The 53,766-nt window shown below is 41.2% G+C and overlaps 1 protein-coding gene and 1 long non-coding RNA gene across 3 annotated transcripts; one reads left to right on the top strand and one right to left on the bottom strand.

The window, feature by feature from the left end:
* Positions 1-1,065: 1,065 nt before the first annotated feature.
* On the top strand, positions 1,066-53,327 carry GNS (glucosamine (N-acetyl)-6-sulfatase). Its single transcript, XM_072843122.1, has 14 exons — positions 1,066-1,418; positions 6,368-6,427; positions 8,225-8,431; positions 10,574-10,639; positions 11,303-11,401; positions 12,942-13,109; positions 14,807-14,889; positions 16,719-16,837; positions 18,279-18,382; positions 25,560-25,661; positions 45,336-45,443; positions 46,341-46,451; positions 47,855-48,015; positions 50,629-53,327. Exons 1-14 carry the CDS (start codon positions 1,218-1,220, stop codon positions 50,705-50,707), a joined length of 1,668 nt encoding a protein of 555 aa, XP_072699223.1. The 5' UTR covers positions 1,066-1,217; the 3' UTR covers positions 50,708-53,327.
* On the bottom strand, positions 34,960-50,491 carry LOC140642474 (uncharacterized). 2 transcript variants are annotated; one of them, XR_012038892.1, is made up of 3 exons: positions 50,286-50,491; positions 49,490-49,627; positions 34,960-35,262 (listed from the first exon to the last, which is right to left on the bottom strand). It is a non-coding gene; the product is annotated as an uncharacterized lncRNA (long non-coding RNA). The 2 variants fall into 2 exon arrangements; XR_012038893.1 differs by lacking the exon at positions 50,286-50,491 and having other exon boundaries at positions 49,490-49,648.
* Positions 53,328-53,766: the final 439 nt, after the last annotated feature.

The following is a 53,766-nucleotide window of genomic DNA, read 5'->3' as shown; positions in this document are numbered from 1 at the left end:
TACCTAATGGGGTCGGGTAACCACGTTTCACCGGCTCTATTTGTTCAGCGTGCGTGTCCTTCAGCATTGTCTAACAGGGCTTTCAAAATTCCACCAAGGAGTATTAGGGGGAATATTCAAGAACTCCCCAAGTCGTATTTAAGACTGTGAGGATGTCCCTGAATCATCTGCTTGTTTGAAACCACGTTATCAGCCGAGGCTAGGAATCAAGAAAGCTGAATTGGAAACCAACTTTAAACTTAACAGGTGCGTCGTAGAGAAAAATCAGAAAAATTTAAATACAAGGGCCCTTCTTTTTTTTTGTTTTTAAGATTTTATTTATGAGAGACAGAGAGAGGGGCAGAGACATAGGCTGAGGGAGAAGCGGACAGAAGTGGGCAGGGGGAGGAGAAGGGGGCAGAGGGGTAGGGGGAGAAGCGGGCAGGGGAGAAGCAGGCAGGGGTAGGAAGGGGCGGGGGCAGAGGGAGGAGGGGTGGGGGGAGAAGGGGGCAGGGGGAGGAAGGAGCAAGGGGAGGAGGGGGCAAGGGGAGAGGCGGGCAGGGGAGGAGGGGGCAGGGGGAGGAGCGGGCAGGGGGAGAGGCGGGCAGGGGGAGGAGGGGGCAAGGGGAGAGGCGGGCAGGGGAGGAGGGGGCAGGGGGAGAGGCGGGCGCAGGGAGAAGCCGGGTCCCCGCAGGAGCCAACGCGGCACTCGATCCCGGGTCCCCAGGGTCGCGGCCCGGGCGGAGGGCGGCGCTGAACCCGAGCCCCCGGGGTCCCCACCGGGCCCTGCAGGCGTCCGCTGCCTCGGGGATAAAATCCGGAGAGGAGCTTCGCCCGCAGCCGACGTCGCGATCCGGCGGGCACAAGGTCGGCCGGCGCCCCCGCTTGCGGAGAACCGACCCTTCCAGGCCACCCGGACGCGGGGCCGGCCGCCGGCGCACAGCCCCGCCCCCGCCGCCCCCGCCGCCCCCGCCCGGCGCCCACTTCCGGCTTCCGGCCGGCAGCCCCGGCCTCCCTCCCTTTCCGCCCGCAGCCCCGCCCCGCCCCGCCTGCCGTCACGTGACCGCGCGGCGTGCCCCGCCCCCTGCCCCCGTTCACGTGACCGTGCTAGGGGAGAAAACGCCTGACCCCGGCCCCGGCCTCCGCGGGCGAGCCTCTTCCTCCTGCCGCCGTCCCTCCGCCGCTTGCCCTTCAGACGCCGGCGCCGCCGTCCGCCCGGGTCCGGAGCGCCGTCCGCCATGCGGCTCCTGCCCCCGGCCCCAGGCGGGCCGCGGCGGAACCAGCCGGGTCACCTGCGCCCCTGCGGCCCCGCGCTGCTGCTGCTGCTGCTGCTCCTGCTGGGCGGCTGCCTGGGGGCCTCGCGGGCGGCGGCGGGCTCCCGGAGGCCCAACGTGGTGCTGCTGCTCACCGACGACCAGGACGAGGTGCTCGGCGGCATGGTAACGCTTCTGCCCCGCCCCGCCCCGCCCCGCCGACTCCCGGGCCGACCCCCCCCCCCCCCCCCCACCGCCCCGCAGGTGTCTGGGCCGCTTTGCCCTTCCCTGCCTCGGCTCCGCGGCTCCGCGGTCCTGGCGAGCTGCGCCTCTGCCGCCCCCGGCCCCGTAGGCGAGCTCCGGGGGCCGCGGGACTCCGTTTCCCCCTCCTCCGCCCTCTCCTGGGCGGACCCCCGTGCACGCACCGCGCCGAGCTTCCAGGTCGGACCCGGGCTGCGCCCCGAGGCGTGGACGCCAGCTAGGGGTGGGCTGGGCCGCCGGCACGCGCGCCCGGCTTCTCTCTTGCACCAGCCCCGCCGAGTCTTTGCAGGAAGGACCTAGGCCGGCTCCGCGTGCACAGGGCTGCGCTGGGTATCTTAGAAAATAAGTGCTGAAGCGGACTGATCCGGTAGGTGGTCGGCGGGCGGCTCAGGGTGTGCGTGGCCGGACGCGCAGCAGGAGAGTTCAATCAGCCCGATCGAGCCCCTGGATGCTGCTGATGCTGATGCCGATGCATTGGCTCCTGCGGCCCGTGTTCCATTTTATTTATTTATTTATTTTTCTGCTGTGTCTCAGGCTTCTTTAAGAAAGTGATGAGTGATGTGGGGATTCAAAACAAGAGCATCCTTGAACTTCACCTTTCCTCCAACCAGTCCCATTTTAAATGTGTTTTGTCAGGCGACTTCGCTCTTGCCCAGAGTGAGCGTTGCTTCTGTATCTTAGAGTTCTGGAATTTATGACCTTCAGGAGCGCTCGCCCAGGCTCCTGTTGATGGAGGCCCCGGAACGTGGCTTCCCCGAGGCGCTTAAGTAGTCGAAGCAGGTAGGAATCCAGCAGGTGCTCTGATGCTGGGTCTGGCATTTCTCTTCTCTTTAAATGTACATGGGTATGTATATACACACACACACACACACCTTGTCTCTTCGTTTCAGTTCTCTCTTTGCTTTCAGCTAAATGCTGAGCCTATGAAAACCCTTCCCAGGAGAAGTTCCTGCTACTGTATGTGAACACTCTTCCTCAATGTTCTTCAGACTGATTTCAACCCATCCGTGAGCTGTAAAATCAGCTCAATGAGCAGCTACCAGCATTTTTTACTTTCCTGTGGAATAGAGTAGAAAATGTTGGTGTTAAAAAAAAAAAAAAAAAGAAAAGAAAAAGAAAATGTTGGTGTGATAGATGTGGGACGTATGGTAAAGGTTCACGTAGACCAGATATGTAATTCTGGGTTATGAATTAAAATGTAGTTCTGACTCAGGACTCTGTTCACAATTATGAGAATCTTTTCTCTCTTTTTTAAAATTTTTTTTTGTTTTTCAAAGATTTTATTTATTAATCAGAGACAGAGAGAGGCAGAAACACAGGCAGAGGGAGAAGCAGGCTCCATGCAGGGAGCCCAATGTGGGACTCGATCCCAGGACCCCAGGATCACGCCCTGGGCCGAAAGCAGGTGCTGAACCACTGAGTCACCTGCACTGCCTTAAGAATCTTTTCTAGTTAATGTTTAAGATGCTTGCATTTTGACTCCACGCTTCTTCCTGCCACATAGGCCTCATTGCCTTTTACCTTCTACACCACATTGACATTGAAGAGTCTTGACTTAATTGCCCTCCTGGAATTTACTTTGTTTTTCCCGTTCTCATCACTACACTTAACCCTCCTCACAAAATTCCTTTAAAAAAAAAAAAAAGTTTTTGTGTGTGTATGTGTGTCATTGAAAAGCGTTTTGTTTAGGGGCCCCTGGGTGGCTTAGTCAGTTAAGCATCTGCCTTCGGCTCAGGTCATGATCTCAGGGTCCTGGGATCGAGCCCCTGCTCAGCGGGGAGCCTGCTTCTCCCTCTCCCACCTGCTTGCACATGCTGGCTTTCACTCGCTCTCTCACTCTCATAAATAAAATCTTAAAAAAAAAAAAAAAAGTGTCTAGAAAAACCAAGCCATCTCATATCAAAAATTAGCAATAGTTAGTGACTAAAACAATTAAAAGGTCAAGCTTTTACATTTCTGTTGAAAACAAAAATTTATCACTGAAATACCAGGTGTTCAGAACCGAGTTTCTTAGTTCTTAGAGATCGATGTGGTCTGTGTAGATCTGAGGTATCTTCCCCTTAACATGTTCATTGTATTTGGTTCTTTAAACCAGTAGCAGATTCTTTTTTATAGGTGTTTACACTGAAGAGAAAAACCAAAATTGATACTCAGGGACACCAGTGGGGTCATGGAAGTCCTTAATTTATATGTAATACTCTGTATTTTACCTTCATTTTTTGTAGAGTGAGGTTTCTGACCCAAAAAAGGGGGGTCAGATTGCTTACTGATTGCTGCCATAGTTGGCAAAAGAAATGGTGGTCCAATCCACCACACCAGCTCAGGTCGAAGAATTATAAGCGTTTGTGTGATTGCTGCTTCTCATAGAATCTTTCAGTCACCTTTGAAATTGTCTTTGATGCATCATCATTGTTGCAGGCATCATCTGAAGGACTTTAGTTTCTTGGCTTAGGGAACAGTTCCTATTTCTTTACTTTACTTGGATGTTATCATGGTGGGATGGACACACTGTTCACAGAAGCACAGGCTGCTCTTTTTAAAATCATTCACTTTAGAAAAAGTGACATTTGGTAAAAACTTTTAAGGAAAGGAGAGATGGAGCCATGATGAAATGTAGGGCAAGAATAGATGATGTCTTTGCCTCAAGCATAGTGATCTTTCACCATTAAAAGAAAAATTAGCCATAGATTATTAGAATCGTTAAAACTTTATTTCAGAGCAGCTATATACATGGGAGCCAAAAAAGTAAATGACTCCTTAGGATTTTTATGGAAGGGATGTGCTTTGGATGAGTAAAGTTACCCTTATTTGGGTGTTAAGACTGGCTGCTGCTTAGGCAGCGTTGCACAGCCCTGACCTGACCAGCCTTGCAGCTGTCCTTGCTTACATCTTAAAAGATCAATGTTAACGTTCAGGTTAGCATGGACACACACATTTTCAGTACACTGTGTTTTCTTGTTTAAGATTTGTTTAAGCATAGATTATGGTTATCGCTGTCCCGGTGTTAGCAGTATGAAAATGACTGTCATTGATGTAGATTTCTTACTTACACTAAAATCTGTGTTCCCATGCAGCCCTGCATCATTTGCTGGCTCTTGCCTAATGCTTTGACCTTAACTCACCCCACAGTCTCCTTTACTTGCTGTGCTGCTCCTACATTTGCCTTTTTTCCTTCTCTGGCCGCCCTTGTCCTTGCTGTTATTCACTCAGCCTGGACACATCGTCTCCTGGATCTTTGCATGGCTGACCTCTTCATCATGTGACTCTGAGTATCACAGTTATCTCAGGCCTCCTGAGAGAGGCCTCTCCTGACCACCTATCTAGAGTAGTTTCTCCCTCTCCTCCCACCAGCTGTAAGCATGGTGATGCATAACTCATCCTGATTTATTCTGTTGATAGCACTTCACTGCCTGAAATGATTGTTTACTTGTTACTTGTTTAAATTCCCAAGTACAAAGGTCATGAGATCAAAGACCACCTGTTTTTTGTCCACCTTTGCCTAGATCAGTGCCTGGCATACATTAAGTGGTTAACAAATGGGTTATAATCACACAGTATAGTCTTCTGTAAATCAGAAACTCTTCAGTAGTTTTGCCTATTTGTCAGTTTGAGGATTAAGTCCCATATAATCAACTAACATTAACTCACTTTCCCCACTTACACTTTGTATTCTCGTTTCCCCTCCCTGTGTGTCATCATACCTCAGATTTTTTGGTCAAACCAGTGTTTCACTCAGCCTAATATTCTTTACCTAACGGTAGCACCCAGTGATGTTTTGCGGAGTATCATAGTTGGTGACATTGCTGTGAAGATTAGCGAAGACCTTATATATCTACCTATAGCATCTCCTGGGAACCTATTATGGATCTATTCGTGAAATTATGAAATGTCTTCTTAAATAAGTTAGGATTCTCATCCTTTTGAGCTTAGGGGTTCCTTAGGTTTTTTACTATCTATATAAAACAGTGAGGGGAAGTCATTTATACAGTATTATAAATAAGATCCTTGTTAACATAGTTACTTAGATTATCTTTAAGGAATTATTGCACAATAAGATATACTTAAAACTGCACTGAATATGGTCTTAATTTTTTTTTTTTTGATCTTAGATTTCAAAGGTACTTCAAAAATCATCATGAACTGATTAATATGATACAAATAAAATTAGAGTCTCTTCAGTGGTCCTTTCTTACTGTCTGGAATCTGAGTAAAGATTATTAGTGTTCACTTTATTTGTATTTAAACGACATTCTTCATACTTTTATCTCATTCTAGGATTTGAGATCAATTCTCATCTATACTGTTTGCCATCTGGTTCAAGTCCTTACCTGAGGTGGTGATTGGTCTAGTGCACAGGTTTTGGGCATATAGTTGAAAAGTGTACATTTGGATTCCACCACTGGATGTGTGATAATCGAGTTGTTTTCTGGGCCTCCTGACCTTATCTGGCTTTCAGAACCTGAGTGTTATTTCTGTTTTAAAGGGTGGAAGGCTCCTTTCATCTCTTATCCCACTTCCTGCTTCTAAAGATGAATTTATGGAGATTTGCCATATCTATCTTGTAAGGGGGCTGGTGACAAAAGAGAGCACCAAAATTTAGTTACTTTGAAATCAGCACTGCTAGAATAGTGCTGTCAGCTGTGAACTTTCCCTTCCTGCGGGCATTATGACCCTTTTGATCTTTTGCATGGGACATAACTAATTGTAACCAAACCTGTTTGGTTCATCTCCAGAATCACACAGGACTCTTTTGACATTTCTTAGTGTCAAATGGAGCTGATCATTACGAGTAAGATGCAAAAAACATGAGTTTTGGTCTGCGTGTTTTTGTTTATTGGAGGAAATGGATTAACACATAATTATTTATTTCACAGACACCACTAAAGAAAACCAAGGCTCTCATTGGAGAAATGGGGATGACTTTCTCCAGTGCTGTAAGTTTTGAAGCTGACTTACTTTTGTGAGACTTTCTGTTCATATTCCAAGAAGCAGCACTCTTTTTGGGGTAGTCTAGTGTAATCTGTATGGTTTTTTTTTTCCTAGTTAGATGCGTGATCTAAAGGAAGGACTTTATTTAAAGTGACTTAAATTCTTTTAATTGAAATATTTTTACTAATTGAACCTTAATTGTAGGTATTTTCTAAGCCAGTTTGATTTATAGCTCAGAACTAGATAAATTTTTTTTAATTTCTTTTTTTATTTATTTATGATAGTCACAGAGAGAGAGGCGCAGAGACACAGGCAGAGGGAGAAGCAGGCTCCATGCACCGGGAGCCCGATGTGGGACTCGATCCCGGGTCTCCAGGATCGTGCCCTGGGCCAAAGGCAGGCGCCAAACCGCTGCGCCACCCAGGGATCCCGATAATTTTTTTTTTTTTAAACCTCACTGTTTGAGGTTTGAAAATGGACTGTAAGAATTAAGTAACATTCATTTCTATGGAAAGGCACAAGGTTAATCAGAATCCGAACAGGATTTTTTTTAGGCCGGGTAAAGTGATTCCAGATTTATCTGGAATTAGAAGTAGGTTAGAACAATCAAGATTATTTCTTAAAGGAGGAAATTGCCCTTCCAAATAATAAAATGCAATATGAAGATACAGTAAACATTGTGACATTGACCAAAAAATAGGTCAGCAGACAAAAAAGCAAAAGGTTTAAAAGGGTTGCCAATATCTAACAAACTTTAAAAAGCAAAAGTAAAAAATGGCAAGTATTTGTAACATGACTGAATCCTTCCTTAACTCAGATTTTCAGTTATAAGAAGCTAATGCCCCAGGAGGAAAAAATATACAAAATTCATGAACAAATCATTCACGTAAACAGTTGGTCAGTATGCATGTGGAGAATGTTCATCCTCAACAGTATTTAAAAATGCCAAATCCAATTTGAAAGGCCAAAGAAATGCAAGTATTTAAAAGGGATACTATGTAGTTTTGGCAAGAGCATGCTTGCATGAGCATTCCTTCCCTGCTGGTGTGAGTATAAACTAGTGTTCTCCATAAGGTGGCTTGGCAACATGTACTAAGACCTATACAAATATCAGGTAGAAGGGGCTCAGCTATTAGAAATGCAATTAGAGTAGAAAAAAATAATCTGTATCCAGTGTATTAAGTGATGTAGGAAATGTATAAAGCTACAGGTTTTCCTGAAAATGAACCTGTACCTCTCAGCTACATTAGATTCAAGTAGTATTCTTTATCTTTGGTTAAGACCTAGCTCCTAGGGGCACCTAGGTGGCTCAGTTGGTTAAGCGTCCATCTCCTGATCTCAGCTCAGGTCTTGATCTCAGGGTTTTGAGCTCAAGTCCCACTTTGGGCTCCAAACTGGGCATGGAACATACTTTTAAAACAAAACAAAACAAAACAAAACAAAAAAAAACCTAATTCCTACCACAAAAATATTTCTTTAGCAGATGAGATTGGAGTAACTCTTATTCTGCAGAAAGAAACCAACTGAAAAAAAAATCTGTTATCTTGGTTTATCTGGTTTACTGTCTCCACTATGTGACTTAAAGCAGCTCTAAAGTGTGTCGTATGTTACCAAAAAACACACACACACACACACACACACACACACACACACACACACAAAAAAACGCAAACTCTATTCCGTGGGAAACTAGAAATTCAAAGTTAGAATATTAAGTAGCTTTGTTTGCTCTTTTTAGAAATGATGAGAAATCCATCTTTCTTGTGTAACTAGGTTTTTTTTTGCTTCTGTTCCCTTTGTAGTATGTGCCAAGTGCTCTTTGCTGTCCGAGCAGAGCCAGTATCTTGACAGGGAAGTACCCACATAATCATCACGTTGTTAACAACACTTTAGAGGGAAACTGCAGTAGTAAGTCTTGGCAGAAGATCCAAGAACCAAATACTTTTCCAGCAATTCTCAGATCGATGTGTGGTTATCAGACCTTTTTTGCAGGGAAGTACTTAAATGAGGTATGTTGAATGATCTAATTATTCCTTTAGAAAAAAAAGCTTGATAAATGTGAATTAATGTAATTCATGTCATTTTTTTAATTATCCATTTGAGTCATGTTAAAATGTTTTTGGTGTATGTTTTCTCCTAATTTGCTCTTTGAACAATTTACTTACATGAATATATTTATATGATTTAAGTACTGTAGTTATTCTTCCTCTAAATGGCCTCACAGCATTTACTTAAAAATTGTCCTGTGACTGCTGCTGTCTGATGCATCTTCCCCTTCTTTTTCTTCTTTCTTTTTCTTCAAGAACTTTGCATGTCATGTGGCTGTCATGGTATCTTTTTCTCCATTTCCCCTTTATTAGGATGAGAATGAAGAAGTTTTTCCTCCTGCCACCTTTCCTGCACCATAACAGCTTAAGACTTAACTCCATTTTCTAACCTAAAAAAATGTAAAGAGATCGGTGGTAAAGGGAAAGCACCCAGAGCATGGGCTGTTTGGGCCATTAAAGCAAATGGCTTAGTGGTTGATGTGCTGGCCTGTTGTGCATCTGGGTGGAGGGACACCCATTACAGCCCACCAAGGCTAGATTTCACCACACTAGCCCTAGCTTTTAGTCAAACTTAAGGGAAATAGTTTGAGAGTATCTAGGTTATATCTTAGAGTAAAACTGGGAATGCAGGACAAAGATACACATTTACTTATATACTTTATCCACGGTTGTTAGAGATACTAATATCTGATCTGAATTTTCTGTTCATACTTTCTCTCCCCACAATAATTGGGAGAATTTGCAGCCTTGTGAGGTTGAAGGAAGATAAGTCAGTTTGAAAAGAATCATGAGAAATAAGTATAAATACTAGGTGAGATAAGTCTGTGGTTCATAAACAGAATTTATACTACGCATATGAAAGACCATTTAATGTGTATACAGAATTAAGAGAAATTCATTAAAATACAGAGATTTCTCATGGGTTAAATTCTTCCTTAAATGGGCAATACTAAACCTGATTGAGATAAAATGTGATAGTTCTGGGGTCACTTATTCATCTCATCAAATAAATTGAGCTCTAAAAGTAGAATTCATCATCAGGACAACTGAAGTTATAGGCTGAGAGCTCATAATCTGATTATTTTGGCTATCGTTAGGCACAAGGTCAGTTGGAGTATTCAGTTTGTGCCATCAGTAGCTCAGGAAATGAACCTTCTGGCCTAAGCCATGCAGACTTTTTCTGGAAGGAACTAGAGGTAAATATTTTGGGCTTTACAGGCCATACATCTCTTTTGTGATGACAGTAGTTTCCCCCTTGCCTACCTTATCCATGGGGGATACTTTCCCAAACCCTCAGTAGATGCCTGAAACCAAAGATAGTACTGAACTCTATATATACTATGTTTTTACCTGTGTATTTGTACCTGTGATAAAGTTTAACTGGTAAATTCGGCACAATAAGGGATTAACAACTAATAATAACAAAATAGAACAGTTAAAACCATATAATGCAATAAAAATTATGTGAATGATGTCTCTTTCAAAATATTGCACTGTACTTCATGTGATGGTGTGAGATGATATAATACCTACCTGATGAGATGAAGTGAGGTGAATGACAGACATTGCAATGTAGCATTAGGCTACTACAGACCTTCTGACAGGAGTTCCTCTGCTTCTGGACTATGGTTGACCGTGAGTTAACTGAAACCACAGGAAATGAAACTGCAGATAAGGGGGGATTCCTGTATTGGACTCTGCCATTGTAGCATGAAAGCAGCCATAGGCATTACACAAACCAAAATGAGTGCACCTATGTTCCAAAAATCCCTCATCACTGAAATGCCAATTTCCTCTGTCACAAAATATTCCTCTATTGATTGCTGTTGTTTTTTTTAATGGTTGGAAAAAAATCCTTAGCTTGCTAATCATACGTAACAGTTGGCAGGCTAGATTTGGCTTGCTGGCCATAGTTTGCAAACTCCTGCTTCAGAAGTTCCTAGGATTATAGTGTTCTTTACTTGTTGACTGGGTTTTATGTGTTTGGGAAAATAGAGCACCTTGTTTCAGGCCCTGATCAAAAAGGATTCTAAAAGTTTCCTCTTTCTTTCTGATTTGGTCAAGTCTGAGTAGTTCTGACGTCCTACTTGTCTTGCTTTTCAGTATGGAGCCCCAGATGCAGGTGGACTAGAACATGTTCCTCTAGGCTGGAGTTATTGGTATGCCTTGGTGAGTGATTATTGAAATCAGCGACAATTATACACAGCCCTGCAGATGTAAAATATGTTTACTCTCTAATTTAGCTCTAATTTTTACATGAGTTGCTTTGCGTTTATGATTAGCTATTTTATCTCCTTAAAGTCTATTGATCTGTGAGTCACTCCTCTGAGGGATGTTTTTCCTGCATCACATAAGGTTTAGTTACGTATTTTGCTGTTTTATCTTATCCACTCGTGGCTCTTCAAACTAGGACATATGATTGAAACTATGCTAGTAGTTAATAAAACTCTAGTCAAAAAATCCAATGCAGTACTAACTTGAGTAATTATATTTTTTTTTAAAATGTCTCCTTTTTTCTTTAAAGATTTATTTGACCCAGGGTTAGAGAGAGCGGTGGTGTGGGCAGAGGGAGAATCTCAGGCTGACTCCATGTTGAGCGTGGAACCTGATGCAGGACTCGGTCTCACAATCCTGAGATCACAACCTGAGCCAAAATCAAGAGTCAGATGCTTGAAAAAAAAAAAAAAGAGTCAGATGCTTAACCAGCCACTCCACCTAGGTGTCCCAGATTGTCTTGTCACTATTTAAACAGTATGGTTTAGCCCAGCATGATTTCTGACTTTTCATTTGGTGTGCTGATCTCTTAACAAATCTTACTTTCCTGTCTAATAGGAAAAGAATTCTAAATACTATAATTATACGCTCTCTATCAATGGGAAGGCACGGAAACATGGTGAAAACTACAGTGTGGACTACCTGACAGATGTTCTGGTGAGTTATCAAAGCTCTGTCCTCTCATGTGTGGCTCACAGTTGTTGAAACCTCTGCCTAGAAACCCGTTGGACTTGGTCATGTTCACTAACGTGAATGAATAATAACTTCATTTAATTGCCAAAGAATATTTCCAACTGATTAAAGACTCCTGAGGGTGTTTTTCTTTGTATATAAGCTAGGCTCAGAGCTAATGTTCTTGAAATTCCAGCAACAAATCCTTTTCCAAAGGCTAATCTCTGAGACTGTAGAGATTATTTTGAAGAGGTCTTACTTTAGAGGTTCTTACTCTTGACCCCAGTTTCACTCACAAGCTATGAGATGCAGCTTCACTGTGAGGGTGGGGAGCTAGGGACTGGGAGTTCCTAAGGCTTAAGATTTATATCTGAATTTTTATTTATATATATAAATACATAGTATAAATTTTATTTATAAACATATATAAATATTTTTATTTTTATACATAAAAATTACTGAAACTGGGTGAATTTAGGACTTGCCTTTCCTGTGTTCCTAATGACAGCCCTCCACAGAGTATTCATTCACCAAATTTTTTAGCACCCAGCATAGCAGGTGTTCAGTGAATGAAGCAAAGTCCCTCTGGGTGATCAGATAGAGAAATAAGACAGGGTATGGGAGTTACTTAGATAACGTTTAAAGAGGTGTGAGTGAGCTGTGTAGATCAGGGGAAAGGGTCCACAGAGAGAGCTACCGGTTGTGGGGGCACTGAGGCAGAAGTGTGCCCAGCATTTGGGGGAACGCACAGCTACTGACATTGCTAGAGTAAGCAGGTGGGTGGGATGGTGAAAGGAGATTGGTTCAGTCAGTACCTTTTGAGTATAGTGATGGGAATAAGTGAAGCTGTAAATCAACTAGAACAATTAAACATGTAGCATGTGTGTGGGATGCTTTCATTTTGATAACATATCTCCAGATAAGCAAATGATGAATGTAAGTCGATATAAATTAAAATCCTGAAAAAAAAAATAAATAAATAAAATAAAATAAAATCCTGGTGTGATGGATTTGGATTTAGTTTAGCTGTTATAGCTGGTGTAACTTGGGATGTCTACACTGCATGAATTTTTATAAGATTAAGATAACTTAATCCACTGGTCCCACTGGGTGAATTAGATTAACACTCTCTCTGTATATTTTATATACTTTCAGGCAGTTGTATTAATGCAACCTAATCCTTAAAAGGTCAAATTACTATTTTTTCCTTTATGAGAAGTATTAACAATTGTTAGATCGTGTATAAGATCATTGTAATCTTATTTGTTTTCCTAGGATGCTATGCTTTTCCCCTTTTTTTAAATAAGTATTGCCTAAAACCCAAATATATGTTCCTACAATACACTTGTAAATAACTGTGATGTAGGTTGTGTTAATATTAAGATTGTTAAAAGTGGTTAAAAATTAAAGATTGTTTAAAAGCGGATATGACCCTGTGCCGCCTCCTGTATACCTGAGAATGTGCATCTCTCAAGTTCTCCACTGTTGGGTAGAGTAGAAGATAACAGATCTTTGTGTATCTCAGGCTAATATCTCTTTGGGCTTCCTGGACTACAAGTCCAACTCTGAGCCGTTCTTCATGATGATCTCCACACCAGCACCTCATTCTCCTTGGACAGCCGCACCTCAGTACCAGAAGACCTTTCAGAACGTCTTTGCACCAAGAAATAAGAACTTCAACATCCATGGAACGGTAGCTTCCCCTAATCCTTGAATGAAGCCATACTTGATATAAGTAACTGTATATTATCTTGTCAGGGAACCTTTGAGCCACGTACTTGATTTTCCTTCCAGACCTTCTAAAGGTAATTTTACCTGTCTTAAGTATAAAGATAGTATAACCTTGCTTCAGAAGTACAGATAAGCTTCCTGCCACACATCCAGTTAGCAACTAAGAGAGTCCAGAGGAAATAGTAAAGCAGCGCCATCTTTCCTGACTACAGGCTCTCCTGCTAATCTCTGTGCTGGCTCTCCTCCTGCGTGGCAGTGGCTGAGACCTAGCCCTTGGGGCTGAGCGAGGCCTGCAGCAGCTTCCTGTGGGTGGCCCTCGCCGTGCCTTAGGCATAGGAAAGAGGCAGTGACCTAGTGCAATATGGCTGGAAGAGGAAGTTGAATGGAGAAATGAGCCGGAGCGGGGAATATAATTGAAGGCCACAGCCTAAATATTTGCCTCCTACACCAGTTACTTATACTTCCCTTGGCACACAGGGTGGGCTGTTCACTGGTTCAAAGGCAGAAGTTCTCTATTGCCTCATGCGTGTTGCCCAGAAATCTTCATTGCTTGTGAGATGGTAGAATGAGTCTGGGATTAGACTCAGCACTGCCACTTCTGAGCCGAGTGACCTGGCCTTGGGCAAGATGCTTAACTTCTGCTTTTTTATCTAAAGTGAGAGATCTAAATAAATAAGGTGGGAGGTCTTACTTCCTCGTGCAGCTACAATATGGACTAAGGAGCATAGAAATATGCAGCATGTTGCCTGGCACACTGTAAGCAAGTGCTTAAGTAGGATTTTAAAGGCTGAGAGAACTGAGTTTTGAACTAGAGGGCCTTTCTCTGTGTTCCAAAAGAAATTAATAGGATTTCCTATGAGCAAATAAGTAGAAATTTTAAATCAGTCACTCTGTTACAGAATTTCTTAGAGTTATTCCTGTTCCAAGATGAATTTCCAACAGGAGGATATACTGTATAACATTTCTCAATACTAAGTAAGAACCCTTTGAGACTGACAGTTTGGGAGATGGTGGCTTAGGACTTTATGAATAGGGAGGAGAAAATTAATGATGTATGGGAATGTTTATGTTTTTTTTTATTTTATTTATTGTTTTTTGGTTTTTTTAGAACTGCAAGTGATTTAAATGAGAAGAACCCTCTAGATTTGAGCTTGAGGTTTTAGGAAATTGTAATGATGAGTTTTTTTCCCAAAGTTCTAGGACGATCAGTATCTTGGGCAGGAAAATAGAGGGTGTTAAGAATGGTCGCTTATTAGGGCAATACTTAATGGAAGGTAAAATTAATATTTACCCTTTTGTAGTTTGGGTAGTAGATCCAAAGCATAGACTCAATGTTAATAAACTTAGTCTCCTTTTAGCCAATAGTCCTCTAATATCTTTCACTAAATCTTTTAATGCTGATTAATGCTGCTAACAAGGAGCCCAGGCCTTGTTTCATTAGAGAGCTACTGGGAAGAACCTAAGAATGAATGATAATCTATAGAAAGTATTTTTAGGAATATATGGAGCAGGGGAGGGGAGGTCTGAAGTTGTTCAGATGCTCTGGTGAATTCCTTCTTGGTAGAAGTATAAAATGCTGCTTTTCATTATGTATTCTGGTAGTAGTTTATTTGATTGTATTGACTTGGTGCTAACATTTTTTTTTCTTTTAAATTTTAGAACAAGCACTGGTTAATTAGGCAAGCCAAGACCCCAATGACTAATTCTTCAATACAGTTTTTAGATAATGCATTTAGGAAAAGGTGAGAGCTACTACTTTCTCAATCTGGATGGATGTTACGGACCTTCCAAGTCAGCCCATGAACAGGGGGACTGCACAATGTGGTTACCTTTGAAACAAAATCAGAAGGTAGCAGGTTGGTGGGAGAGACTCCTTGATTGGGAGTCTGCTCCCCCAGAGGTATAGGAGATGGTCTTTGGACTTCAGGACTAATAAAACAATTCATTTGTATAACTTGTTAAAACATGATTGCGAACTGGAGCCATTTGGTACAAAAAATTTTTCCCTGTGTCTGAAGAAAAGATCACTTTGTGAAAAATCAGACTCAATATTTGTATAAGACCCAAAGGCTTAGGGCACCCGCGGTGGCCCAGCGGTTTGGTGCCGCCTGCAGCCCAGGGCGTGATCCTGGAGACCTGGGATTGAGTCCCACGTCAGGCTCTCTGTATGGTGCCTGCTTCTCCCTCTGCCTGTGTCTCTGTCTCTGTGTGTGTGTGTGTGTGTGTGTGTGTGTGTGTGTGTGTGTGTGTCTCTCTCTCTCTCTCTCTGAATAAATAAATAAAATCTTTAAAAAAATTTTTAAATTAAATTAAAAAAAAAAAAAAGAGCCAAAGGCTTAGAATAGAACAGAATATTTGCACTTGCTTTTGGAATTTTAAGGAATTTCCTTAAGTCAGTTCTTAAAAATCCATTACACTCTCTTAAGATGTATTTAGATTATACCAGGAGTGAGGAAACTTCTATAAAGGGCCAGACAGTAAATATTATAGCCTGACAAGCCAAATGGTCTTTGTCACAGTTGCCCAGCTTTGCTGTTGGAGCAAAACTAGGCAATATATGAATGAACAATATAAAAACAGTGACTTATTTAATGGGTACAGAGTTGCAGATTTGCAAGAAAAAGTTCTGGAGATCTGTTCCACTGTGTGAATATACTTAATACTAATGATTGTACCCTTAAAATTTGTTAAGATGGTAAATTATATCTCGTGTGTTTTTTACCGCAATTTAAAAACAAACCTAGGACAGCCCCAGTGGTTCAGCAGTTTAGCGCTGCCTTTGGCCCAGGGTGGATCCTGGGGACCTGGGATCGAGTCCCATGTCGGGCTCCCTGCGTGGAGCCTGCTTCTCCCTCTGCCTGTGTCTCTGCCTCTCTCTCTCTCTGTGTCTGTCATGAATAAATAAATAAAATCTTAAAAAAAATACAATAAAAATAAAAACAAACCTAAATAGTGGACAGGCTGTGGCCCATCACTAATTGCTTGCCCACCCCTAGTTTAGATCCTGAAATGTTGTAGTGTGGGTCTGTCTGAATTAATCTGTGTTAATCAGTACTGAATTGACAGCTTTCCCTTCCAGTTGTTTCTGCTCTCATCACTCGTTTTAGTAAAGCTAACTGGTTATTAAAAGCTTCACTTCTGGGATCCCTGGGTGGCGCAGTGGTTTGGCGCCTGCCTATGGCCCAGGGCACGATCCTGGAGACCCGGGATCGAGTCCCACGTCGGGCTCCCTGCATGGAGCCTGCTTCTCTCTCTGCCTGTGTCTCTGCCTCTCTCTCTCTCTCTCTCTCTCTCTGTGTGACTATCATAAATAAATAAAGGAAAAAAAAAAAAGCTTCACTTCTTTAGAAATGGTTAAATTTGGAATGAACTAATTGTGTTCTGGGATTTTTCTAATTTTTTTTCAGTGAGTGGTCTGAGGAAAGGACATTTGGGTTTTGAGCTTTCCGGGAGTGTGGTTTGGGGGCTTTTGTATTATTTTGATTTGAATTTCACTCCTGCTCTGTTGGCAAGATACATTCCCTCAGCCATTGTTTCTGAAGTCCCCTTGTCACCCTCTGTGTACATCCAGGTGGCAAACTTTACTGTCAGTTGATGACCTTGTGGAGAAACTGGTGAAGAGATTGGAATTCAATGGGGAACTTAACAACACATATATCTTTTATACGTCAGACAATGGCTATCACACAGGTAAGGGATGGACTGGGGTATTCCTGTGACCTTGATGATGTGCCTTTTTCACCTAGTCAGTAGCACTGGCAGGGAGCTCTAGTCCTGTTGTAGCGGTGGACAGACCAAAGGGAGGGTGCCCCCTTCAGGACCCCTGTGATTAGAGGGCCAACACATTCGCCTGTAGAGAGACCAGGTTTCATTATTTGCTATTTCACATGCTAAATTACATGATGTTCGAGGAGTTGGGAGCAGAGTGAGCTTGCTAGATTGGAGGCAGGCAGAAGTAAGAAACTTAACTAGATTTAAAGGGCAAATAGACTTTATAGAATGGAGGTAAGAGATTTTTTTTAAGTACTCAAAATAGAGACTGATAAAATAATCTCCATTATCCAGCTTCGATTTTCAGCTACCTGTGGCCAGTCTTTTGAATTTTTCCTGCCTTCCCCATGTTTTTGTTTTTTAGCTAGGCAGTATTGGAGAAACTTCAAACATTGTGATTCTGTACATCAACACTACATTGTCCATCTGACTAGTTTATTATGTATCAAAATCTGGACAAAGTCCACATCCTACCTGGGTTTTGTTTGTTTTTTATGTTCCCTGAGGCTGTTATTGCCACTGATTTATTGGAAAAGGGGTTTGTTGTTGTTCTTTAGAATATCTCACATTCTCAAAAAAAAAAAAAAATTTTCATTCTCGATTTGGCTAATCCCAGTCTTGTGATGCCTTGTGTACTTTTAGTCAGCATTTTCTATAGATTGATAGTTATAGAGTCTGAACAGAAATTCATATTTTCAGTGAGAATGCTTTCTTGGTGATACCGATTTGTACTTCCTATCACATCACTTCATGATGGTGTCTGGCTGACCCATTTAGCAATGCTGCTATTAATTGATGGCTCATGTGGTGTCAGTCTGAGCCTGTCCTATGAACCTTTTGTGGCTGAAGCTTCTGTTGATGACTGTTGCTTTAATCTCCTATTCTTTCAAAAATGGCAAAATGTTGACTTCATAACTTTGTCCTTCCTTTTGCATTTATTAGTTGGAACTCCTTAGAGAAGAACTCAACTGTTTGGTTATCTTGAAATGCAGATATAAGAAAGCCTGGATAAATGTTTTTGTCCCTTTATTTACACTTTTTTGAGTAACCTCATTCAATTGTGGTCAGATTGAGTGTCATCCATAAATTATGTATTTGTGTTTCAGTACTTTCCAGTCATTGTTTTGCCAAATTTGTCCTGTCATAAACCAGAGGAATTCCCCTAGGCATTTGTTTAAAGATGATAAACTCATTTCCTGCCTTGTAGTAATAAGAAACCCAAGCAATTGTAAACTTTCCATTAAGGCACCATAAATAGTATAACAAAGTTGTTTTCATTCTTACTATCGATTAAATGAATGAATGTGTGAGTGACATTTCTATCCTGGCTCCATCTTTATCCTCTGTATTTTGTTTTCAGGACAGTTTTCTTTGCCAATAGACAAAAGACAGCTGTATGAGTTTGATATCAAAGTTCCACTGCTGGTTCGAGGACCTGGGATCAAACCAAATCAGACAAGCAAGGTAGGTGCCTGAGAAACTGATGGTGTTTACAGATAGCACTTGCCTGAGTAAAGAAGGCTGGAAAGGAGGCTGACTAGATTTCTCCTCATATGAGGATGACATCTGATTGGCTTAAGATCTTGTAAGTGTGTATATATAAGCCTTGGAAATACTGGTTTCCTTTTTTATTTTTATTTTTTGAACCCTTGGCCACGTTCTATTAACTGTATTCCCCCCCATATGCGTATATATACATATCATATCAGTATGAGTAGTTTTTACTTGACCTTGAAGACTATATAAATCTTTGTCTTGAAGCAGTGACTCCACCGTGGTCCTCATCAACATCACCTTCTGAAATTGTGAAAGGTTCAACATCCAGAATGGTTCTAATGGACTCACTTGGACTAAAATGGGGACCCAGCCTCTGCTTTTGTCCTTCAATCACAGATGATTCTGAGAGGCCACCCAGTTTGGGGCCTACTACCCTGTAGGTCAGAGCTCCTTAGGCGGATCCCCTTGGGTCCTTGTTAAAATTCAGATTCTGAGTCTGCATTTCTGACCTCCCAGCTGATAGCTGCTGCCGATCTGACTCCACTTTGAGTAAAAGGCTATAGAAAGCATGTCTTCTGAGGATTTCATCCCTCTCTTTTGGGACTCTTCCTACTAATGCATTTCTGTTTTACTGATTCTCTCTCCAAAAGTATCATAATATACCACTTTTCTTTTGGAAATGTTGCCATTTCCATTTGATTTCCGTGTCTTTTTCCAAACTTATTATTTAATATTGAGGCATTTTGTTCCTGGAGATTGTGGGCACTCTGAACCAAAACACTTTGGTCTAATGCTTAGAAGATAAGAATTGATAAACTCCACTAGTTATGTTCTCCTCTTTTCTGATAACACAAATCAGTCCCAGCTCTGTGAGACAAAAAAATGAGCAAATACATCATTTAAGCTAAAATTGAAAAATGGGCCAGACTTTCTGGGTATACTGGGTACTTCAGTTTAATTTTGGGGTTTAATGTTTACTTTGTTTAAAAGTCTGCAATTCACTTATATCCTTTTGTAATGCTCATGATAGAATTCTGTTGAAATTCTTTCAGAAAGGTAAAATGGCCTTCATAATTTCCCTTTGAGTTTTCTTTTTCTCTTAAGACCTGCTACAGGGGATCCCTGGGTGGCTTAGCGGTTTAGTGCCTGCTTTCAGCCCAGGACGTGATCCTGGAGTCCCAGGATCGAGTCCCACACTGGGCTTCCTGCATGAAGCCTGCTTCTCCCTCTGCCTGTGTCTCTGCCTCTCTCACTCTCTGTGTCTCTCATGAATAAATAAAATATTTTAAAAAATAAATAGCCTACATTTCTAAAGCCAGTCACTTCCCACTATAAATTCAATACCCTGTAAATGGGCCTCTCCTTTCAAAGGGCATAGGTGGGTTTGGAGGACCATTAAGTCTAAAAGTGTTTTATTGATCTTGGTGTTGGGAGTTGACTCAAGAGAACCTGTCAGCAGCTCTGCATTTCCAAGGAGCAGGGCTACCTAGGGCCACTTTTAACCAGTGTAGGGAAGGAGGCTGAATGAGAATAGAATGGAATGTGTCAGCCAGCTGCCCATCAAACAGACTGTTCCTTTTGTCTTCAAGATAACAGTGGCATGTAAATGTTAACATCAGAAAAGTTCACCTATAAGCAGTGTAAATAAAACCTGGTTCTTAGGAAACCATTTCAATAATAATATCTATATAATACTCAGGGCAGCCTGGGTGACTCAGCGGTTTAGTGCCGCCTTCAGCCCAGGGTGTGATCCTAGAGACCCGGAGTCGAGTCCCACGTTGGGCTCCATGCAGGAGCCCTCTGCCTGTGTCTCTGCCTCTCTTTCTGTGTCTCTCATGAATAAATAAATAAAATCTTTAAAAAGTATATCTATATAATCAACAATATCAAAATATCTATTGGATGCTTAGTTTGTGACAGGTGCTGTTCTAAGTGTATTAGCTATATCAACTCACTTAACTTCACAACCTTATAAGATATAGGTACTCTTATCACCCTGCCCCCTCCCAAAAAGATATTGTTATCCCCATTTTACAGATGAGGACACTGAGGTATAGAAGTTAAATGATTTGCCCAAGATAATGTAGCTAAAAAGTATCAGTCTGGCTGCAGAGTCTATACTTAACCATTAGAGTATAACTCAGGAAACATTTAAGTATCTTCTTGCGCCAGCAGCCTTGGATACACAGCATCCAAAGGAGGATTGGTTCTTAACATGTCAGGAGAGCCAGATATTTTAGCTACAGTTGTCAGTGAAAGCCTCTGAGGCATTTGAAAGGAGACCTTGGTGTTGAGAAGGATTTAGTCCCACAGAGATCTGTGGGAGGGCATTCTGAGCAGAACAATAAATGTGAAGGCACAGATCTGAGAATGAGCTTGGCTTGTTCAGGGAACAGAATGTGGCAACTGTACTGAACTACTTACTTTCAGTAGTTCACTTCTAAGGGAACCATCTCTCTCACCTGGCCTTTGTATGGCTGATTGCTCTTTCTGTTTAGATTGCTTCCCCCTCCCATGCCCCTTCCTCCTTACCGATTGTCCTTTAGAGCTTTGGTTGTGGGCTTCTGTCTGGAAAGTCACTACAGACCCCTGCCCCCACTTGGAGTAGGTGCTCTTCCCGTGTTCCTGGTGGGCCTCACACTTACCACACCCTACTGGGTTTGTGCTAAAAGGAATTCCTCAATGGCTAAGCTTAGAATACCCAGCCCTTAATACACATCAGATATCCATGTTGCTTGAGTTATCACCACCAGGGTCACATAGTGGCAGAACCAGGACTGAAAATTAAGAGTGTCTGTTCTCAAAATCCATGTGTGTTGCGCTGCTGTGCTGACAGATGTAGCTTGAGAAGTGTGAAATGCTCGGCCTCCACCTAGCACAAAAAAACGTCAGAGATGGGTGAATCTTCATGTGTTGGCAGCGTAGCTGTCTCAGCGCCAGTTGTCCTATGCGAGTGGCACGGGGTTATGAGTTAGGCATAATAAGCTGAGCTGTCAAAAGATGACGGCCCAAACAGGACCTGTTTTGACCAGCAGGCTTAGCTTTGTGTTAGCTGTTGGAGAGCAAAAGCAGGTGGTTTGTGCGGATGCCAAAGACTGGCTTATCAAGGTTTCCCCCCTGATTGGAAGTTAATCTAGCTTTAGATTTGGTAGTAGAAATTCTTCAAAAAGAGTTTTAAGAAAGAAAAAGGTTAGTAGGGAAAAAAATGACCCAGCACGATCTGGGTGAAATAGAACTGTACTAAGGGGCGAAAAAGACAGCATATTGGCTTTAAGACAGGCCGAATAAGCCTGGTTTCCCTATGTGAAAGTGGGAGAATGGTTAAGTGGAAAATTCTCCAGTGTAACTCAGTGACACCCTGGCTTCTTTCTTGTAGGGCATTAATCCAGGTGAAGTAGCCCTAGATGTGGGGAGTCCTCTGCTTTCTTATGCAGTTCCACTGCTTTTCACCACATGGATTTTCTGCTGTGCTTGGAGTCTTTCCTTTGATAACTCTACATGAATTCTTTAAGATCAAGGCTTAAATGTCTATTTGGAAACCTGATGTATCCTGCTGAGAGCAGTCTTATTTTTTTCCTCAGTAATTCTGTAGCACTGTCATTCTTCTAGAGCTAACAAGCAGCTCCAAGGCACGATATCTCTTGATATCATGCCCCAGAATTTTCTAAGAGGTTTTATTTGATGAGAATACCTACATACATAAATCCTGAGAACATTCCCAAACATCTGGGAGCCTGTGGTTTATGAAATAATTTACTTTTGGTCTTGTTAGTGCTTTTCAAAAAGTTCCAATCCATAAATGAATCTTTAAGTTTATACTTCGTGGTAAAAGCAGTACCATTTTAGGAACTTGAATTGCTAGTATTTCTAGAAGTGCTTATGATCATGGGTCTGTAGTATCCATTCTAATTCTTGTTTGTAAAAACCAGACAGGTAGAAATCTCTGAGTTCTTTTTTTAAAAAGATTTTATTTACTTATTCATGAGAGAGACCGAGGGAGAAGCCGGCTCCATGCAGGGAGCCCGATGTGGGACTCAATCCCAGGTCTCCAGGATCACGCCCTGGGCCAAAGGCGGCACTAAACCACTGAGCCACTCGGGCTGCCCTCTCTGTGAGTTCTTAACTTATACTCTGTATCCACTAGAAGTCTCCTATCTTCTGACCTAGCGTTCTGATTTTGAGATTCTTCTTATTCAAACCAAAGCCTCGAAGGGAAGAGAATTTGTTATTTTTAGGGAAAATGTTATTATTGCAGATATCTGGGAACAAATAGTCCTGGGATAGCGTTTATGGTAGTTGGGACAAGTCTTAGTGATCTTGACTTGTACTGAAACTTACAGACCTTACCCCTCGTAGAGGGGACTGCCATTGGAGAGAGCCTCCCATCATACAGCTAATGGCTCTTGAGGCAACTCCTGGTGAAATAGGCAGTCACCATTTTATGTCTCTGTGGGTTTTGTTATTTTGGTGTTTCCTTTTTTTTTTTTTTGTTTCTTATAAAACTGCCTTGGACATCTTAGTAATACCTGTGAATTTGGCTTCATTCATGTTCTAGACCTGACTGAAGATCTTTTAGCGACACATCCGGGTCTTATTACCTTGATCTGATTCTGGAGATTGTCTCTGCTTGTCTCTTCTTGCCTGTGTGATCTTTTCTGTATTCATACCTACTCTGTGAACTATATTCAAAGTGGCTCAGCTTGCCTGGGAGACTTGGAATTAGGAAGATATCTCTTACTCTGGGTCCTGTATAATCCCTAGAGACAATGTTTTTGTGGGGGTTTTCTCAGTAACTTTTATACTTAGTGATAAAAGCAGTACCATTTTAGGAATTTGAATTACTTACTAGTGTCTCTAGAAGTCATTATGATCATGGGCCCATAGTATCCATTCTAATTCTTTAATCTAGAATTAGAAATCTAATTCTAATTTTCTCACTTTTATCACTTAAGTATAAAGGTAAGAGAGGATTGCTTTTCCTATGAGTGGCTTGCCACTGAATAGTAATTTCTGACAGCTGCAAGGTTACCCTAATTGATTCAGACCCCAGATAAGTTTATTATTATGCCTTATAAGAGCCATCGTAGCTGCCAGGAAACCTGACCCCTGATGAACAGTGCTCTAAAGATGTATTCTTGGGACGCCTGGGTGGCTCAGTGGTTGAGCGTCTGCCTTTGGCTCAGGGCGTGATCCCAGATCCTGGGATCGAGTCCCACATCGGGCTCCCTGCCTGGAACCTGCTTCTCCCTCTGCCTGTGTCTCTCTCTGTCTCTGTGTCTCTCATGAATAAATAAATAAAATCTTGAAAAAAAAAATAAATAAAGATGTATTCTTGCCTTTTATGTCTGTACTTTTGATTTTGTTTTTAAATGAAAAGTTCCTGGATTAAGTTTTATTTTTTTAATCTCTCCTTGGCCTTGCCTAAGATGCTGTGAGTTTTCTCAGCAGTCCTGAAGACTGTTATATCCTTTCTTTTTTTTTTTTTAATTTATTTTTTATTGGTGTTCAATTTACTAACATACAGAATAACACCCAGTGCCCGTCACCCATTCACTCCCACCCCCCGCCCTCCTCCCCTTCTACCACCCCTAGTTCGTTTCCCAGAGTTAGCAGTCTTTACGTTCTGTCTCCCTTTCTGATATTTCCCACACATTTCTTCTCCCTTCCCTTATATTCCCTTTCACTATTATTTATATTCCCCAAATGAATGAGAACATATAATGTTTGTCCTTGTCCGACTGACTTACTTCACTCAGCATAATACCCTCCAGTTCCATCCACGTTGAAGCAAATGGTGGGTATTTGTCATTTCTAATAGCTGAGTTGTTATATCCTTTCAGTAAATGGTAGCTTTTCAATTTTAAGCCATTGATTTTGTTTCCCTTACTTCTTTCATTTCCTCATCTGTAAAATGGAAATACTGCATCCTAGGGTCATGGTGAGGATTAATGGATAAACCATAAGGACTGGCCCAGAATAGATGCTCAGTAAACATTAGTTCCCCTGGTTTCCCTGGTGGATTGTCTTCACCACTCTGAAAGCTTTTTTACTAGCCTGTGATTTAAATGACTTTAAGTGTATGCTTAGGTCCTATGTATGTCTGCACTGTCCACTACAGTGGCCACCAGCTACTGTGCCTGTTGAGCCAAAACATATGGGATAGTCCAAACAGAGATGTGTTATAATTATAACATTCCAGATTTCAAAGACTTAGTTCAAAAATAAAAAATAAAATCTCATTAAGTTTTTTATATTGCTTACATTTGAAATAGTGCCATTTTTGACATATCAAGTTAAATAAAATATACATAGTGAATTTCTGCCCCTTTTTCTTTTGACTTTATGTTGTCACTAGACAATTTTAAATTACATATGTGGTCCCATTATATTTCTATAGGACTCTACTGGTTTAAGTCCCAAACAGGATTTGTATATAGAAGGAAAATCATCTCATAAATGAAAGGAATAAGGCAAGGCATAAATGCAGGACAGTAACCTTAATTTCTAGAGTTTATTTAGCACATCTAAATTTTGTGCTCTTTAAGGAAACTTTTATCGATGCAGTGTTGGAATGAGTTTTCTCCAGTCTCCAAAGCCATTTGCAGACATTTTTTTTAATCCTCCTCTTCTACCCGCTATTGCAAACATTTTTTAGTAGTGTTATTACTTTGAGAAACTAAAAAAAGGGCTAATATCCTCCTTGGTAAGAATCATTCAGCCTTCTAGGATTTCAAAAATACCAGGAGCCCATTTGAAATCAAGTTTAGTGAACTGTAGAAATACAGGCTATAAATACTTTGTATAAAATAACTAGCCCAACATTTTCTCCTGATCCATCAGACTTCAGGCAGTCCCAAAGAAATTTTGAAAAATGTTTTGATCAATAACAGTATGGGTTGAATAGGTACACAACTTCCCAGGGGCATGTATTACAAGTCTTATAAACCTTTATGTTTTGTTTTTTGAATTTCTATATTTGAATCAATGAATCAGTAACACCTTAGTAAGTCTGGACTGTACAAAAAATAATAATAGTAAATAATAGTTTGTCTCATGGGGTGGGGGGAAGAGCTTTATTATAGATAGAAAAGGAAAACCAGACCAACTGTGTATTAGATATCTTGTTTTTTCCTCATTCTCATAGATGCTCGTTGCCAACATTGACTTGGGTCCTACTATTTTGGATATTGCTGGATATAACCTGAATAAGACACAGATGGATGGGATGTCTTTATTGCCCATTTTGGTGAGTATAAAGCCCTCAATCATGCCTGAGCCAAGACTCTGAAATAAATTCCACATTGTACAAATTTAGAATTAAAAATTTAAATTTTAAACTATGAAATTTGGGGAACAGAGAAAGAATTTTTCTCTGTGGTGGGAAGGAGTCTTCTAAAAGACTGGACCACATATAAACAGATATGTATCCTCCCTTCTTCCTCTTTACCCCTCCTAAAAACCTATCCTAAACAAAGTGAGGGCAGGTGACAAATGGGAAAATATTTGAGACATATATGAAAAAGGGTACTTGGTCATAATAGATGAGTTCCTAGAAAGCAAAGCTTAATATCCCAGTAGAAAAATGAGCAAAAAAAAAAAGGAACTAATCAACTCACAGAGGATTTAGAAATGGCCACAGTGAATGCAAAAAGAGCTGATCAAAGAAATGCTTAACTGAAGGAGGCCTTTATTGCCTTCAGAACTGGCAAAGACTAAAAAGGTTTATACCCAAGTATTTGCCAGAGTCTGAGAAAATGAAAACTACTCAGTCTGGGTTCATTAAAGTGTAATCATTGTGAGCTATCAGGAGGCTAATTTGACAAGACCTTTCACTTTAGAATTCATATCTTAAGAGGCACTTGGCTGGCTCAGTTGGTAGAGGATGTGATTCTTGATCTTGGGCTTGTGGGTTCAGGTTCCATGCTGGGTGTAGAGATTACTTAAAAATAAAATCTTAGGGGCGCCTGGATGGCTCACTTAATTAAATGACCAGATCTTGATTTCGGTTCAGTTCATGAACTAAGGGTCCTGGGATTGAGCTTGATGTAGGGCTCTGTGCTCAGCGGAAAGTCTGTTTCTCCCTTTTCCTCCGTCCCTCCCCCTGTTCTTTCTCTCAAATAAGTAAATCTTTAAAAAATTAAAATCTTAAAAAAAAAATGAATACATACATTAAGCGGTTCCATCTGGAAATTCATTCTAAAGAAAATTAACTCAGGAAATACTTGAGTATCTACTGTGTGCCTCTCACTGCACAGAACTAAGGATCTGTGAAAGGATCAATATTCACTTGAAAGGATCAATATTAAAATATGATAGCCATTTATGATGACTCATTATAGGTGACTATTATTGATTTGTCAATCTGTTAGAATTTATTATTCTATGTTCATGTTCACATGTTCACAGATGCCTAATAATCCATTGTATGAACGCACACAACTTAATTATCTGTTTTCTTGTCAGTCAATAGACCTTTCTGTTATCCTAGTTTTGTTTTAGGAATAGTGCCATTAGAGCCTTTTTATACATGTCTTTCAGTGTACATGTGTGTATACCAAGGTACAGGAACTACACATTGTTCATTTCTACAGATATTTCCAAGTTATTTTTATAAAATGGTCATCAATTTACACTCCCACGAGCAATGTATGAGAATTCCCTTTGTTCTCTATAAGAAACTTTGAGACAACTTAATTTTTGCCCATCTAGCTGGTAGAAAAGACCAAAATTCCATTTGGTCCTACCATGCATTTCCTTGTTTATTGATGAGATGAATCATTTTAAACAGTTTTTAATTCACTTAATTCATACAATTCACTGAAGTTTGTAATTCAAGTAGTTTTTGGCATATTCAGAGTTGTGCCACCGTACGTAATATAAACTTAGAATATTTTCAGCATCCCAACAAGAATCTGCAGATACATTAGCAGTCTCTCCCCCATTGCTCCCTCTCCCAGCACCAGGCAAGCACTGATCTACTTTCTAGTGCTGTAGATTTGTCTATTGTGGACATTTTGTATAAACAGAATCTTGCATATCTGTAGCCTCTTGTGACTAGCTTCTACTAAGAATAAAGTTTGAGAAATCATCGTGTTGTAACATGTATCAGTATTTCATTCCTTTTATTACCAAATAATACTCCATTGTATGAATATTCCACATTTGTTTATCCATTCCTCACTTGGTAGATTGTTTTCCCTTTATTGCTATTATGAGTAATGCAGCTGAGAACATCTTGTATACAAGTGTTTGTGTGGACAAATGTTCTCAGTTTTCTTGGGTACATAACCTATATACCTCATAGAATTGCTAGGTTGGATGGTGATGTATGTTTAACTTTTGAGGAACTGTCCGACTGTTCTAAAGCAACTGCACAATTTTATATATTCCCACCAACAGTGCACAAGAGTTCAAAATTTTCCACATCCTTGCCAACACTTGGTAACTGTCATTTTATTACATTGTAGTGGGTACAAGGTAGTATCTCATTGTGGTTTTGATAATGCATTTTCCTAATGAGTAATGATGATGAACATCTTCTGTGTTTATTGGACATTTGTGTATCTTCTTTGGAGATATATTTATTCGAATCCTCTGCCCGTTTTTTAATTGAAGGTTGTTTTAAAGATTTTGAGAGAACAGGAGAGAGATGAGCAGGGGATGGTGGGTAGAGGGGCAGGAGAGGAAGAAGCAGATTCCTTACTGAGCAGGAAGCCTGATGTGGGGCTTGATCTCAGGACCCCAATATCATTACCTGAGCCAAAGGCAGATGCTTAACTGACTGAGCCACCTAGGCACCCCTTAACTGAGTTTTTGCTCAGTGAATCAGTTTTTCACTTAAGCTTTTTGTATTGCTTCCCTCGTGAAGTGCCGCTTATTGCCCATCCTGTTCTCCCTGTTTGTGACTTGTCTTTTCTCTACATTAAGATAAGAGAACACAGAGCACCTGGGTGGCTTAGTGGTTGAGTGTCTGCGATCCTGGGGTCCTGGGATCAAGTCCTACATCATACTCCCTGCAGGGAGCCTGCTTCTTCCTCTGCCTGTGTCTGCCTCTCTCTCTCTCTCTGTGTCTCTCATGATAAATAAATAAAATCTTTAAAAAGATATAGAACACAGGAGTTAAATGTATAAATCATCTATTTTATGGTTTGTGTTCTTTGTATCTTGTTTATAAAATTGCTTCTGATCCTTGAGATCAAAAAACAATTCTCCTAGGTTTTCTTGGAATAGTTTTGTACTTCTACCTCTTACATGAAAGTTCTCGATGTATCTAGAAACCATTTTCTGGTATGGTATGAGTCAGAAATCCAATCTCATTTTTTTCTCCATATCTACTTGGTTGTCTTTTCTGTTCCACAAGTCTGTCTATCCTTTTTACCACTATCATTTTGTCTTATTATAAAGCTGTCTAATTAAATCTTTATAAAGGCAAACCTCTCTGTCCTTGTAGGGATCCTGGCTACCATTCTTCCATATAAATTTTGAAAACAGCTTTTAAAATTAACTGAAAATTCATGTGGGATTTTTGGTTGGAATTGCATTGAATCTATAGGTCCAGTAAGAGGAAAATTTATATCTTTTAATGTTCCCCATGCAAATTTTATTCTATGTGCCTTACTTATTTCTAGTTAGGAAAAAAAATCTTCACTGTGGAAGTGAAATTACGATGCATTACACAGTAAACTACTATGCAGTTGATTCTTGATTGACATGGGTGTAAATTGTGTGAGTCCACTTACACGTAAATATTTTTTGATAAACATTGGAAAACTTTTTTGGAGATATGTGACAATTTTTAAAAACTAGCAGACATACCACATAGCTTAGAAGAATTGAAAAAATAAGAGAGATATGTCACAAATGCATAAAAGTAGAAAGTTAAAAAGTTAAAAAGTTAGTAGAAAGTTAAAACTTACACAGAATATACACGGCACTGTTCAGTCAAGAGAAATATAAATAAACAATGTAGTATTAAGTCATAACTGCATAAAATTAACTGTAGTACGTACTGTGTAATTTCCTAGCCGCCTCCAATTGCTGAGTTTAAGTGTTGTAGCTGCTTAAAATCCCATGTGATGCTAATCATCTCTGCATGAATGGCTTGTCTCTCCAATAAATTGGGGATCATGGTAAAAAATTCTCTCTTCTGGTTCTCGTGTATTTTTCATTGTATTTTCTGCAATACCATGAGCCTTGAATAACACCATGGAACCGATGCAAAATGCCACTGGGGATTCTGGAAATGCTCCCAAGAAGCTGAGAAAAGTCATGACATCATAAGAAAAAGTTGAATTGCTTGATATGTACTGTAGATTGAGGTCTGCCACTGTGGTTGTTCACCATTTCAAGATAAATTAGTCCAGCATGAAGACCACTGTGGGGGGGAAAAAAAGGAAATTCAAGAAGCCATCACTGTAGCTATGCCAACAGGCGTGAAAACCTTACACTCTTTGCAAAATATCTTTTTATCTTGTATTGAAAATGTAGCTTTCATGTGGAAGCAAGATTGATATAAGAAAGGCCTATAGATTCTAATATGATTTAAGAAAAAGCAGAGTCCTTATATGAGAACCTAAAGCAAAAGGAAGATGAAGGATCTAAAGATGGAGAACTTAATGCCAACAAAGGACAGTTTGATAATTTGAGAAAGTAGTTTGGCTTAAAAAATGTCAGTGTAACAGAATAAGCAGCTTCTGTTGACCAAGAGGCAATGGATGAGTTTCCCAGATGCCATTAAGAAAACCCTTGAGAGACGCCTGGGTGGCTCATTTGGTTAAGCATCTGCCTTCAGTTCATCTCATCTCAGGGTCTGGGGATCAAGCCCTGCATCAGGCTCCCTGCTCAGCAGGGAGTTCACTTCTCCCTTCCCCGCACCCCACCCCCCCAACCTGGCTTGTGCTCGCTCTCAAATAAAAGCTAGAAAGAAAGAAAGGAAAGAAGAAAGAAAAAGAAAATAATTGAGAATGTCTGCCTGAACAGGTTTTTAATGCAAGTAGAAATTCCCTATTCTGAAATATCAGAAAGGGAGACAGAACATGAAGACTCCTAACTCTGGGAAACGAACTAGGGTTGGTGGAAGAGGAGGAGGGCGGGGGGGTAGGGGTGAATGGGTGACGGGCACTGAGGGGGGCACTTGACGGGTTGAGCACTGGGTGTTTTTCTGTATGTTGGCAAATTGAACACCAATAAAAAATTATTTAAAAAAAAAAGGAATTCCCTATTCTGGAGAAAAATGCTACAAAGGACATTTATTAGTAAGGAGGAGAAGCAAACATCAAGACTGAAGGCAGAAAGGGAGAGGCTAACTCCTATTTTGTGCACATGCAGTTGGATTTATATCGGGACTACTGAGCCATTAAGGGAAAAGGTAAATACCAGCTGCTAGTCTTTCGGTTGTATAAGAAGACCTGGACAGTGAGGAACCCATTTTCTGGATTGGTTCCATCAATGTTTTATTCCTGAAGTCACGAGAAAATACATTGCTAATAAGGGACTGCCTTTTAAAGTCCTTTTGACATTGGACAGTGAAGATGCCCACCCAGAACCTTGCCCCCAAACACAGTGTCTCTAATTCAGTTTCTAGGTCAAGGGTCATAAAAACCTGTAAGGCTCATTACACACAGTACTCTATGGAAAGGATTGTCAACACTGGAAGAGAAGCCTTCTAGTAGAATATCATGAAAGTCTGGAAAGATTACACTATTGAAGATGTTGTTATAGAAAGAGCCATCAAGGCCAAAACAATAAATTCCTGATGGAGAAAAGTGTGTCCAGATGTGCCTAACTTCACGAGACTTAAGAATAGAGGAAATTGTGAAAGAAATTATGGATATGGCAAAAAGTACATGGGGGTGTTAAAGGGTTTCAGGATACGGATCTTGGAGAATTGACATCAGACAATCTGGCAGAAGGGTTTTGATTATTCAAGACTGCTTTTAACTTCTTTAGTGACAGGACCCTTCTATGTCAATCAGTAGAAGAAGGATTGGTACCATATGGAAACATTTTTAGAGAAATGAAAAGGCAAAAAAGACAAAAATTAGGATGTTTATTTTGTAAGGTTACACTGAGTGCTCCTGCCTCCTCCCTCCTCTGCCAGCACTGGGACAGTGAGACCGACCCTTTCTTTTCCTCCTCAGCCTAGTCAACAAGATGACTAGGATGAGGACGTTTATGGTGGACTGTTTAATAGTTGAACAGTCATCATGCCGTACAGTTAATACGAAGGTCTGTGTCTTTGTGTTTAAAAATATAACTGTGGCAAGAACTGTATCAGCATCATTGCCCAAGTATTCACCATGTAGAACACTGTCTACAAGACTTGTACGGAAGTGGATAGCCTATCCTTACATAGGCGTAAGGTAATTTTATATTTAATATAAAATTAATAATGTGTTAGTTTGCTTACTGTTTTTGCTTTCAAAGAATTACATTATTGTGCCCATGGCTCTCTTGCTCTCTCATAATTGGAGAAACTGAATATCAGCCTATCATCACCGGTAAGAATTTTTTAATGTAATAATGTTTCCAGTGCTATGTTATGAATATGACTATAACACTGTGTGCCATAAATTTCTTTTGCCATAAAAATTTTTATAACCATTCATTGAGCTAGGCTACCATGAAGCAGTTGTGTCACCTACACTAGGTTACCATCAAAAGCAACCATATTTCTGCTTCTTTGTTACCAGTGCATGAATCATTATATCTGTAAATAAACATGAATTTCTTTTTCATGTTTTTTTCATTTTTCATATCTAGTGCTGGCCATATATATAAGATGTGCAGTGCCTTGTATCATGTAAGACAGTATTAATATAGGCACGAAAGAGATCATCTTGTAAACAGAAGACAAACTTACCGGTGTGGGAAATTACAGTACCGTAAATATATTTTCTCTCCCTCATGATTTTTAAGATATTTTCTTTTCTCTAGCTCACTTACTGTAAGAATACAGTATATAATACATACACCAGACATGTGTTAATTAACTGTGTTATCAGGGAGGCTTTCAGTTCACAGTAGGCTGTCAGCAGTTAAGTTTTTGGAGAGTCAAAAGTTATATTCGGATTTTTGACCACGCGGGGTGTTGTGACATTCCCTTAACCCCTGTGTTCGAGGGTACCCTGTAGTTAATTTCTCTGCATAGTTGTGGAAATGCCATTAGGACTTGGTTCTTTTTTTTTTTTTTTTTTTTTAAAGATTTATTTATTCATTCAGAGAGAGCGAAGAGAAGAGGCAGACACAGGCAGAGGGGAGAAGCAGGCTCCCTGCAGGAAGCCCAATGTGGGACTCGACCCCGGGTCTCCAGGATCACACCCCGGGCTGCAGGCAGCGCTAAACCGCTGTGCCACTGGGGCTGCCCAGGACTCGGTTCTTTTCCTTGTTCATGTTTTGTTTTGGAAGTTATTCTAGTGAAAGTACTGATGTATTCTGCAGAGCAGCAGAGTCTGCATTGCCATTACAGCTCTAGTTCTGCCCTGATTAGTAGCTACCAGCCACATGTGGCTATTTAAATAAACTAAAATCAAATGAAAAATTCACTTCCTCCGTGTCACTAGCCACATAACCAGTGCTCAGAAGCCATTGTTTTGATTGTACAGATACAGAACCTTTCTATCAGAAAGTTTGACCCTATGGGCCAAAGTTAGCCCACCCACATTTCCATAAATAGTGTTCTATTAGAACACAGCCACATTCTTCCATGAATATATCGTCTAGGCCTACTCTCCTGGTACAACTGCAAAGTTGAGTAGTTACAGTAGAGACCATATAACCATAGACCCTAAATATTTACTGTCTGGCTTTTAACAGAAAATGCTTAATGACCCTTCCAGACCATTAGTCTCAAACTTGGTCCCACATAGTATCACCTGGGAAACTAAAATACAGTAGTCACCCCTTATCTGTGATTTCACCTTCCATGGTTTTAGTTACCCATGGTCTGGAAGCAGATGATCTTTCTTCTGAAGTGTTGTTAGAAGGTCAGTAGTAGCCTGACATTACAGTGTCCGTAATACATCACAGTGTCTTGTGTCATCTTATTTCACATCGCAAGAAGAGTGAATACAGTACAAAATATACTTCAAGAGAGAGGCATCACATTCACATACCTTATAGTATAATTGTTTTATTTTGTTATTGTGAATCTCTTATGCCTTACTTATAAAATAAGACTCCTAGGTATGTATGTATAAGAACAAGTGGTATACCTAGGGTTCAGTACCCTCCATGGTTTGCAGCATCCATGGAGGCGGGTCTTAGAATGTACCCCCCACAGATAAGGGTGAGGACTGCTTACTTTGCCTGGGTCCCATTCCCAGGATTCTGATTAGTCTTAACATTGAATATAACCTGGCTCTGGGGACTTGTAAAGCTCCCCTAGTGATTTTTTTTTTTAAGATTTTATTTATTTATTCATGATAGACACAGAGAGAGGGAGAGAGAGAGGCAGAGACACAGGCAGAGGGAGAAGCAGGCTCCATGCCAGGAGCCTGACGCGGGACTCGATCCTGGGACTTCAGGATTGTGCCCTGGGCCAAAGGCAGGCGCTAAACCGCTGAGCCACCCAGGGATCCCCTCCCCTAGTGATTTTAATATGTAGCAAGGTTTGAGACTGCTGCTCTAGACAGATAAGCTGTTCCCCAACTCCCAGCTTCCATGGCTCAGAGTTGGCATAGCGGGTACTTATAGAGGAGCTGTTGGCTTCTGAACTCTCCTGTGACTTAGATTTCTGAGCCCCTGACCTGCATGGGGTTGTTCAGGATTCACTATAGACCAGAGGTTAGGAGATGCGTTCCTTTCTCTGCATCCTGCTTTCCAGGCAGCTGTGGCATTCCTAGGCCTTGTACAGGTTCTCCCTCATGCCTGCTGTGCTCATCAGATGAGTCCACTTACATCCTTAGTGCAGCTTAGCATTCACCAGAAATGGTTTCCCAACTCAACTAGGAATTAAGAATTTCCATTTGCAGTAAGTTTTCACATGATGCTAATGCTGCTGAGGGAGCACCTTGAGAACCACTGTTTCAGTGATGCTTCTCACATTTTACTGTGCATATGAATCACCAGTGGATCTTAGTAAAACGCAGACCCATTACCCATGAAGGAGAGAGTGGGGCCTGAGATTGTGCATATCTAACAAGCTCTGGGGGATTGCTGGTAGACTGCTGTTAAAAATCCAACTGAGTAAATTTAGAGATCAAATTGGCTTCATTTAGTGATTCATTACTTGGGCAGCATCTCATCTGGTGATAGAAAGGAGCTCCGCCAAGCTATTAAAAAACCAAAGGTTTTTAAAGGCAGAAAGGGAGCAGAAAAAATTAACAAAGAATGAATTGTTTCAGGCAAGGTCGCCTCCTAAGTGGAATGGAAGGGCCTAGTGGTCAGATTACCTCAGTAGTAGTGACTGGGTAATTCCAGCTTGACTAATTAAAAATTAAGGAGGCGTGAAGGGGGAGAGGGGTGGTGAAACTGTAATTAGGTTAGGTATTAAGTTTTGGTTTGCTGATGTGGGCTTTAGCACAAGTGACTCCATTTGGGACCGATTATCTCTTTTAACAGTTTACTTCCTTTTGATCAGACTCTCAGCTTAACTGAGAGATGTGATAAGAATTTAAGGCGGCATCAGTGTTGCTCTTAGCTTCTGCTCTAGTTCTCGCAGCTTTTGTCCATCCTTTGTGTGGTATGCACAGGTCATGACGTCTTTTGCTTATTATTCTGATACTTGCAAGCCATGACTTCAGGTTGACCATCTTTAAATCAGTCCTTCTCTTCATCCCATTTCTGACATTCCAATCTTGGGGAGGTTATTTGCTTGATGGTTAGTGGCAATGAACACACACTTGAAGCTTTTGAGAAAGCACAATACGCCAGGAAGATTGTTATTGTTATTATGAACAGGATTAATTCATAATAACTCATAATTAACTCCAATGTTTGGAGTCCCCAAGACCCAGACCAATCAAAATCAGTCAAAGGTGAAGGAGTCACCTTTTTGAGCTAAGTGGCTTACTCAGTAATCTTACATAACTGAGTTTCAACTTCCCCAGAAGTGTTAATCCAGCACAGAAGTTGGTTTTGGCCATAGCTCAGACACCTCGGTGTTCAGCCAAAATATAATCAGGGGCTATTCTATTAACAAGAACAATTTTGGCCAGAGAGTCTAAGGATCTTTATTGGACAGCTTTGTCTTAGCTATGGATTCTGCAATATTTTTGAGTTAAGGAGAAGTTTCTAATCATATTCTAATTTATATTTTCTGAGAATAAGACAAGTATGCCCCTGCCAAAGGAGGTGAATCCTGAGTCATGAATGTCTCCTGGTAATTTCTTTCTAACTTGATGTATAAACCCAAGGGAGTCAACAAATGAGGTATTCATTCATTATGAAAAGTTAGGGGCACAGATAACCTAAAACATTGCCCAGCAATGTGCCAGCTGTCTAGGCATCCATAGGCCTAAGGAGAGTGATAATCACAGAAAAAGACAAACCCTGTCTGGGTTAAAGTGGTTGTATTGATGGATTCATTTACAGTTTGTGACATTTACCCAATCAAGCCAGGGGTCAGTTAGGTTTTCAGCACAGATGGGAAGAAAATCTCCTAGCTTGAAATAGAGTCGTTCTAAATGCCTTGCAACGATGTGTGCTGTTCGTGAGATCTTTGCGTGAAAAGGAACAGGTATGACCTACGTGATCATGAGAACGTGGTGGTGCAGGTGTACTAAGATTTACATAGATACTTGTTTCTGATTGCGCACATAATAGTTATAAATGGAGAAAGGTAAAAAGGCACAGGATAGTCTAACCATAAGATTTGAACTTGGTCAAAGCTTTTTAAAGGGGGCGAGGGGATGGGTAGTAACATTGGGAAGAGAAGAGAAATTGGTCACAGGGAGACCATGGGATCTCTAGCCTCATGGATAGATTAGAATTTTTGATGATAAATCCAGCGGTCTGAAAGGTTATCTTCCTTAGGACTGGCCTGGGAGATAACAGATCAAAGGCATTATCTTTCCAGGCCAAGACCAGAGTAAAGAAAAGAAGAAGGAAAAAAATTTTTCTTTTCTTTTCTTTTCTTTTTTTTTTTTTGAGAGACACAGAGAGGCAGAGACAGGGGAAGCAGGCTCCATGCACAAAGTCTGATAGGGACTTGATCCCAGGATTCTGGGATCATGCCCTGAGCTGAAGGCAGACAGTCAACCAGTGAGCCACCCAGAAGTCCCAAGAAAAAATTTTTCATGTTCAGTTAAAGTATGAAGTCTTGATCCAGAGGGAAGCAGTGTACTTTGATGTCACCTGCTTCTGTGCTTCTGCAGTTTGATTTGGAAGTCCCTTTTCAGCTAATTGCTACAGGTAAATGGAATCCTTATAAACACCTTTGGTAGCTGAGCATAGAAAGAGATGGTCTGCATATTGTAAAAGGATTGATCTCCCTGGGAACTGGAGGATAATGAAATCTTGATGGAGTACATGGGGATGATAAGGGACCTTGATGAATTCTTGAGGCATGCCTGTCCAGGTGTATTATTGATTGTTTCAAGTAAAAGCAAATTGATACTGGCTGTTTCCAGAGATGCTGAAAAGGCCAAACCGGTCTTCCAACAGTGAACCATTTGAGTCTGGAAGAACTTGTGACAAAAGGGTGTTTGCATTTGGAAGAACTGGGAAATAGGGAATAACTCAGTATGACTCTGAAGTCCCAGACAAATTGCCATCCCCTCCCCATCATGTATCCAGACTGGCAAAATCTGCATGTTGCAGGGGCTGGAACGGGGGATGAGCGACCCTGGGGCAAGGTGTGCATGCCTTAATGGATATTGGGGCAATACAGGAGTAAGTTTAATCCTATCTGTCTGAATTTCTATAGGGTCTGCATTTGTTATTCTCCCAATGTCAGAATTTGAAGTGGCCCACAGATTTTTCAGGCATCTCAGTTAAAGTAAGAGATTTCGGGGATCCCTGGGTGGCTCAGCGGTTTGGCGCCTGCCTTTGGCCCAGGACGCAATCCTGGAGTCCCGGGATCGAGTCCCACGTCGGGCTCCCGGTATGGAGCCTGCTTCTCCCTCCTCCTGTGTCTCTGCGCCTCTCTGTCTCTCTATGTCTATCATAAATAAGTCTTTAAAAAAAAATAGATTTCTGTTGGAACAATTCTTCATCTGTAACAAAGACAGATTATAAGGAACATCAGATCAGGTTCAGGTTGGTCAGGAGATTCTAAAGTGAGGTCACATTAGCAGCAAAATTTTTTAGCCCTTTTAATTTAGACAGATCTCTATAAATTGGGGCTGTAATGCAGAGTGAAAAAGGAGGCTTTTTAGTAAAAAGTCCCAAAATCATTTATACTGATCAAGATAGAAATTCTGTCTTTATTAGATACCTCTAGTAATAAACCTTTTCACTCTTAAGGGATTTGTTGCTATGAGAGCGGGGTTTGTTGTTTTGTGTTTTTTTAAGATTTTATTTATTTTCAAGAGCACATATGCAAGCAGGGTAGGGGTGCAGAAGGAGAGAGAATTCGAAGCAGACTCCACATTGAGTGCAGAGCCTGATGTGGGGCTCGATCCCACAACCCTGAGATCATGACCTGAGCCAAAATCAAGACTTGGTCATGCTTAACCTACCGAGCCATCTGGTACCCCAAGAGTGGGATTTAAAATATAAAGTATAGCCCTGATATCTATCAAAATTGAGCAAAGTACTTGATTAGTTTTATTTTCCCCTTGGGTGCTTAAGGGTATTACTGATAGCAGTTTACTGGAGGGTCCCTTGGAGCCCTGTCAGTTTTGGGAATGACCCATATAGGAGCTCTTTCTTGAGGACATTGAAGATCTGTGTAGGGCCTTTGAGGACAGTTTCTGTAAAGTGCCCCAGTTGATTACAAATGAGATATTTGGCTCTGGACCAGCCATTTGATGATGGATTTTTCTAGAAGGGTATGATGTGGGAGACCCAGTAAGGCCCTTAGATTGGCAGACCTTTGTTTATGATCTTGGTCCAAATCTTTTCAAAGTGTTTGGCTGAGGTCACAAGTTCAATCAGGCCGGTGGCCTCTCATCCTGTTTTCTTTTTTATTAATCCATTCATTTTAGGAAATAATCCATTTACAAACAGGGCAGCTTGAGCAGGTTGTATGGAATCAGGAGTACATAGGAAGAACACCTCCAAACAGGCTTCAGATTCTGCTGCAGATTCATCTTTTATTTTCATGTTTGAATAACAGACCAATGAGTGTAGCAGGGAAGACTGTAGGAATGGCTGTTAAAATACCAGTTTGTATGTTTCCAGGTTTTTGTGGTCCATAAGAGGACTGTGTTGGTGATTGAGGATCTTGAATATCATCCTTAGGATTATGCCATTCTGCTTCCCAAATACATTTTTGGCCTTCATGAGGTTCTACCAACATGTGTACAAGCTGATAAATCTCTAGCAGCCTGGGGTCACAGACCCTCATAATGATTCTAAACCCCTCAGAAAACTTGGATTTTCTTCCTGAGGTTTAGGAAGTTCTTTTAGCTATGGCCCTTAACTCAGTCTTTGACCAAGAAGTGAAAGAGACCTGAGAAGGATCACTTGCAACCTCAGGTGGTTGTGTTTTGTTTTAATTTTATTTATGCATTTGAGAGAGAGTGCATGCACATACGTGAGTGGGGTGAGGGGCAGAAGCAGACTCCCCACTGAGCAGGGAGCCCAACTCAGGATTCGATCCTGAGACTCCAGGATCATGAACTGAGCCAGAGGCAGACCCAACTGACTGAGCCATCCAGGCGCGCTCAGGTGGTTTTATTTGTTTTTGTTTTTGTTTTTGTTTTTTTAAGGTGGTGGTTTTATTTGTAAAGGTAGCTGGTTAATAGTCTCCTTGGAGTGGAAAGGCATTTTTGACAGAACTAGTAAACACAGGAGTACTCACGTTAAGAAGGATAGAGAGGAGCATAGGAGTCAGTCCTATCATCTTTTATTTTAGATACCTCTCTGTCTTTCATGTTTCCTTGTCTTCTGAAATGAATCTTTTAGTGAGGCTATTTTGGAATCTTGAAACCTTTTGGAAGCCTCTTTATACCGATTAAAATAGGTCTCCCATTCTTTTCATTTAATTCAGGAACCCTTACTTTCAAGTACAATTTTTTTAAATTGAAATATAGCTGATGTACAATATTACATTGGTCTCAGGTGTACAGCATAGTGTTCAACAGTTACATAGGAAACAAAGAGATCACCACAGTTCATCTAGCTACCTTCCATCACCATACAAAGTTACTACATTAATAACTGTATTCCCTATGTTGCACACTGCATCCCTGTCTTATTTATATAATAACTGGTAGTTTGTATCTTTTTATCCCTTTCCCTATTTTATCCACCCCCTCACCATCCTCCTTCTAACAACCACCAGATTGTTCTCTGTCTCTAGGAGTCTGTTTCTGTTCATTCAGATTTTTTTAGATTGTGCATAGAAGTGAAATCGTATGGTATTTGTCCTTCGCTGACTTCCTTCACTTCTAATTTGAATGCCTTTTATTTCTTTTGCTGGTCTGATGCGACTAGGACTTCCAATCCTATGAATTAAAGTGGCAAAAGTAGGCATCCTAGTCTTGTTCCTGATCTTAGGAGAGAAGCTTTCCACTTATTACCATTGACTATGACATTAGCTGTGGTTTTGTCATACGTGGCCTTCATTATGTTGAAATGTTTCCTGTATACCCACGTTGTTGAGTTTATTATAAATGGATGTTGAATTTCATCAAATGCTTTTTCTGCATCTGCTGAAATGATCATCTGACCTGATCGTGACCTTAGCCAAAGGCAGACACTTAACCAACTGAGACACTCAGCACCCCTGATTCTTATCTTTCTTTTTAGTAATGTGGTATATCATGTTGATTGATTTGCGGGCCTTAAACCATACTTGCTTCCATGGATACTTGACCATGGTGTATGATTTTTTTTTTTTTTTAATGTATTGCTTAGTTCAGTTTACGGATATTTTGTTGAGAATTTTTGCCTCTATGTTCATTAAGGATACTGGCCTATAATCTGTGTGTGTGCATGCGTGTGCATGCATGTGCATAGGTATGGGAGGGGGGTGGTCTTGGTTTTTGGTATCCAGGTAATGCCAGCCTTGTAGAATGAAAAATTTAGAAGCATTCCTTCCTCTTTGAGTTTTGGAAAACTTTGAGAAGGATATGTATTAATTCTTCTTTAAATGTTTGGTAGAATTCATCTGTGAAGCCATCTGGTCTTGATGGGATTTTGATTACTAACTCAGTTTCATTACTAGTAATTGGTCTGTTTAGATTTCCTACTTCTTGAATCATTCTTGGAAAATTTTATGTTCCTAGGAATTTACCCATTTCTTCTAGATTGTCCCTTTTAGTGTAACTTCTCTTTCACTTCTGATTATATTTATTTAGATCCTCTGTATTTTTTTCTTGATGATTCTTACTAAACATTTATAAATTTTCTTTATTTCTTCAAAGAACCAGATTTTAGTTTCACTGATCTTGCCATTGTTTTTTAGTCTCAATGTCATTTATTTATGCTCTGATCTTTGATTATTTCCTTTACTAACTTTGGGCTTTGTTCTTTTTTTTAAATTTCTTTAGATGTAAGGTTAGATTGTTTGAGATCTTGGTTTCTTGAGATGGGCCTGTATCACTATAAACTCCCCCCCCCCCCCAAGCATTTTATTTATTTGAGAGTAAGTGTGTGTGCGCGCGCGTGCACAGAGTTGGGGAGGGAGAAGCAGACTCCCTGCTGAGCAGGGAGCTTGATGTGGGTGGGGCTCAGTCCCAGGATCCTGGGATCATGACCTGAGCCAAAGGCAGATGCTTAACTGACCAAGCCACCCAGACACCCCTAAACTTCCCTCTTAAAATTGTTTTTGCTGTGTCTCCTACATTTTGAACTGTTTTACTTCCATTTCCATTTGTCTCAAAGTACTTTTTCTTCCTCTTATTTCTTTGTTGACCCATTGGTTATTTAATATCATGTTGCTTAGCCTGCATGTGTTTCTTCCAGTTTTCATCTTACTTTTGTTGTTGTAGTTGAACCTATTATTAACCTACAATAATTTATTACTTTTAGGTGCATATCCTAGCGACCTGACATATATGTACATACACTGTGAAATGGTCACCATGGCAAGTGTAGTTACTGTCAGCATTTGTGACAGTACTGATTACGTATATTCCATTTGCTGTGCTTTTCATCCACATGACTTAATTATTTTATACTGAAGTTTATCTCTTAATTTCCTTCATCAACTACACTTATTCCCCTACCCATTCCCCTCTGGCAGCCACCAGTTCTCTGTCTCTATGACTCCGATTCTGTATTTATGTTTGTTTCTTCAATTCCACATGTAAGTGAAAGCATACAGTATGTCTTTCTCTGACTTATATCACTTAGTATAATACCCCCTAGATCCATCTATGCTGTCAAAAATGGCAAGATCTTATTCCTTTTTTATGGCTGGGTAGTACTCCATTGTATATATACACATTTTCTTTGTCCATTCATCTATCAATGGACACTTAAGTTGCTTCCATGTCTTGGCTGTTGTAAATAATGCTGCAGAGAATAGGGGTGCATATATCTTTTCAATTAATGTTTTAAAGTTCTTCGGGTAAGTACCTAGAAGTGGGACTGCTGGAGAGTATGGTAGTTCTGTTTTTAATCTTTGGGGAACCTCCATACTGTTTCCCATAGTGACTACACTTCTTGTAGTTGATTTCTAGTTTCATACCATTGTGGTCAGGAAAGATGCTTGATACAATTTCAGTCTTCATAAAATTCATTGAAACTTGTTTTGTGGTATAACATGTGATCTATACCAGAGAATGTTCTATGTGCACTTGAAAGAATGTGTATCCTGCTGTTTTAGGGCTAGAATGCTGTGTACATATCCATCTAGCCTAAGGTGTCACCTAAGATCAGTTTATTGATGGATGATGTATCCATTTGATGTAAATGGAGGTGTTAAAAGTCCCCTACTATTATTGTATCATTGTCCATTTATATCTTTGTTAATATTGGCTTTATGTAGTTAGGTGCCCTTATGCTGGCTGCGTAAATATTATATGATCCTGTTGGACCGATTCCTTCCTTATTATGTAGTGCCCTTCTTTGTCTTGTTCTAGCCTTTAATTTTAAAGTCTTCCCCTGTAAGTATTGCTACCTCAGCTTTGTTTTAGTTGTCATTTTTGTGGAATATCTTTTTTTCCATCCTTTTGCTTTCAGCCTATGTGTTGTTTAGATTTGAAAGAAGTCTCTTGTAGGCCACATATATATGGTCTTGTTTTTATCCATTCAGCCACCCTGACCTAGGTGTGTTTTTTGATTGGAGCATTCAGTCCATTTGCATTTAAAGTACTTATTAATAGATATGTACTTATGTCATCATCTGTTTTCTGGTAGTTTTTGTAATTGTGTTCTTTCTTGCCCTTGTAATTTGGTGACATTCTTTAGTGTTTGTTCCTTTATTTTTTGTGTATCTGTTACAGGTATTTGGTTTGTGGTTACTATGAGGTTCATGTAGAACATCCCATGTATATGGCAGTCTATTGTAAGTTGATAGTTATGTAAGTTCAACTACATTTTAAAAGCACTACATTTGTAAAACCCCCTCCCCGGGTTTTATATTCTTGATGTTATATTTTATATCTTTTTGTATCTCTTGACTAATTATTGTAGATCTAGATTATTTTACTACTTCTGTTTTTAACCTTTAGGTAGGTAGGTGGTTGAGTCACTATCTTTACTCAGCAGTGAGATTTTGACACTCTTAACATACTAGCAGTGACCAAGAGTGATTTACTGGGGACTGGCCAAGAGAAGGCTGTGCACACCACCAGCAGGTCCCAGTATGGACTAAACCAGCAAACTCCAGCAAATGGGGACTGAGGACTAGAAAGAGATTCCATATAACTGTGGAACTGCAGATAACCAAGGGCTGGGAAATTGAGTCCTGAATGGAACATTCTGCTAGCCCAAGGTGACCAGCTAAGCCCTAGACAGGAAAGCCAATTAGATGAGGATAGCAACCCACAGCCCTCAGAAATGGTGAAAGAACCGTGAACTCAAAAATTAGGTTTGTGAGGGAGCACCTGGTTGGCTCAGTTGGTTGAGCATCTGGTTCTCGGATCTCAGCTCAGGTCTTGATCTTAGGGTTGTGAGTCAAAGGCCTATGTTGGGCTCCACCCTGGGGATGGTGCCTATTAAAAAAAAAAAACCAAAAACAAAAAACGGGTTTGCAAGTATCATGCCAGTGGTTCTCACTGTCCCAGAATGCTGTCAGAAGTTTGGTTGAGCTCCTGGCACTGCCACGCAATCTGTTAAAAATTTATTCAGTGATGAATCAGGCAGCAGCTCCTCTACAATAGAAGGTAGCCTCTGCAGAGCTGTAGAAGAGGGAAAGTTTTTAAGGTAGAAAGGGGGTGCATAATGGAAATTATTAGCAAAGAATGCATTGTTTTGGGTAAGGTCACTCTCCTGAGGGGAACGGAAAGGCGTATGGGGCAGATTACCTCACTTGTGTTAACCAGGCGATTTCAAGTTAACTGGCAAAAGTTACATTCCTGGAGGATTAAAACTGCAACTAGGTTAGGTATTAAGTCCTGGTTTGTTGGTGCGGGTTTAGCACAAGTGACTCCATTTTGGGCTTGCTGTCCCCTTTTTAAAACCACAAATCAGACTTTGATTAGTAAGAGTATAGACCATTTTAAGAGTACATTCTGACCTGATCTCCCTATATTCATCTCTCTACTCCGTCTCTAGATTCTGCTACTAGGATGACCTTTCTAAAGCAGTCTTGAGTGTGTTCCTTCCCCGCTTAAAAGCCTCCCATTGCTTTCCACCATCTGCTCTTCTTTACAGAACAAGTAGCCACAGCAGCCTCCTGTCAGCACCTTTTTCTGTATGGTTACCACGTCTTTCTATTCCTTGTCTGACAGCTGGATTTCAGGAAACTTTCTACCAAGTGTTCTGCTTCCTTCCAGTGTTAGTATTGTCCTTTTATTTTTTTTAATTTTTATTTATTTATGATAGTCACACAGAGAGAGAGGCAGAGACACAGGCAGAGACACAGGCAGAGGGAGAAGCAGGCTCCATGCACTTGGAGCCTGACGTGGGATTCGATCCCGGGTCTCCAGGATCGCACCCTGGGCCAAAGGCAGGCGCTAAACCGCTGCGCCACCCAGGGATCCCAGTATTGTCCTTTTGATACAAAACTTCCTTTATTTCTTTAGCCATTTATGTACCTGTCCTGAACTTTCCCATCTCAAATGCTTTTGCTTCTTTCCTTTCACTCCACTAATGTGCAGTGAAGAATAAATGAGTTCATGTGTGTACAGTATCTTTATTCTAACCAGAAGAACTTTGAACCAGCCATGTTTATTTAATTTTTGTCCTTGAATTAGGCTGTGAATTTCTTCATCAGAGTTTAGAAGAATTTTTTTTTTAAGATTTTATTTTAGAGGGGAAATGCCCGGGAGTGGAGACAAAGATAGGGAGAAAAACCCAAGCAGACTCCACCCTGAGTGCCAAACCCAATGCAGGGCTCGATCCCACAACCCCAAGATCAGACCTGAGCTGAAACCAAGAGTCGGGCACTCAACCAACCACACCATCAAGGCACCCTTGGAAGAATTCCCAGACTTTATGGCTTCATTGCCAACCTGCTTCACAGAAAGTCTTGGGAAGTAACTATTAAATGCTCAAACCATTGGACTGTCACTCGTAAGGCTCTGCACATTACGAAACGTGATACTCAGAAGCCTTTGCATCAAGTTCTGCCGTTCTCTTTAGCTACTTAACAGTCCAGTGAGTTTGGACTCCCACATCCCCTTTAGCAGTAAGAATATATAACTTTGTGATCCTTATCACAGTCTGTATGCCTCACAGAAACCACTACTGCTCTTCCTTCCAGAAAGGTGCCAGAAATCTGACTTGGCGATCAGATGTCTTGGTGGAATATCAAGGAGAAGGCCGTGATGTCACCGACCCAACCTGTCCTTCCCTGAGTCCTGGAGTATCTGTAAGTAATGGCTTGAGTTGGCTTAGACAGCTTCCTTAGCAATAGCACAGCAAAGCATTGGTTTAGAGGGGTCAAGAATTAAAACCCTTAATCTGAGTCTCAATCCTTTCACTTGGTCAGTTGACTGTAGAGATTTGTAGACAAACAAGGCAAATTTAATAATCCTGAAAATGTTTCTGACCTATTGTCAGAATGTCCACCTTGACTTCTTCAGTTTCTGTAACAAGTTACGTGTATCTACCCATGTTATTTATTCCCCGTGTTTTTCTACCCTTCCCAAAAGCAGTACCATTGTTTTTAAGGGAGGTTATCAGTGGCATGGAGTTAGAGATGCAGGGTTGCCACAGTTATATCCAAGTGCCATCATACGTGTCTTGCTTGGGGGCAGCGAGGCTGGCCCCAGAGGTGGTAAGGGCAACGTTGGCCTCACTTTGGATAATGGGAAATAGGAAAGTCTGGGAAGCCTAATACCAAAGTGTAAGGAATAGCAAAGAACCAACCAAAAGTTGGTAAGGAAGACATGAAGAATTTACCTGCAGCTGATTCCACAAAGCTCACTTGAGCCTTTTTCTCCAGCCCGTTAATATACCTTAGACATGACTGAATAGGAGATTGCTTTGGTCTCCATCCATTTTCCAGTTGCTTGCTACAACAGATTCTAGTCAGGAGATCAGCAGACGGTCTATACAAACCACCACAAACATGGTCCTTAATCAAGTTAGCCACAAGTAAGGAACAAAGCCCACATCTATTTGTAATTGACTTCTCTGTGGAAGGTTTCCTCATTTCTGTCCAGTGGTAGGTCTGGCTTGAGCCAACTTGATTACCCCTGAAGGCAAGTGGTATTTGTTACTATAGAAGAATTTTCTTGACTTAACTTTTTAAATATCCCTACAGCAATGTTTCCCAGACTGTGTCTGTGAAGATGCTTACAATAACACCTACGCCTGCGTGAGGACCATGTCAGCACGGTGGAATTTACAGTATTGTGAGTTTGATGACCAGGAGGTAAGAAGGCCCTCTGCCTCCCCTGCCCCTGCGTGTCCTAGTGCCAGTGCCTTATTAGCTGGACTTGGCAGCAGAAGAGCAATTCCAGGGATGTTCCCTAGGGAAGATAGGTTTCTTATCTGTACTTCCACTCAGGCTTCCTTCAGTTAAGAAAATAGAGGGGCGCCTGGATGGCTCGTCGGTTAAGCATCCGACTTTTGGTTTCGGCCCAGGTTGTGATCTCAGTGTCCTGCGATTGGGCCCTGCACTCGGCACAGTCGGCTTGGGACTCCCTTCCTCCCTCCCTCCCCGCCCCCCCCCCCCCCCCCCCACTGCACACACACCCACGCCCTCTCTGTCTCTCAAATCTTAAGGAAAGGAAGAAAAGGAAAGAAAGAAACAGAATTCCACAAAGCCATACTACACCCCTCTAACTGTGCCCTTTCTGGATGAGATTTTCCTCACCCCCACTACCACCCAAACATGCTTTAAACGCACCATCCACTTTTGAGATTGCTACAGGTCTGGTCTGTTTGCTTCCCTAATAGTTTGGGATCAGAGTAAGACACTTCTACTCTATGAAGGTGAAAGGAGTTGGGACATTTGCTAGAAGGCTTACTGGCAACCAGCTTGTTCAGAACCTTATGTCTCCACAGCATCGCAGTCCAGAGCTGCTCAAATAGATAAGCAGGGGGCATCAAAACCAAGACCAGGAGGCCCCATCCATGTAAGAAGGTGGCTTTTAGCTACCAGAGATCAGTATGGATTGTCTGAGGATCTCATGCACTGCAGTCCCTTGTGGTTTCTACTGTTCCTCAGCATGTGCTCATCTGGCAACCCACGTCTTGCCATATGGAGCCGATGCTCATTGTGTTTCTCAGAAATGGACTCACTTGCCACTCGTTTGTGGCTCATGAGCACTTTGGACAGCAGGCAGAAGAGCATCGTTCGGAATCAATTCTTGTTCCTCCTTCTCCCGTGACATTTACCTGTCATCTTCCTAGCCTATCACTTAACTCCAGTTTGGAGAACAAAGTACAGGGGAGGGGGAGAGAATGGTGATACATTCGATATATCTAATGTCAGAAACAATGGGATTGTGTCCTTTCCCAATTGGTGTGGGACATCCAAAACTGCTTTTTAAGACAGGAAACTTCAGCATCTGTACAACACAGGTCAGAGAACTTTCCATATCTAACTTAACAATTCTAAGGCATCAATAAACCTTCAAATGTCAACTCACTTCTGAAACAGTATTACCACCGAGTCTACTTTCTGTGACCTTGCTATTTGAGGGTCCTGCATTCTGTTCTTGCTCTTATAAGGTAGTTTGTCCTCCTGCCCCATTTAGACATAATCCACACAAGGAGTATTTCAAATATAATGCTTGCCCTTTTCTTTCCTCCATCTTTTCATTCTTATAGGTGTTTGTAGAAGTCTATAACCTGACTGCAGACCCAGACCAAATCACAAACATTGCTAAAAGTATCGACCCAGAGCTTTTAGGAAAAATGAACTACCGGCTGATGATGTTACAGTCCTGTTCTGGACCAACCTGCCGCACTCCAGGGGTGTTTGACCCTGGGTAAGTTTCCATCTTCTTCGATGGCTTTGCCAAGTTGTCTGTAGCAGTCATGTCATTCTTGAATACATGAAGGGAGCCTGATGGCCCTTCTTGCCTTCAGCTAAGCTGTGTTTCTCATTGTTCTGCTTTATAGTAGGAATGCTGTGTCTTAGTGCGTTACCTCTTGTGCTGGGAAGATTTTTGCTCTTCAGTGCCAGTCGCTGCTTTAGCTGCAGGCCTAGCCCTATTCCCTGCCATGTGGGACTCTTCTTCCTCCTCTTCGTCGTGTGATTCTTGTCATGGTACCAACTTGATTGCACTGGTGACCGTGGGGTTTCTTTAAGCCAACCAAGTGCTACCCTGTTCCATAGCACTTCCGAGAGGGGGTATGCCTTCATTTCATTTCGGAGAAAACCCAATTAGACTGAATGCTTGCCAGTAAACTTAATATGCTAAACACACAAAATGAATTAGAAGCTCTAGACTCTGAAATGTTGAAATACGTAAGACCACTGTAGTATATGAAGGCAGAAAAGATTTTTATCACCTACTAGGCCAGCTCTGTTCCTCCCACTCACTCCTGAAATAGGAACTTTTCACCAGTGACATTGGGTCACAGGACACCATACATTTGAGCTGCCTGTGGCATGAAACTTGTCAATTTGTGCTTGAAGATTATGAAACCTCATTATTTCAGTTCTTCTATCAATTATAGGAAAGAGGGGGAAATTCGTGTCCTAAGCTGATGGAAAGTAGTAACTCAATTACTTAGCTGTCTTAGTGTGAAATATCCTCAGTACACATTAGAGAGTAATGTTTGTGACTGAGCAGAAAAACTGTGTATAGACTGTTAAGTGTAGGGGCACCAGGATGGCTCAGCCAGTTAAGCGTCCCACTCTTGGTTTCAGCTCAAGTCGTGATCTCAGGGTCATGTTTTAAGCCCCAAGTGGGGCTATGTGCTCAGCTCAGGGAGTCTGCTTGAGATTCTTTCCCCTTCTCCTCTCGCATGCTCACTCACTCTAAAATAAATCTTTAAAAACAACAACAACAAAAAAATCTTTTGCTTCTAAATGCTATAAATAGAGCCAAAGAGACATGGAGACCAGTAGACTACAATTAGGTAACAGTATAAAAAGACCACATTTTTAGACATTTTTTTTAGAAAATCATAATTTTCTATCACTTAAGGGTTTTTTAAATACAGATAACCCTGTTAATGCTATAATTGGTCAGGCATTCCAACTGCCCAGCTTGGAGCTTTCCTCCACATTAGTGAAATGCATCCTCTTATGCCAGTGTCAGTCTCTAAAATAGTTGACAAATGATGATTTTGCAGTTTGCAACAGTTACTTTGCTCAGAATGTTTTACCAAATAAAATTAGAGCTCTAGAGCAGTCTCCGGATGACTCTTGGAAGAGGGTCAGGTCTTCTACCTCTTGGTGTGGTGTTTGGCCACACGGTCCCTGCCCAAGCTGCTGCTAGAACACGCACCTACCTGCTCTGCGGCAGCTGGTTGGCCGGATGCAGCATCCCCCTTGGTTTTCTTGAGCATCAAGCCGCAAGTGTTAGGACTTAACCATAGAATTTCCATCCAGCCTTTAGAGCCCTTAGGCACATTTGTCCAAGGGTCACCCTGTCAGAAGAGATACAGCAAGACCTCGTGACTCTCAGGCAGGCTTCATTTGTGGTAACTATAATTGTCTTGCTCGTGTTCTAAGAAGCATATTACTGACACTGTAGGTGCTGGCTTCACTAATGTTAGCCTCAGCTATTTAAACCACCTGATTTCTTTTTAAGCTCCTTAGCAGTCATTTATTCTTTCCCACCAAACACTGAGGTCTGTAGGATCCTTTGAAAATGGGGGTCAGCAGGCTAGATCCTACAGGCCCAATCCAGTCACCACTCTTTGAAAACAGCCACAAACATTCGTTTACATACAGCAACGAAGTTGAATGTTGGGACAAAGAGTGTATGGCCTGCCCTTGGTCTAAAATAATGCTAAATAATTTATCCCACAGATTGCAGGTAAAAGTAAAATACGACGTTGTGTCTAGCCTACACGTGTAACATATCTTTGCAGCCAATCTACCTTCTTTAATTTTACCACCCAAGGAAAAGAATAAATGCTGATACCTGACACCTGGCCAACTTCTATCATGTGCCAGATAGTTTACGTGAATTGCATTGCCTTACTATTTTCTTGGTAGCCAGAGCTTAATGACTTCTGTGAGTTCATAATGAGCCAGCTGGAAACATGTCTGGATGTCTGGGGTGCACACCTGTGTTCTTACCTGTCATTCCGTCTGAACTGTGAAAGAAAGGGCTTTGAAGCTGCTGGTAGGGCTCCAGCAAGGGCTAGAAAAGAAAACACCTCAAATCTTGCCTCCTCCTGATGCCTTGAGATTAACCTTGCTTATTTTTCTTCTCTCTGCTTGCTACTGCATTGTTTTGTGCTCTCTTCCTTGGATGGAAACGCTCTCACTTATGCAGTACTTCTGTTTTGTACTGCGGCCTTTACCACTGGATTCCTCTCTGGTGATTTAATTGTTCCTTTATCTGCCTTCTGCCATCCTTTCCACTGAACATTCTGAGTGAAGTGCTCAATGTGACATCCTTTTTTTTCTCCTCCCACAGATACAGGTTTGACCCTCGTCTCATGTTCAGCAATCAGGGCAGTGTCAGGACTCGAAGGTTTTCAAAACACCCTCTGTAGCAACCTCTGCAGTTGGATCCCTGCACGCCTCTGTCTGATGAAGTGATTGTAGTAGGTATCTGTAGCTAGTCCTCAGGACCACGCCTGGAAAAGTTTCTGGACTGGCTCTAAGTCCTGTTGAAAAAGCAACCCAATCAGCTGACTTCCTTGTGCAATGTGTTAAACTGTGAACTCTGCCCTTGTGTCAGGAATGGCTGGCCCTGGTCCCTTCATTCAGCTAATAAGGAATGCTCCTGAGGTCTTTGTCCTCACCATACCCTTTCTGTCCTGGGGTTAGAGTTCTTGATTATTCCCCATGAGGTCAAAGTCTGAATTTGTAAATCCATTCAGATAAATGGCAATACGTAGGGCTGGGGGGCGGGGGGGATATTTTAGAGCTTGACCACTTCACTATCAAAAATACCAACATCACACAGCTTGAGTATCCATCAGAGCAAGAACAAGTACCACCATTTCCAGATTAGTAGAAATATATTGTTTATAATATCCATCACAATGTGATAAGGTCACAAATTCAAAACTTGCCTGTCAACCAAGCACTGGGTTTTTTTTGGTTGGTTTGTTTTTTGTTTTTTCATCCTGGGCTGGTGCTACACTGAAATAGAACAGTAAGGTTTTGGTAAAGGCTAATTCCAAGTAGTTATTTTTTGGTAAAGACTAATTCCAGGTAGTTTAAAAAAAAAAAAAAAGTGATCTTTTTATATCTCCTTCCTGGTGGCTGCTAACCACAAGAAGGAATGTCTTTTCTCTCGATAACTACCCCTCCGAGATCTGCAAAGCAAAGTGGCTTAGTATCTCAGCAGAGAAAAGAACTTCCAGGGGTGGTGAAGGTCGCATTTTCTGAGGGCCCTGGTAGACAGGGCTCTCGGGGTGACAGGTGGAAGGGCTGTAGTTGGGATATAGTTAAGTGCCTGTCTCGCAGGGAGCCTCGGTTTGTTTTGACTCTCTGCATTTTGTTGACATTCTGTTCATTTGGTATAGTTGGTGCAAAGTTCCAGCTGCTTTACACCCTCCTTTCTTTCTTCCCTTTCAGAGTTCTTTGTGAGTGGAGTCTTGCATATTTTGGGGCCTCACTCACTCTTCCCCTGTCAAAGCCAGATGTTGTTGACATTTCCTCACTGTTCAGAACACCTACAGTTGTAGGTTTCTGGGCTCCAAAACCAATCCCGTTTCTATTGTTTTCTTCACAAGAAAGCTAATCTGTGGTGGGACGGCAGGGCGAGGAGGAAGAGCTGTGGTTTATAACCTGTTCAACTCAGGCAATAGTGATTTTAGCTTTATTTAAGGTCTTAGGTTGAGCTTTAAGCACTTTGTAAGACTTGGCTGTAAGCAGCTTCTCTGTCAGAACTCCAGAGAGCCACGCTGGGTTAATAGCCATTGGGTTTGTTCCTTTACCTCACACAATCCCAGTTAACTGTGGTGGTATTTAGAGGTGAAATAGGCAAGTGAGATGAACACCTCTGCTGTGAATGTTTTAGGGAGAGAAATTCTAAATATTTTGTAACTGAAAGCCAACTACAATGTTAAATATGGGTATCAGCTTTATTCTACACTTTGATTCTTAACATTTCTCAGTCAACTTCTACCTTCATGAAAGTTGACCATAGTTATTCCTGAATAAAAAGAAATCAACTCTTACCAGGTCGTATATTGTGATGTCCTATTATTCAGTTTTATGATGCTGGTTCCTGAGAGCAGGATAAAGTCGTAAGAGTGACACAAGTCAGCTGCCCGTAGTGAGTAACCCTGCCACACTGCTCGTCCATCCAGCGGACTTCTGCGTGGGTGGTAGGGATGGGATGCCTGCTGTGTCTACCTCTCATGTACTTGGTACATCTCCTAACTTGGGAATGGCCTATAATTTGACTTTCTCTTAGACTGGCTTTATTCTGGATATGGGCCATAGCTTAAGAGACTGTAAAACACGCCGAACTTTTCCGAATGTATATGTACAAGGAACACACTGCAAGAGGCTCGGCTTGTTTCTCCCTTAGTTGTACAAACTTGGATTTTGATTACTTTCTCTTTTAAGAAGGCCTGGTCTGGACTGGTTGGTGCCCTTCAGAGTAGAAAACTATATAACCATTAGCAGTGATCCAAGGCCACAGAATGAACAGAGATTTTGCCTTATAAGATGTCCTATTAAAAGCTGTCCTTCAAATACCAAGCGGGGGGGAACCCCTTTTGAGCATCTTTGAATTTGACCAACCGTACTGTTCCAAAGTACATTTTAATTCACAATACCAAGGTTTTTGTACAAAATAGTAACCGTAGCCATGGAAGTTATACCTTGGTCTGTGAGAAACTTGTTTATTTCTGGTGTCTAAGGATTGGTGCTTTAACAAAAGACGATGGATTGCTCCAGGGTCCTCACTAAGAGAACACAAAGGGTATTTCAGCTGGTATCACTGAACGAGATGGGAATACTTGGGTTCTTTACTTTCACCACCACTTAGGTCCCACTGACTTCTGTGAATTCCTGTGTTTGTGTCATCTGTTCCTAGAAATTACTCTGCCCTGGCTTTGTGTCATCTCAGTCACCTGACTTAGAAAGTGCCCTTCAAAAAAGACCCTGTTCACTGCTGCACTTTTCAACAAATTAAAATTTATTTCTGTTCTAGTGGGAATGTGTCCTTTGTTTTAGTCCACAAGTAGTAATTTTGACAGGATGTTTTTTTTCTTTCTTGATGCTGGTTAATGTTTGCATTGGTCACCTAAGACTGGAGGATGGGCCATTTCCTCCTTGGGTGCTGTAATCTCTACCCGGAGCATTCTTCTGTACGTGGTCTCCTGCTGACCTGAATGCGTACCACAGAGAAAATATGCATTTACAGTTTTGCTGGGAAAAAAGGTCTTATCTTGGCAGACTTTTAAATCAGATAAGACTAAGCTGAACTTCCAAGATGCTTTCTTTTGATGTCCACTCATGTGATCCACTGCCCTACATGAAGACAGACTTATTCTTAAAGGAACGTCTCTGTCACAACCATTTACCTCTGCTCTTGGAACACAGAAAGTAGCTCTGGTCAATACGTAAAAGAATATGAGTGGTTGTGCTT

Source organism: Canis lupus, chromosome 11 (genome assembly GCF_048164855.1).
Source record: "Canis lupus baileyi chromosome 11, mCanLup2.hap1, whole genome shotgun sequence".
NCBI classification, from domain to species: Eukaryota; Metazoa; Chordata; class Mammalia; order Carnivora; family Canidae; genus Canis; species Canis lupus.
Note: the sequence above shows the minus strand (reverse complement) of the source record. Positions and strands in the feature narration are given on the sequence as shown.

Bases quoted from the DNA above. Each gene is read 5' to 3' on its own strand.
- GNS (XM_072843122.1), top strand. From the start codon at position 1,218: ATGCGGCTCCTGCCCCCGGCCCCAGGCGGGCCGCGGCGGAACCAGCCG. The intron at 1,419-6,367 runs GTAACGCTTCTG...TTTATTTCACAG, and splicing joins ACGAGGTGCTCGGCGGCATG to ACACCACTAAAGAAAACCAA. The intron at 18,383-25,559 runs GTAGGTGCCTGA...TCATTCTCATAG, and splicing joins AACCAAATCAGACAAGCAAG to ATGCTCGTTGCCAACATTGA.